This window comes from Leguminivora glycinivorella, chromosome 27 (genome assembly GCF_023078275.1).
Source record: "Leguminivora glycinivorella isolate SPB_JAAS2020 chromosome 27, LegGlyc_1.1, whole genome shotgun sequence".
NCBI classification, from domain to species: domain Eukaryota; kingdom Metazoa; phylum Arthropoda; class Insecta; order Lepidoptera; family Tortricidae; genus Leguminivora; species Leguminivora glycinivorella.
In genome coordinates, this window is record NC_062997.1 from 3211576 (window position 1) to 3272523 (window position 60948).

General features: G+C 38.1%; 4 protein-coding genes across 5 annotated transcripts; 1 reads left to right on the top strand and 3 right to left on the bottom strand.

The window, feature by feature from the left end:
* Window positions 1–1033: 1033 nt before the first annotated feature.
* Window positions 1034–15755, bottom strand: LOC125240200 (protein SGT1 homolog). The gene is made up of 6 exons (XM_048148024.1): window positions 15642–15755; window positions 14809–14919; window positions 13134–13335; window positions 12436–12521; window positions 11436–11540; window positions 1034–1513 (listed from the first exon to the last, which is right to left on the bottom strand). The coding sequence occupies exons 1-6, from the start codon at window positions 15672–15674 to the stop codon at window positions 1406–1408; spliced, it is 645 nt and encodes a 214-aa protein (XP_048003981.1). The 5' UTR covers window positions 15675–15755; the 3' UTR covers window positions 1034–1405.
* Window positions 15756–18971: 3216 nt separating this feature from the next.
* Window positions 18972–43112, bottom strand: LOC125240201 (P protein-like). The gene is given in 15 exon segments (XM_048148025.1): window positions 18972–19497; window positions 20317–20464; window positions 21189–21299; window positions 22657–22799; window positions 35292–35385; window positions 36180–36247; window positions 36250–36381; window positions 36961–37096; window positions 38647–38785; window positions 39073–39188; window positions 40021–40224; window positions 40741–40958; window positions 41195–41219; window positions 41660–41817; window positions 43052–43112. Coding segments are annotated over 15 exon segments (1932 nt in total). The 3' UTR covers window positions 18972–19318.
* Window positions 28795–30852, top strand: LOC125240296 (probable serine/threonine-protein kinase yakA). 2 transcript variants are annotated; one of them, XM_048148166.1, is made up of 3 exons: window positions 28795–29017; window positions 29563–29624; window positions 29773–30852. In XM_048148166.1, the coding sequence occupies exons 2-3, from the start codon at window positions 29606–29608 to the stop codon at window positions 30384–30386; spliced, it is 633 nt and encodes a 210-aa protein (XP_048004123.1). In that variant the 5' UTR covers window positions 28795–29017; window positions 29563–29605; the 3' UTR covers window positions 30387–30852. The 2 variants fall into 2 exon arrangements, 1 of the variants encoding a protein (XP_048004123.1); XR_007178600.1 differs by lacking the exons at window positions 28795–29017; window positions 29563–29624 and adding an exon at window positions 29214–29529.
* LOC125240297 lies at window positions 41683–59466 on the bottom strand. Its single transcript, XM_048148167.1, has 6 exons — window positions 59312–59466; window positions 51799–52024; window positions 45425–45584; window positions 43486–43538; window positions 43052–43187; window positions 41683–41817 (listed from the first exon to the last, which is right to left on the bottom strand). Exons 2-5 carry the CDS (start codon window positions 51998–52000, stop codon window positions 43162–43164), a joined length of 441 nt encoding a protein of 146 aa, XP_048004124.1. The 5' UTR covers window positions 52001–52024; window positions 59312–59466; the 3' UTR covers window positions 41683–41817; window positions 43052–43161.
* Between the last annotated feature and the right edge of the window lie 1482 nt (window positions 59467–60948).

The following is a 60948-nucleotide window of genomic DNA, read 5'->3' on the forward strand; positions in this document are numbered from 1 at the left end:
CATTCATAACAGAGTTCCTATGACCACCTTTCTGCTCCATCATCAGATCAGCTCTATGATACCACAATATAGCATTGTCACGTGATTTACATATGTGAGCAAAATTTCAACTCAATTGGAAACCGGGAAGTGGGTCAAATTTAGCTTCTACGTTTTGACCCAAACTAAGATCCTGACCTAACAAGGCAAGTTGAATAAAAGTTTTTAATAAATGGGAAAGTGTGTGTTGCTGTGTGTTTGTCCGTCTTTCACGGCAAAACGGAGCGACGGTGATTTTTTAAGTGGAGATAGTTGTAGGGATGGAGAGTGTACCCCCCCACTTTCCGAAAATGGGGGACGGAAGTTTGTATGGAACAATCCACAATAGGCTAGTTTCCTATACTTAAAATAAAATATTGTATGCAGTGCACGAAATAAAGCACCACATAATAAAAAGAAAAATATGGACAGTAGTAGCAGGAAACATAATTTCTATTTAATAAGTCAAAGAGAAAGATATAAATAGTAAATGAATTCACCGTGACGTCACTCCTCAGTATTTCATAGTAATTCCATATTAGCAAATCGTTATGACAGTTCTTAAAAAGAAGCTGATTTGACTAGCCTATGATCGAATTTCGCGAGCGAAGCTGCGGGCTAAAACTACTTCTCTGTATACTCCATAGAGGAATACGTAAGGGTAAAGTTGTAACTCCATACATCAGTAAATGCAACTTATTTGTAGTGACATCTAGCGTCATCCACGCGTCAACTAGCGTAAATTATCAGTACTGCTACTTATCAATAGATGTCGCGACTAACAAAAAGTCTAATGCTCAACAATTTTTAGTTAATATTACAATAGTAAATCATTGTAAACTATTTTAATATCATATTTTTGGTAGACGCAACACTGTTGTCGAGTGTCGAGTACTGGTACTGATAATTTACGCTACTTGACGCGTGATTGACGCTAGATGTCACTAAAAATAACTTGCATTTACTGACTGAGTTACAACTCTTTCCTTATTTGTGAATGTGTTTAGTAAAACGTCCCAATTTGCCGGTTACCATTAGGGCGAGATTTACTTGTATCTTTATATGAATAAACTGACAAAGCGGCTTTATAGCAATCGACAAAGTGGGACGTTTTCCCGTGCACACTCACATTTGTTTATCTATTCTATCCTCGTAGCGCCCACCATACAAAATTTTTGCTAGAGAATCTTGATTCTTATTGTACTTGAGATTGAATTCAATTTCATTTGTTCGAAAAATTTTAGAAACAAAAGAAATTATATTTTATTTGTTTACATGAAAGTTAAAATTCCATTGAAACCATTATGTACTTTAGAAAGTACATTGGGCGCCACGAGGCTATGGTACACTCGATCCTCTTTGTATGACTATGTTGGTTGTATTAAGTTTACTGATCCCATTTCTTGAACTCGAGTCCATCGGGCGGCTTGACTTCCACCTTGTCTTTGGCGACTTGGTTCCAATTTGTACTGAGCACTGTGCCTCCGGACTCCACCTGAAACCAAATAAGTTTTTGCAAAAATTTGATTTTTGGCACAAGCTTTTATCGCCGACTGTACCTTTCTTTCAACAGTCATCTACTGCTCTCCGAGACATTTCTAAAAACCCCTTACTCGATGGGGATACGACGTTTCATAACAGAGTTCCTATGACCACCTCTCTGCTCCATCATCAGATCAGCTCCATGATACCATAATATTGCATTGTCACGTGATTTACATATGTGTGCAAAATTTCAGCTCAATCGGAAACCGGGAAGTGGGTCAAATTTAGCTTCTACGTTTTGACGCACACTAACATACTAACAAGGCAAGTTGAATAAAAGCTTGTAATCATTATTGCTTGCAGCTGACAGCGCGTAACACTCAGTCATTGTTACTTTGCGTGGAATGCCGCTCACTCAGCGCGTAACATTCGCTCAACGCGACTCACTCATTCCATTCATTGACTTGTTCACTCAGTCCGTCACAGAACAGAATGCCCAGAATGGTTTTTAACCCCCGACGCAAAAACGAAGGGGTGTTATAAGTTTGACGTGTCTGTCTGTCCGTCTGTCTGTCTGTCTGTCTGTTTGTCTGTCTTCTGTGTGTGTGTCTGTCTGTGGCATCGTAGCTCCCGAACGGATGAACCGATTTTGATTTAGTTTTTTTTGTCTGATGGCTGAGTTAGTCGAGAGTGTTCTTAGCCATGTTTCATGAAAATCGGTCCACTATGTCGAGGTCGGGGGTTTTTCAAAATTTTAATTTTTGAATGGTGGAAAGGTTGGTTGTATTGTGTGTGTTTTATATTTAGATAGAGTGCAAAATGAGTTTATGTTTGTTTTTAACCCCCGACGCAAAAACGACGGGGTGTTATAAGTTTGACGTGTCTGTCTGTCTGTCTGTCTGTGGCATCGTAGCTCCCGAACAGATGAACCGATTTAGATTTAGTTTTTTGTCTGAAAGCTGAGTAAGTCGGGAGTGTTCTTAGCCATGTTTCATGAAAATCGGTTCACTATGTCGCGGTCGGGGGTTTTTCCAAAATTTATCAATAATTTGAGCAAATAGCAATGTAAAATATTTGAAACAGTAATAAAATTGTAGCACCACTTTATTAGGGTTCCGTACCAAAAAGGTACAACAGGAACCCTTATGGTGCGACTCTGTCCGTCTGTCACATTCCTAAATATCTCGAGAACTACTAATGCTATCAACTTGAAATTTGGAATAGTTGTGAACATTGTAAACCTCTACAAATAGAAAGTATAATTTTTTTAAATATATTAATTTTAATTGTAGAAAATGGCCAAAATGAAAGGGGGGCAAACTGTAAATTTCAAGTTACAAGGTCAAGTGGGGTATCGTTGGAAAGAGCTCAAATTGAACGTAAATAAACTATTTTTTATAATTTTTTTGTTGTGGAAAAAAAAAAGAATTTTGAAGGAAAATGTAAAAAAAAATACCGTTCCCCCCCCCTTATCTCCGAAGTTTACCAACGAAAAATTATGAAAATATTAGTAAACATTGGTTTTATGCTATATATTACAGGAAAAATATAATTGTGTTTGTATTTTGAATACTTTTTTTTTTATTCACAAAAACTTTTCAGATTTTTACTTTCAATTTACCCACCCTTGCGGATGTATATCGTACTTAAAATTAATACGAGATGTTACGTAAACCATCTTCTGTCCAATAAAGTAAAAACTGTTTAAATCGGTTAACATTATAAAGAATTATCCCTGAAAAACCAGGTCGCGCAAATTAGTTAGCAAATTGACCGGGAGATGGCGCTATACACTATAATACTCATTAGTGCCTATACTTTTGTCTTCTAGTCAAGTCATTAGAGTTATATGAAAATATGAGATTATTTTTACTAGGTAGTTTGAAAGAAAGTTTGTACGGAACCCTCGGTGGGCGAGTCCGACTCGCACTTGGCCGGTTTTTATAATTACGGATTAACCTTTGTTATGCTTTAAGAACTAACCTAACAACAAAATTTAAATTTTGACCCCCGACCGCGACATGGTCGACCCATTTTCATGAAACATGGCTAAGAACACTCCCGACTAGCTCAGCTTTCAGACAAAAGAAACTAATAGTAAAAGTAACCGTTTACGAAATATTTGAAAATATGTGTTTTTTTATCGCGCATGAATTGCACAAGTACTAGAAAAAATGCGTCTAACTCAATAAACAATAACTTTACCGCAATTGATGTTATTATAAAATTTTTGCGTCTATTTATGTTCTTTCTAAAAATATAAGTTTCATTGGTATATGATAATATATAACCATGTAATTACGAATTTGGTTTAGCAGGAGTCACTCTGCTCGGTCGCAGAAATGGGCGCTGACCGTAGTAAAGTATTCAATATTTTTGAGGTCCTATTTTACGGATCCATATGCGAGAGGTATCGTTTCAAAGCTAATTAAACCTACTATATTTTTTTACAAATAACTATAATCATAAAGGTAGCTGTTTAGAAAATATTTGAAAATGTGTTTTATAGACATGAGTCGCACAAGTACCTACTGGTAAAAAATGCTTCTTAATCAATAAACAACAACTTTTCCGGAATTGATGTTAGTATAAGATGTACGCGGAATTTCGTGCGCTTTCTAATAACATAAGTTTTATTGGTGTATGATATTATATAACCAAGTAATTACAAATATGGTTAAGTAGGGGCCACAGCGCCCGGCCACGTATGGATGCTGACCGTCGCCAAATTTTCTATATTTTTCAGATCATCTTTTGAAAGCATATTATGCGTACTATCATTAGTTCTCAATAATTTTAGTTGTAACTGTAGTAGCTAACAAAATATTTGAAAATATGCATTGGAACCGATGTGAGTAAAACATGCTTCTAGCTCAATGAATTATATTTTTTCCGCAATTGATATAATAACAAAATAAACGGCGAAATGTATGACCTTTTCAAATAATAAGTTTTGTCAGTATTGCATAAACAATTAATGTTAATTTATCCATCATACTCACTGCGCACCGTCATATACCTACAATCTACATGGATGACCATTTTCGTTGCCGTTTTCATAATTTTTAATATTGTATCTTGGTGCATGACCAATAAACAATAACTTTACCGCAAATAATGTTATGATAAGATTTACAGGACATTTCATATGCTTTCTAAAAATATATAAGTTTTATTGATGTATGATATTATACAACCAAGTAATTACGAATTTGGTTTAGCAGGTGTCACTGCACCCCCGTGACGTAAATAGGTGCTAACCGTCGCCTAATTTTATGTATTTCTCGGATCCTATTTTAGCGATCAATTTGTGAGAGGTATCATTTGAAAGCATATTATGCGTACTATCGTTACTTTTTAATAATTTTAGTCGTAATTGTAGAAGTTTACAAAATATTTGACAATATGTGTATTTTTACTGTATATGAATAGCATTCGCACTGATACGAGTGAAACATGCTTCTAGCTCAATAAATTATATTTTTCCGCAATTGATATAATAACGAAATGAACCGCAAAATGTATGGCCTTTACAAAAAATGAGTTTTGTTAGTTTTGCTTAAACAATTAAATGTTAATTTGTCCACCATACCCACTGCGCACGGTCAATCGTCATATAAACGGATATCCACCGCCGTTGCCTTAATTTTTTCATCATTTTATAGATTTTTGTTTTACTGATCAATTAAGTATATAAGTAAATTCGATACGTGATAGATTATATTTATTATGAATATACGATTAGTGAAATAAAATCTGAAAAATCATGAAAAAAGGCAACGACGGTGGACATCCATTTATATGATGGTGCGCAGTAGGTGAGCTGAACAAATTCAAATTAATTGTTTATGCAATACAAACCAAACTTATTTTTTGTGTAAGTCATACATTTTCCGTTTATTTTGTTATTATTTCAATTGCGGAAAACTATAATTTATTGAGCTAGAAGCGTGTCTTATCAATGCCAATGCTATTCATGCACAGTAAAATACACATATTACTAATCAAATATTTTGTAAACTTCTACAGTTTCGACTTGAAATATTAGAAATAAAGATAGTACGCATAATATGCTTTCAAATGATACCTCTCACAAATTTATCAGTAAAATAGGAACTGAGTAACGTAGAAACTTTGGCGACGTCAGTCAGCACCCAATATCGTGACAGGGCGCAGTGGGGCCATTTTTTTCAAAGTTGTCCACCCCGTTTTTGGCTTGTCCCATACTTTTGATATAATATTTAGCGTATTTAAAGAGTCTAAACTAATGAAGACAATTTTTTATTCGAACCCAAATTTAGTTGACAGTAATTTACAATATTCATTTAAATTTTTATTACAATTATGTATTTGTTAAAAATTATAATGTGATAAAAAATGGGCAATTTTTTGCTGTCCCACGTCAAATATCGTTTTTTTTATGGATTTTATTCTATAAATAATTGTACTAAATATTGATGACGGCATAATTTGAAAAGATTGAGTTATACGCTATTATGTTATAAAATATTTCATGTTAATAAATAAACGTACTATTTAAAATTAAGTATAATTTGCCGAGACGGAATCTGGTAATTGTGGAATTTTCCATTCCGAAACCGCAGAATGACTGTTAAAATTAAAAGAAAGTTCCTAACATTTGGTAGCATTTTATTCAGCTTGGCAAAATTAATTTAAAACTACTCAATACCGCCATCTTGCATTTGCCAGTTGCCGCCAAACACGCAATAAAGTAGCTCGTACTCAGGGGTAACTTTTTCTCATTCCACCTTCCGAAACCAAATTTGCGGGTAAATACGTAATATGCAACCTTTTAACATCGATTCCTAAAACAAAGCACTAATACTGAAACCAAATAAGCCAATTAAAAGCAAGATTTGTGATTATTTAAGAAATAATTAAGTAAAATATCGCCGGAGGTAGCGTTCCGTTACTTCCGATCCGATACTAGATCGTTGGTTTCGTATAGGCGGAAAGAAAAACGTATCGGAATGGAAGTATAAAGCGGTATTCATGTGGTTTTAATGTGATGTTTTAGTTTAATTTTATTGCGGGAAATAAAAGAAAAACGTATGGAATTAAAACTAATTCATCTAAAATATGGTAATCAATCACGGATTACACACTCCGGTTGTTTTAGTCATTATGCGCGATATGCTTTGGAGGTCTTAGGTACTCACGTTCAAGTGTAGACGAGACCTTAGCTTTCATCCGTTACCCATACAGTCAGATCCGTTACTGTCCCATGTTTCAAATAGTTTTATTTGCAAAAATTAAATACAATTTGTTATTAAACTACGTTTCCGTTATTTTATATTGAAATAGTAACGTTTAAACTATTGATTACAAGTGATGGCATCCTATAAACTTTTGAAACAGTATAGTAATCTTAAAAATTCTCCTCTACTTTGTACTGAAAGTAACGGAACGGATATATATATGGGTTTAAAAAAATAGTAGTCCGCATTTATGTGAAAATAAAAGTGTAATTTCTTCATTTGTTATTTTAGAATGAATAATAAACATATTGTAAAATTCCCAAACCTTTTATATTTACATTATCTGCGATTAAATTTGGTTGCGGAACGGAACACTCGCTTTTCCTCAACTCAACAAAAACATATTTTTTTCATTAATTACTTAAAATTCAAGTGAACCTTCTATATTTTATATAAATTTATTTATTAAAGAATCTATAAAAATAGCTTTTAATAAATTTCTATCGGTTTCATTTTCATATCAACTTTTTTCGGGGTGGACAACTTTGAATAAAATGGCCCAGTGACCCCTGCTAAACCAAATTCGTAATTACTTGGTCATATATTATCATACACCAATAAAACTTATATTTTTAGAAAGCGCATGAAATTTCGCGTAAATTTTATAATAACATTAATTGCGGTAAAGTTATGGTTTATTAAGTTAGAAGCATTTTTTATCAGTATATGTGCAACTCGTGCTCGAAAAAAAAACTCATGTTTTCAAATATTTTGTAAACAGCTACCTTTATAACTATAGTTATTCAAAAATAATTATAGTAGGTTTAATTTGCTTTAAAATTATACCTCTTACATATGGATCCGTAAAATAAGAACTTAAAAATATTGAATACTTTACTACGGTCGGCGCTCATTTTTATGCGACCGGTGGAGTGACCACTACGAAACAAAATTCGTAATTTAATGGTTATATTATCACTTACCAATAAAACTTATATTTTTAGAAAGCTCATGAATAGTCGCGTAAATTTTATAATAACATTAATTGCGGTAACGTTATTGTTTATTGACTTAGAAGCATTTTTTACCAGTACTTGTGCGATTCATGCTCGATAAAAAACACATATTTTCAAATATTATGTAAACAGCTACCTTTAATACTATAGTTATGTGTAAACTATTATAGTAGGTTTAATTATCTTTCAAACGATACCTCTCACATATGGATCCGTAAAATAAGACCTCAAAAATATTGAATACTTTACTACGGTCAGCGCCCGTTTATGCGACCTGGAGGATAACCCCTGCCAAACAAAATTCTTAATTACATGGTTATATATTATCATATACCAATGAAACTTATATTTTTAGAAAGAGCATGAATAGACGCGAAAATTTTATAATAACATCAATTGCGGTAAAGTTATTGTTTATTGAGTTAGACGCATTTTTTACTAGTGCTTGTGCAATTCAAGCGCGATAAAAAAACACATATTTTCAAATATTTCCTAAACGGTTACTTTTATGAGCATAGTTATTTGAAAACAATTAAAGTAGGTTTAATAATCTTTCAAATGACACCTCGCACGAACAGATTGGTGCCATTGTGAATAAATATCTATGATGGTCGGTCGCCATCTTTCCCCCCTTTTTCTCGACCCGTCCCCCTCCTTAAACTAAAACAGGTCAATTCGTAATCTGGAGAGAACGAGGAACATATCCATACCTGTTTTAGGTATTTAGAAGAGATGTCGACGAAAATCGTGAAGGAGACGACTTGTGGCCAAATTGGCTCTAGACTATAAATACAAATCGGTTCATCCGTTCGGGAGCTACGATGCCACAGACAGACACACACACACACACAGACAGACAGACAGACAAACAGACAGACAGACAGACACGTCAAACTTATAACACCCCGTCGTTTTTTCGTCGGGGGTTAAAAAGATGGACGTAACTAAAACAATAACCTGAAATGGTCACTTGAAAAAATGTTTTTGAGGTTACTTTAGCAGAAGGAAAATAAACTTCTTGTTAGTTGCGCCACCTATTATCAAGTAGCAGTACTCAATTTATCCGTCCTCCATCCTAAAACGTCAGATTTCAAGCCGTTGCGCTAGACGGAGTTACTGCCTTCCGGCTCCGTCGAACTGCATAATATGCAATATTATATGCATACAATTATGTATAATAAATGTGGCCAGTAAATAAAAAGCCTCATATGACATGTCGTCACTACTTTAAAAAAAACCGGCCAAGAGCGTGTCGGGCCACGCTCAGTGTAGGGTTCCGTAGTTATCCGTATTTTTCTTAAAAACTACTGAACCTATCAAGTTCAAAACAATTTTCCTAGAAAGGCTTAATAAAGTTCTACTTTTGTGATTTTTTTCATATTTTTTAAACATATGGTTCAAAAGTTAGAGGGGGGGGGGGGACGCACTTTTTTTCCTTTAGGAGCGATTATTTCCAAAAATATTAATATTATCAAAAAAAAACCGGCCAAGTGCGAGTCGGACTCGCGCACCGAGGGTTCCGTACAAACCTGCAAGGTTTACAATTATTAAAAAAAAATATATTATGTGATGTAACTAAAAATTAATGGTTTTCGTAATTTTTCCTTTATCTATGCTATAAGACGTTGCTTCGTACCAAATTTCAAGATTCTGAGTTCACGGGAAGCACCCTGTAGGTTTTGATTCCCTTGCAAGTGTCGAAAATTTGCGGCATAAACGGCTGTATCTTTTGATTGCGTTGGCTTAGAAGTTTGATTTTTTCACAGCTTCAAGGGACAGTAGACCTGAGTAATTGATATAAATTTCAGCTTCATACCTCCACGCGTTCCTGAGAAAAAGGGTCTTGACAGACGGACGGACGGACGGACAGACGGACAACAAAGTGATCCTATAAGGGTTCCGTTTTTTCCTTTTGAGGTACGGAACCCTAAAAACGATCTTAGTAAACCCTTCTTCATTTTTAAATACCTATCCAACAATATATCACACGTTGGGGTTGGAATGAAAAAAAATATCATCCCCACTTTACATGTAGGGGGGGTACCCTAATAAAACATATTTTTCCATTTTTTATTTTTGCACTTTGTTGGCGTGATTGATATACATATTGGTACCAAATTTCAGCTTTCTAGTGCTTACGGTTACTGAGATTATCCGCGGACGGACGGACGGACGGACGGACGGACGGACGGACGGACAGACAGACATGGCGAAACTATAAGGGTTCCTAGTTGACTACGGAACCCTAAAAACTTGTATCTTCGTCTGTCAATGAAAAGAAAATTGTAGTAAGTATGTATGGAATGCATATCGTCACTAATTTAAAAAAAACCGGCCAAGTGCGAGTCGGACTCGCCCACCGAGGGTTCCGTACAAACTTTCTTTCAAACTACCTAGTAAAAATAATCTCATATTTTCATATAACTCTGACTTGACAAGAAGACAAAAGTATAGGCACTAATGAGTATTATTGTGTACAGCGCCATCTCCCGGTCAATATGCTAACTAATTTGCGCGACCTGGTTTTTCAGGGATAATTCTTTATAATGTTAACCGATTTAAACAGTTTTTACTTTATTGGACAGAAGATGGTTTACGTAACATCTCGTATTAATTTGAAGTACGATATACATCCGCAAGGGTGGGTAAATTGAAAGTAAAAATCTGAAAAGTTTTTTGTGAATTAAAAAAAGTATTCAAAATACAAACACGATTATATTTTTCCTGTAATATTTAGCATAAAACCAATGTTTACTAAAATTTTCATAATTTTTCGTTGGTAAACTTCGGAGATAAGGGGGGGGGGGGGGACGGTATTTTTTTTTACATTTTCCTTCAAAATTATTTTTTTTTCCACAACAAAAAAATTATAAAAAATACCTTATTTACGTTCAATTTGAGCTCTTTCCAACGATACCCCACTTGACCTAGTAACTTGAAATTTACAGTTTGCCCCCCTTTCATTTTGGCCATTTTCTACAATTAAAATTAATATATTTAAAAAAATTATAGTTTCTATTTGTAGAGGTTTACAATGTTCATAACTATTCCAAATTTCAAGTTGATAGCATTAGTAGTTCTCGAGATATTTAGGAATGTGACAGACGGACAGACAGACGGACAGAGTCGCAACATAAGGGTTCCTGTTGTACCTTTTTGGTACGGAACCCTAAAAATCTCGTATCTCACGCTGCTCCTCAAAGTTAAAACGCAGTAAGTCTATATGCATTCCATACATACTACAATTTTCTTTTCATTGACAGACGAAGATACAAGTTTTTTTAAAAGTAGTGACGATGTAATGGTGTGAGCCAAGGTCAACAAACATTTCTTATTCTACTGGCTTAAGTACGTAATCTACTATTTGTTAGTGGCGCCATCTATTGTCAAGTAGCAGTACTGATAATTTTAATTCATTGTTGTTGTTGTCCTAAGGCACCTCATGCCCCGTAGCCGAACTATATTTCTGCGACGCGAAACGCCGCGAAATGTAGTTTGACTCTGTCGCGCCAACACGCAAGAGCGATATCAGATAGAGAAAGATATATTATCGTGAGCGTTTCGTGATCGTTTGCGCATTCGGCTAAGCACACAGACGTGCAAAATACCTTCACAAGTTCGCGCCACGCCTTCCTATCTTCAGCGACCCTCGTGGCGTGGATTTTAATATCACACTACAATTACTTATTGTACTTACAAAGCTCTTGTTCATGGCTCTCCGCACCTCGTCTGATCCCTCGCCGTATATTTTAATATATATATTTATGAGAAGGAAAAATATGCTTTTTGTTAGTGGCGCCATCTATTGTCAAGTAGCAGTACTACATTATTGCACTAAAATTACTTATTGTACTTACAAAGCTCTTGTTCATAGCTCTCTCACCTCGTCAGCTGATAGTACTCGGTTCTGCCGTATATTTTTACTGGAAGAGCGCGTTGTTTATGAGCTCATTGAACAGATCACCTTTTTACGTACCACTTAACTGTAACTGGCCACTTCAATGACATGTGCAGTTTTCCTCTTTTACCATTTACAACAAAAATTGTTGACATGACAGAAATATTTATTATGATTTTTTTTAGACGAAATTATAATTAATTTTTTTGTTAGGAAAATGAAATCAAAAAAGTTACATGAAAAGATTTCTTAATTTATATTTAAAGTTAGTTATTTTAATGTAAAGTAGGTATCAATATTTATTAGTTATATAATTTTGATAATTTATTTTTATATTTTCGAAAATTGCGGTCAAACGTCTACCTATCCATACTAAAAAAAAAAATGCTCCATACAAACTTCCACCCCAATTTTAGGGAAGTTGGGGGATAGGAGACAAAAAGTAGCTAGTGTCTCTCTCCATCCCTTCAACTATCTCTACTTCAAAATCACGTCAATTCGTCGCTTCGTTTTGCCGTGAAAGACGGACAAACAAACAGACACGCACACTTTCCCATTTATAATATTAGTATGGATAAGTAAATAAGTAATAAAAGGTTAGGCTGGAAAAAAGAATAGAAATCAAAGGGATGTTGCCATTATTTTGCCAAGTTGTAAGAGGCTTATAAAATGTGTGTTTCCGTCTCAGAAATAACAGTACTACTATAAGACAAGGCATTTTTTCATAATGTTTGATTGTGATTCTGGGACAAATTGGGTTGTATCTAATAATGCATTTGTCAAATAATTAGAAACATACCATTTTCTTAATCTCTTTCTCAATTTTATCCCAGTCTTTTTTGAATATCTTCGGCGGCGCAGGAGGCCCGGAAGCATCTATGACAGCTGAAATAAGAAGGATTATTAGTTGAGCATTTCTTTTTTTTTTGCCACTTTTATGAAGTGTGATACTTTTGAAAAAAAAAAATGCTATTTCTACTCAGAATTACAAGCTTTTTCAATCCTAGTAGTTAAAAAAATTCCCATAAGATTTTTTCTTATTTTGTTACCATTTTCCGTACATGTTGTATGGGGTAACAAAAGAGGAAAGTAACAAAAATGTATGGAAATTCTGGGACACTTTTTGTCTCCCAGTGAGATTCAAAGTACTCGTGATTCTGAGTACAATTGACCTAAAATTCCCTAAAACAAGCAAAAATTTTTTATTGGCAAAAAAAAAGAAATGCTCAGTTATGAGTGGTCCGGTGCAATTATTAGTACATATTTATTATACCCTGGCTAAGAACACTCCCGTGTCTGTCTGTCTGTTTGTCCGTCTGTGGCATCGTAGCTCCCGAACGGATGAACCAATGTAGATTTAGTTTTTTTTTTGTTTGAATCGGGAGTGTTTTATGAAAATCGGTCTACTATGACAGGGGTTTTTTAGGGTGGTTTTTTTTTTCAAAATTTTATATTTGTGGTTAGGTTATATAATGCATTTGTATAATTCCTACTAACCTTGTGGTATAGCCTTTATTTTCTCTTCATTCCCTTCCCCCTCCAACTTGGCCCACCGCAGGCCCTCTTTCTTCCGTAACTTGACTTCTATCTTGGACGGAGACACTATGTGGGAGCTCATGGAAGGAATCACCTCATGTGCTAGTTCTAATTCTAGACTGTACTCGGCATCTGTGTTTGGTAGTGGGGCAGACACTGAAAGCTAAAACAATCATAGTTAATGATCTAGTGATTAATATACAAATACATATGCAGTCTGTCATGACATGTAGCATAGACAGTCATATTTTAACCGCTTAGCCTAGTGGTGTGCAAGTTGCGGAAACCAAATACTATGTAAACTCTACGAGTTAATACGTGCAGCTCGGTGCCAAAGTTGGCAACAGGCACACTAGCGCTCCTAGCGGCATGAGTTGATCAAAATAGTTTAGTTTCATACAGCATAAAATTAAAAAAAATTACAAATTCTTATTTTTTTGTTTTATTCCGTCTAAAAATGTTAAAGTAGATCAAGTAATAGCATTTTCTATTTTAATTTACTCAAATAAAAGTCTGAACAACTACTTTGATCAACTCGAACCGCTAGATGGCGCTAGTAAAATTGTTGCCGCTCAATTGTATGGGAAATTTGCGGAAACTTTCCAAAAAAATCTTAAATTTCTTGAAAAATTCATGAAAATTTCTAAAATAAAGGGAATTTAAATTTTAGAAATGGAAAGTTTCCATGCATACAATGCTGAAGTTTTCCTATGTGAAAATTTTAGAATTTTGGAAACTTTCTATTGGCACATCAGTAGCTTAGCCTCTCAGATTCAAACATGCTTGTGTTGCCAAGAAGTTGTTGAACAAGAACAGGTATGACATTACATGAACCCATGTCTTATTTTTCAAGCATTGGTGAAATGAGCTGGATTTTTGTGTGTCTCAAATATCAAACTATGACAGTCAATGGGTTAAGAAATGCAGACTATGTTCTCAATTCAGTATTTATTCTATCAGTGAGCAATAATTTATACATACATACATACATACATACAATCACGCCTGTATCCCATAAAGGGGTAGGCAGAGCACATGAAACTACTAAAGCTGTTTTTGGTGAAATTCTTAACCCGTCACCACACAGGCAATTCATTCGCAATAATTTATGTGGTGAAATATAAGTGTTTTCATTGATTTTAACGTTACATTTATTACTATAATTACAGATTTAAGCAGTTTTACTGTGGGTAATACCGATGATATTTTTATTGAAGGTAGTTTGAGGTGTTTAAGAAAAATAAAAGCGGGTAGAAGGTGGTCAGTTGGTTCGGAGCAGAGAGGTGTGTTGTAAGAGGACGAGAATGAGTCAAATGAATCTTAATTGTGAATTACCAGTACACCTGTGTTTAACCCGTGGAGCGCCCACCCCCCTAAATTACATATTTTAGTTACGGACACCTTGTGTCTATAGGATGCTCCACGGGTTAATTGAGGAGTTGGCTAACATAAGTCATACTGATGAACAAAACAAAGGCATAACTAACCTACCCTATACTTGATATTTTCTATGGGAGGTAACAAAAAACAATTATTCAATTTGTTAAATTACAGTATAAATGGTCTGTGACAGATATGGGACAAGGCAACAAGGCATTTGAGGGGTTGTAGACATAATTATTGCAAGAGTACTTACACTGCGGTCTCCATAATGAACTTTCACCTTGTCAGCCGGCGCGTTCTTGAGCAGAATGGTGACCACCACCTGTGCGTCTGTCTGGTACCAGTCATGCTTGATTTTTGGCTTCTGAAAATTTCAATTGTACATTTACACACTATTATTATCGCGGAAATATCGCCGAAATTCGGGAGAGCACATGTGATCGCGTACTTGACAAATGCGGACTGGTTTTGTTGAAGTACCCTCATATTTCAATACACTGCACTAATTGAAGATCATGTATTGAGGGGGTAGGTACCAGGCAGTTTAGATCAACTTACCATGATCTTACTTCAACCACAACTTCAAGTATGCAGTAAGTTATAAGCAGCTGTAAGTTGTACTACTTGTAGACTGCCAATAAGAACAAGTATTATTATTGTACTATGTATGTGCTTTCTACCCACAATACTGAAAGTCCTGTTGAAATATTGCCTTTAGGATTGACCTGTTCATAATCATATATTTTGTCATAACATCAACAGGAGAAATAACATCTGCTCCCGTGTTATCTTTAAAAAAAAAACCTCAACCTCTTCGGGTAAAACCTTAGTTAAAGTATAAACAAAGATATAACCTTCTGCATTACGATGCACTTTATTAACTAAACTGTAAAGCGAAAACAACATTACATCTATCAAGTCTTATTTTGAATCAGTGGGTAAGTAAATAAGTCAATGATTATGCATAAATTTATCATAAACATTTCACCAAAATGATAAACAGAACGGTAAAAGAGAGAGGCCGAGAAACATGAATTCTAAAATATAGTCTTAGAAGAATGAATAGTTAAGAAATGCTACACTTACCGCTGCGATAGTATTTTCTGCTGTGTCGGTCATATTTCAGACTTTTTAATCTCTCCCGTAGGCAACGGTTGTTTGGAAAATTCTAGCACCGCATTCGACAAAAATAGTTTTTTCTGGAACTGACAGTTGACATTGACAGCCAAAATACAATGTTGCCAGTTATGCAAGATGTAGGGCCAAACGCAACCAAACGTTCCCCAGTGCTCAATACAAACCAGCCGTAGCCGTAGTATATTTAAAATAGAGAAACGTTGGTTTTTAGCTGTGCATGTGTGGGTAATATGAGAAACGTTGGTTTTTAGCTATGTGGCTCTTCATGGATGGACGTGGAATGGAAAAAGCTAGAAATTCTAGGTCTTTTACGTTGTCAAATATGTGTGTGTGTGTGTGTACATTAAACATTTGCAAGGTTATTTTATTTCCTAAAATCTACACTATTATTGGCATAGATAAACTTATTATTTTCGTAAATATTTCACTACTGTCCTCTCTGACGGCTGACGACCAACTGAATGAAGCGCCAACGTGTAAACGCAGTATTTTAGGGATGTAGATTTATCCATTTTAAATTTTAATCATGGTACATATCGATAATTTCCACTCAGCAAAAAGGAAGAAAATTAATAAATAACAAATTCAAATAAATAAGATAGCAAACACATAAAAGTTTTAGTTTCAAATGTACTAATTAATTCGTTCCATTACCTACCGTCGTTTAGGTGGTGGGGAGCCGATATAGCAGGAACGAACGGAAGCGCTTTTACGATATCTTAGGACATCTTTCAATGCCTATGAGAAAAACTGCAGAGCTGCAGGTGAGAGCATCAAACCCGTCATCTGAAGTCTATGAATACTGGTTTATATAATAATGACGCATTATCAATGACATTAAGATTAACACTATTTTAGAACTTTGCAGAGGGGTGGCCTCTCCTCCCGTGGGTGTCGATGTCGTTCAAGTTGGTAGTGAGATACCTATTGCAAGAATAGGCTAGTTTCCTACGAGTCAAATCAGCTTCTTTTTAAGAACTGTCAAAACGATTTGCTAATATGGAATTACTATGAAATACTGAGGAGTGACGTCACGGTCAATTCATTTACTTTTATATCTTTCTCTTTGACTTATTAAGGCTGCTTTCAAAAAAAAACATCAAAAGAATGTAAAATTGATAGTTTTAGTCGGTGAAATACTACACTTTCCGTTATCCAATAGATTTATTTAATTCAAGTTCCAGTTAGAGCATCTTATTATCTCGATTTTTATAAGACTGGATTTTTGAAAACTAACTCACTAAATTAATTATGAATTTTTCTCTAATGCACGTTTAGAAAAACGCACGTATAGAGCTGAATCAGTCGATCTTATTTGTAAAATTTGGACAATTTTGAATATTAAAACGGGTAAATTTATAATTCGTATATCCTGTACCACAATCATTTCAGACTAGATTTTTATTTTAAGTTTTTGAAAAAGAGTAAACTAGCCTAAGGCGAATTCAATTTTTTCAGAAATTACCTAAAATTAAGTGACAATTTCTTTGAAAATCTACATCACATAGAAGTAAGTTTTGTACTAAATTAATCTGCAACGTTTACTTAAGTTGCTGTTATGCCTTAGTGATTATAAATTGCTATTATTGATTTTTGCCAATTTTTTGAAAACGAGCCTTCACCGGTACAATTATTACCACTTTTGGACATTTTCTCATATTTTGTTAGACCAAGTAGAAAAAGTCCTATAATGTGATATATATTTATAAACTACTCGCAAAGCCCTTTAATTTGATACCACACACGGTATGATCGAGCGCTCGGTTGCGATTTCACTATTTTTAACACGAAAGCCCTCTTAAATAGAAATTATGTTTAAACACAACCACTGTCCATATATTTGTTCTAATTTTGTGGTGCTTTATTTCGTGCACTGCATTAAATATTTTATTTTTAATTATAGGAAACTAGCCTATTTGTTTTTCTTTCAATTCCTGAATTGCCAAGAGTGGCACTCCAACTTGAGCTGTTTCATGTGCTCTGCCTACCGGGAATACAGGCTGATGTTTCTGTTAAAAAAACAAAGGTTTTTATGATTTCAACATACTTATCTGTTTATTGACGTATATTGCTTAAGCATTTATTAATGAGCAAATTTAAAACAACAGTTTCCAGGCATTTGTTTTCTCTATCTTTTAATATTTTTATTTCTGATGTGATACTTAGTTGCTATCAATGGTTGTATATGTTTATTGGTTGGTAAACATATATGTATAATTAAATATCATATAAATTACACTAGTCTTAATAATATTTAAAACAACCTATTATGTCATCAAGTGTACTAAAGTATATGTATTAATCAAAAACATTATTTTATGGTCAAAACTTAAAACATTAACTATTTAAACACTGTGAAAATTATAACATTTATTAAAAATTAGGTACCTACGCATACAAAAATAAAAACTAACTTGTATTGCGAGTTGTTTTTACCTTTTCTTGTCTACCTATAACTTACTTGCATTTCTCTAACTGTACCTACCACATAATAAATAATAATAGGTATCTCTACCTACTACTGAATAGACGAAACTTACAAAAGAACCGACGTTTACAGAAATGTCAATGTCGTACCTTTCTAAAGCTAGGAACATACTACGCGGACGTCCGCCGTCGCGCGATCGCGGCCGCGGATCTAGACAATGAAATACACTTCACCGTGCAAACTATCGATCGTCGGTCGTGGACGTGGCCTTGAGCGCACGTGCGTCCGATCGAAATCTGGCTCGCTGTATGTTTTGGTCAGCCGAAGCCACGTCCCGAAGACCGTGCACACTGATCGGTCGCGGTTGCGGTCGCGGTCGCGGTCGCGCGACCGCGGACGTCCGTGTAGTATGTTCCTAGCTTAATGCACGACTTTATCCCTTTCGGCTACTTAGGGGTGGCAAATATTAAGAAATTATCTTTTTCTACTCCCGTGTTGTTATTCGTCATTTACAGAGTCGTTCATAGATCGTTAAAACCCTACATAAAAGATGCCCGCCCCCGCCCGGCGCCCCGCGCACCCACGCATACGATATAGCTCTTAAAGTATTGTGAGGATGCCTTTAAGGGATATAGCGGGGGCGCGGGGCGCCGGGGGCTGGCGGCGGCGGCGCGGGGGAGTGCGAGCGACAGGGTGAGTGCAGGAACAGAGGGAGGCCGACGCGTCAAAATACAGGAAACAGTGTGAATTTCACGAAAGTTGTTCAAGAAAACTATTAAAAACTAAGTGCATGGTCGTAGAAAAAGTATTGTATTGTATGCAACGGTGTTCAACTGAGTCAAAAGGTCGGCTTCGCCTCAAATTGTTACCCACGCCACTCGTCTTTTTTGACCTCCTTTAAACGCCTGTTGCATAAAATACTATATCGGTGGCTGTATTTTAAACATGCATTGAGAAATCAAGTTGTGAAAACTATAATTTAAGTAGGGTACCTATAATTGATCTATGATTCGAACCGAACCCTTTTCGCCAGAATTGAACAGTTTCTCACATGAACCATGTTCTTTTAACCTTTTACCAGATACTGTTGTCAACCGTGGTTGTCAACACACATCGGGGATTATGACTTATACACAAATTGATCAGCTGACATTATTGGAATATATTTCAGATTTTTTGCTAAAATCTTCTAGAGCTCTCAATGCCAGGTAAACACGCAATGGCAGAGTAACAGATAGACCGACGCAGCGGCCATATGCCCAATCATGATGGGAAAGCCGACCTTGAAGAACTGCAGGAAGGTGAACTTGTAGCCGTGTTGCTCCGCCACTCCCGCGCACACCACGTTTGCGCTTGCGCCGATCAATGTTCCGTTACCTGGAAAATTATATAAAAATTAAAATTTTTAAAAAACCCTCGACTCCCGACTTACTCAGCTTTCAGACAAAAAAAAACTAAATCCAAATCGGTTCATCCGTTCGGGAGCTACGACAGACAGACAGACAGACAGACACGTCAAAACACCCCGTCGTTTTTGCGTCGGGGGTCAAAATGCGTAAGCACCTCATATCGTGAGCGTAGTTTTCTCTATCGCACGTCTGCTGGTAGAGTTGAGCTGGCGGTTTAGCACAACTTGCGTTCTTGCGTGCGAGTCCATAATTGAAATCGCGCTAGATGGAGAAAGCGAGAATGCAAGAGGTACTACCCCGCCTGGTGGGGTTTTTCAATTCTGAGATCATCACAATTGTTTCATCATCACTGGCTGTGACAACCTAAGAAGGTGATTGTCCTTCACCTTCACCTCCTTAGACCTGTGATGATTGAAACAATAGTGATGATCTGAGAATTGAAAAACCCCACCAGGCGGGGTAGTACCTCAGTGTCATTCTCAGTGAGAAACTAGGCCATTTCCAATTAATTAGTCAGCATCGTCGTTATTGCTTGTGACAGTTGTGACAAAAGTCTACTTTACTAGGTACCTACTACATAGTCACGACAATCCTCAGTCCATTTCCGATAGTAACATATTCTTACAGCTTTAATTCAGATAGGTTCGTAGGTTTCGCCTTACCTTCTAAGCAAGAAGCATCAGGGTTGCTGCCGGTAGATTTGACGAATTATGGTCAAGAGTGTCAGGACTTTCAAAGTGAGCGCTGGCAACTGCGCTACAACAATGCTATATAAATTTGATGGTACCTCCTAAGCAGGCTCCATACAACAGCGCCCAGACGAGAGGGGCCAGTGGCAGGTTGAGGTTGGGGTTGCTACCGATGGAGATCACCACTCTGATCATCATCGTCGTCATGGGGAGGTTGTCTACGAAAGCAGATATCACACCGCCGACCTGTTGAGGCGAAAAGTTCATTTTATACAAGTTACGAGCCTCTTAACAAATAAGTGAAATAAGCAAAAACGAATCAAATTTAATGAACAAATCATTGTTATTTCTAAGAATAATTTGATTAGCGTCACAAGCCTTCTGTAACAGAAATAAACATGAAACATTCGACCCTAGCCGCCGTTACCCATGTGGGCGCATGGTTCAGGCATCTGCCTCGGTAGCAGTGGACGCTGGTTCAATTCCAGCTATGGCAAGGGCGGATCCAGCTTCGTACCCAGGGGGAGGGGTCACGTGGGCTATGTGTAGGGCCCAGCCCGGGCCCCAGGGTGGGTAACGCAGTCAATTTGTATGGCCGACCTAGCCTCCATCCATTTATTTAAGTTTAGAATAAGAATAAGAAAAAACCGACGAGCGTGTATGAGAAATGTTAATGAAAGTGTGTGAAGCGAAAGTGGTTTGTCAGGATCGTAGTAAATGGAAATCCGTGATCTCTGCCTACCCCTCTGGGAAACAGGCGTGATTGTATGTATGTTGTATGTATGTATAAGAAAGAATAAGAATAGTTTCAGTAGTACATTATTTGTCTTGTGGCCCCACACTAGGCTAAGCCTGTCACGTGGCAGCCAAAATTAAATTAACAATCATATATTTTGGTATTCTAGAAACATTAGTTTATGATTAGACTTATTACTTCACCTTGGTTATTGATCTAAAATGTAGAACGTACCCAGAGGATAAGCAAGATGGCGACTGCGAGCCGAGCACTCTCGTCCACCCTCAGCACCAGAACCTCCATCAGGCCTCCGATGTACTGGATTAGCCCCAATTTGGAGAGGGCCTGTAACCAATTTAAAAGATTAATTAACCCCCGACGGCCCCGACGCAAAAACATCAAACTTTTGTTCCGGTCAAGAACGCGACCGAATCCTAAATCAGGAAAAGGGCAAGTCTAGAAAAAATGAATTAGATTTTACGGATATTAAATTCAACAAATGGTCTATCTGAGAAGCAATATGCCTATCGGAAAGGCCGTTCAACGACTTCGTTGGCCCGAGCTGTAGTCAGGCAAATATTGGGGGCCCGTGAATGCAGAAATCAAGTCGCAGTCCTGTGCTGCGACTTGTCAAAGGCCTTCGATGTCGCAGACCACCAAATTTTGATCAACAAACTGCGTCATTACGGTTTTGAGGGTTCAGCGCTTTCATTAATGTATAACCTGTTCCGAAACAGGACTCAAGTTGTGGTTGCCGATGGCGGTCGTGTCCGGTCTGACACCGTGACTACAAGTATGGGCGTGGCTCAGGGATCGTCGGTGTCGAATATATTGTTCTCCCTACTATTAAATGATTTGCCAGAGGCCATCGACAGTGGAGAGACTTTCATGTATGCCGATGATGTGGCCGTAGTCGTATATGCCTCTACTTATGACGAACTCGAATACAGACTGAACAGGACCGCTGCGTCGGTGTCAAGTTGGTTTCAGAGTAATGGCCTTATTCTGAACACAACTAAAACGCATTTCATCAGTTTCGACCTCTCTGGGCGTCAAATGAGACAGCTGTCAGTACTAGCGAACGGGAGTTCTATTGACCAAGTAATGAGCTCAACTTTCCTAGGTTTTGAGTTAGACAGCGGCCTCACCTGGGGAGGTCATATAGATACACTGTGTGAAAAACTGGCAACTGCATGTTTTGCCCTAAAAAGATTGGCACGAATACTCCCAACCGAAATGGTCCGTGCCTGTTATTTTGCATCGGTGCACTCGCGCCTACAATATGGCATCGAGCTGTGGGCAGCGGCCGCCGACTGGGAGAGAGTGTTTCGTCTCCAAAAGCGAGCAGTACGCGCGATAGTGCGCCTTCCCCAAACCAGCTCAGCAAAACCTCTCTTCAAGTCACTTGGTATATTAACGCTGCCCTCACTCTTAATATTACAGATGGCAACAAATGTGCGTGATGAAGTGAGCTCAAACCCCATCAACTGTAACTATTGACATGTAATTTTAAATTACCAATAAATTATTATGAATTATGAATTATGAATTATGACCAGGTAACCTGTCTTATCTCACTTATACAAGCATGGTACGCGTTCGCCTACACTTAGACTGTGTGAGTAGGAACGCGCTTCTTTCATATATTTGATCGTCAGTGTCCGAGGTGTGCCTATAGAACCTGGATGAAACAATGAGTCACCTCCATGAGTACGAAGAGTGCAGCGAAGAATAGAAGCGTGGACCATTCCACCCGCCTCAGCACCGGCTCCAGGTCCTCACGGTCAGCCAGCAGTAGCAGCAGCAGGGCTGCCAGCAGCGCCGTCCAGCCGAGAGAGATGCGATCTGGAGAAAACAGATTATATATGACTTAGGGTTTCTCCAAACCCCAAAAATCGCTCGTTAAAGAAGCTTACGTGTCGTCGTCCATGAACGCAGCTGCACGCATGTTCATACTATCGAGCGATTTTTAGTCGGCGAAAGCCACTTTGATATGTTTGGAGAGACGGGAGACCCCAAGCATACAACATTACAGTCATCAGTATTAGACTCATGCAAGCCTCTATTCGAGAAATTACGATTGCTCACATTACCATGTCTATACATTAAACAGTTAGCGATATTTGTAAAATCAAACCCAGAACAATTTCCTAAAGTTAGCGACAGATTACAACGAACAATGAATGAAGGAAAATTAGTGTTACCGAAAACAAATCTGTACTACTGTAGAAGGAATGCCTACATAATGGCCATCAAAGTTTTTTTCCCCTCACTAGCTCGGAAACACGTGTTTTGTCCTTTAATACCAGCGGGTAAAAACGCATTTTATCCACTAGTGGGTAAAGTAATTTGACCTTGAATAAAGTCAAATTAACTGCTTTAAAATTGATAGAAGTAGGTGAATCTAGTAATAAAGATGATTTACCACCTGTGGAAATACTGGAAGCAGTGATAAACGCATTTTTTGCGTTGTAATTTCCTCGCTATAGTGAGGGGAAAAGTTTTGTGTTATACTCGGGTGCAAATGTATTTTACTTCTCGTGTGTTAAAAAACTCGCAAGTTCAGGATTCTATTCTCGAACCACTCGCTTCGCTCGTGGTTCAACTATAGAATCCTTTCACTTGCTCGTTTTTCAATTCCACACTCGGCGTTAAAATACAACTTTGCCCCCTTGTATAACAAATAACTATGAATCGATTTAAGGTGGCTCGCCTAGGTTACCCGAAGCTCAGGCTGCGTTAGATGGCGTTAATCTGCAAATTACCAGTCTTATTTTTTTTGTGGAGTCGTACAGGCATTTATATACTTTCAATTATGCTTCGCGAACATTTAATATTAAAATTGACGTATTACAACAAACATTCAACTTCTCATTGTAACGTTAATCCCCTTAATGTAAATAAATTTACTATTTTACACTATTTCTAAGTACCACTCACACATACAAACAGTGTTTTTGTATTCATTCTAGTCGATAATTTCACGCGGCGACAGCTTGTCTAAATAGCCTTGCGGTAAATACGTGCCATCGCATGATTTGCATGGAAGTACTGGGTTCGAATCCAGGACTTTTTCTCTTTTTTTAATACTACGTCGGTGGCAAACAAGCATACGGTCCGCCTGATGGAAAGCGGTCACCGTAACCTATGGACGCCTGCAACTCGAATAGTGTCGCATGCGCGTTGCCGCCCCATTAGAAACTTGTACACTCCCCTTTGCTGCGTATGCACAGCAAAAAGGAGTGTACAAGTTCAAAGGAGGGTTTGGGTTGCCGACGACTCAAAGGACAATAGACGGAACAAATTAGTTCCGTAAGTCCTCCCGTCGTCAGCACCCCGCACCCTCGTTGAGCTCTGGCAGCCTTACTCACCGGCAGGAACACAACACTATGTGACACTATTTTTTGTTCGTCGAACTCAGAATTTCTAACATAATTATCCTAATCTGATATTTTAAAAAATTCCAAAAAGTATAGATAAATTTTAGTTTCTAAACTACGATCCGAATGATTTTTTTCTAATTGTTTATTTTTGATGGAGCAAGGGTATTCAAATCGCTTTTGAAATCTTAAATTAGTAAATGAAAATGCAATAGTTAACTGAGTAACGTAATGCTTTAAAAACTCAAGTGGACTTTTTTTATCTAAGGAGTGATTTAGATAAAATATTATATTTAGCGAGGGTATTAAAAGTAGTGTTTTATATCTCAACTTAATAAATAGAAAATCAAAATGACAATAAAAAAATCAATATGTTCTCTAAGACAAAATTGATACCTTCGGCTCTCCATTCTTGCTCAGTCAATAAAAAAAACGAAATTTATATCCAAAAAAATACAAAACGTTTATAGAATCCTGGGAATCGAACGCACCTTCACGGCGTGACAGACGATTGTTCCCCAACGACGCCATTACATAACACGCTATTACCGATGAAATTGGGCTATACATATATAATTATTTAAATATAAATAATAATGTCAATTCCATACTAATATTACAAATGGGAAAGGGTGTGTGTCTGTTTGTTTGTCCGTCTTTCACGGCAAAACCGGAGCGACGAATTGACGTGATTATTTAAGGGGATTTAGTTGAAGGGATGGAGAGTGACATAGGCTACTTTTTGTCTCTTTCTTACGCGAGCGAAGCCGCGGTCAAAAGCTAGTTTATTATAAATGGGAAAAGCTGGTTACTCTATAATCTGAAGTGGAAGAATTCGTTGTTTCACCAAAGATAATGTGTGTTTGTTTGTTTGTCCGTCTTTCACGGCCAAACGGAGCGACGGATTGACATGTTTTTTAAGTGGAGATAGTTGAAGGGATGGAGAGTGACATATGCTACTTTTGTCTCTTTCTAACGCAAGCGAAGCCGCGGGCTAAATCTAGTACAGCACGGGAAGCATGGTCGCGCGATAGACGATAAAATATCAGGCCGTCCCTGTCGCACTATTAGTAAGTGCGATTATAGGGACGGCCAGATGTTTTATCATTTATCGCGCGACCATAATTGCCTGCCTGGACCAGATTATATTGATGATAATTATTATTTGTAACCATTTAGCATTTAGTTAATATTGTCTTCAGTTACCGCGATAGTTACTCATGAAATAAAAACTATGAAAACGGATTAAATTGTGTATAATGAATTTACAATTCATCCCGACGTTTCGAACACTACAGCGTTCGTGGTCTCTGAGCTCAGCGGGTGACTGAGGAAAAATTACAATGTGCAAAAGCTACCCACATACCTACATACATATTCATATATATAACTATTTAGTTGTTGAAGAAAAATATTCACACAACAATAACATAGGTCAACTCTAGCTCAGTAAATGTAAGGAAGTCAGCACATTACTAATACTATGCCCACACTATGACCTATGTACCTGACCTGACGTGTAATATTTTATTTTATCAACAAAGGCATAATAAAGATTATAATGTATTTTTGTATGAAAATAAAAAATAGGAAAGAAATATAGTAAGAGTCTTTTTTAATAGAATATTTATTCTATTAAAAAATAAAAATAAAACTTAATAAATCCAAAAAAAGTTCAAATTATTAAAAAAGAGCCCGGAATCGAACTCGAGATCTCCTGTTTCATAGTCAATGCATTTGACCGAGACGCCATTTCGATTTACACTAGCAGTGTCGAAATACACGATATGTATCTTTATTGACAAAATGCGTCATTATTTCTGAGTCTGCTTGAGTTAAGTAAACCAATATCTTTAAATAATTACTTGTCAAGAGCCAAGTGTCACTGATGACAATGTCAACTAAAAATGCGCGAAATATGACGGCTCTGTGTCTGTACACAAAATTTGGCACACACATTTTCGTAAAATTAATAAAAAATTCACATGGATTTGTCCATGATTTCTGTATGAAACAATGTATTTCGTTCAATACTGCGACGATGGATAATGTATAGTAGATGTATGCGCATATTTTTATTTAGTTGTAGTGTGCGGTGACTAAATAAATGGTAGATGTTTTTTGTATGGAAAGCGAGCCACCTTAAAGCTCAACTCCACCAATGGCTTACTCTTAGAGTATTTTACTCAGTAAACGAGTTCTTCGCTTACAATGAGGACTCTTATTATTAAGACATTAGTTAGTAAGTTGCATGTTAGGTATAAGTAGTTAAAGAATTTTGAATTCTTGACTGTTTAAAATTCGCACGCCTGGAAAGGTGTAATATGTAGAACTATCTAGTATATAAGACCATTTTGTAACCATATTACTGCGAATAAACCATTTGTATTGTATTGTATTGTATTGTATTGTATTGTATCAGGAGGGACGATGAATCTACAATATGCCTTTGAGGCATTGTAGGTACGGTCAACCAATTTGAATCCTAGGCCACTCTAGAACCCTGTCTCATTTAAACCATGTTCTATTTGCCATAAGAAGTCACATTGACGTTTACTGTGCAAAGGTTCTACAGTGGCCAGTAGTGTATTTTTGGGGGTTCTGGATCACTCCTTATTTGCGGTTGGTTTTTACAATTGGGTTAGTTAAATGTATGGGGAATGTATGGGCAATATCGTTAGACTTCACTTTACCAACCGCACAAAAACGCAAAATGTTGGTTTTCATTTTTTCGTTCGTTTGTGTTTAGTAGTTAATATGAGTTGAAGTATGGACATCATGGGCCAGTCTTTGGTTGACTTGACATAGATTTTATGTTGTGGTAATAAGGTACATTTCGTGGAGGTGGGTTTGGTGACTTTTTTTTTCACCTACAATTGTTGACACATTTCTGTTCGCATGGTGATATCTAGCGGAAACGTATTGACCGCTACCACATGATGATAATTTTATCGACTGTTTTTTTTAAGTACCACGTTAATTTGCGTTTGTGTTTTCATTTGTTTATTTTAAAATGTATGATGTTATTATGAATCGGGAATATGATAATGGTATTACTAACTGCAAATTAAACTTTGTTTCAAAATAAGCATTATTCTATTAGATATGACCTATTTTATTATCTTTTTTCTACTCCCGAACTGTTATTCGTCATTTACAGGATCGTGCACAGATCTTTAAACCCCTACATAAAGGTCTATTCCCCAAAGCCAGCGTCCGCCGGCTTTCCGCGCATGCGCGCAGTATCGAAAAAACTGAAAACGCATTGTTTGGCTCTGTAACCATAACGATACTGCGGGCGTGCGCGGGAAGGCTTTGGGCAGCCAAGCTGACAGTGCAAACCTTTGAGTCAAAATAGAGTAAAACAGTGTGAATTTCACGAAAGTTATTCAAGAAAACTATTAAAAACTAGTGCATGGTCGTAGAAAAAGTATTGTATGCAACGGTGTTTAACTGAGTCAAAAAATACTCGTGGCGTCTCAATAACAATTTTCGGCTTCGCCTCAAATTGTTACCCACGCCACTCGTCTTTTTTGACCTCCTTTAAACGCCTGTTGCATAAAATACTATTACGTACCTAACGTTTCAGTTCAATGTATTCAATAATAGATTCGTCAGCGGTTGAATGTAACATCAATATGTATCTAACTGGTGTTGGTTGAAAATATCAATACGCATCTAAATGGTTTTACTTCATCTACTATATTAAGTTATCTAGCGGAACATGTGGGTGTTAATCAAGGATTGAGGATGTGCATAGTTGATCTATGATTTATTATTGCATTCATTGTTGGCGACGCTTACGAATAGAACGGGTTGGAACATTGTTAAGGTGATAATGTTTATTTCCAATTTATTACCGGTCAGTGTGATTTTGAATTTGTATGCAGTTAACGATACAGATGTTAAAAACATCACTATATTACCTCACGATGCTGATTTTTACTTTCCCTCTTGTGCCGTACGCGCGTGGAACATAAAACGAGCTACTGTGGTAGATGAGACTGCAGCAACCAATGCCACCATCAACACGTCATATCAATGGTACGTAAAGTTTTTTATGGGAGAAAGGGGAACGACAAAAGTATCCAGGACCAAGATTGTACGTCAAAATGAATTAGTGGATTTACCGCTATGTATAAATGGCAATATGATTATATTTAAGATTGAAATTATTAAAGAACCAATAGTTTCATCTACTGCTAGTAATATCACTATGCATAAGAAGCGAGTAAGACGGGAAACGAGCATAAAACAGTCTTGGTCAGAGAATGAATACTACCAAATTATACAAGACGGTGATGGTATAGAAATGACAGTTCGAGTTCAAAAAAAAAAGAAACCTACTTCTACCAAGATTCTGAGTACTACCTGAACAGTCAGACCACCACCACCACCACCACCACCACCACCACCACCACCACCACCACCACCACCACCACCACCACCTGTAGCAACAACAGCAACAACAACAACAACAACCACCACACAGATACCTCTACTGTTGAGTGAAGACTGCCAACAGTATGCGTATATGTTAGGTCAAATGCAACGTTGGGCTGATGGAGAAATGCGTATTATAAAAACAGATCCTAACGCTGATATGTTCTGCAAGGATCGCTTACCGGCTAATGCTACCAGGTTTTGAGAGCGACAACGTTATCGATAGCAAATAAATTTAAGGTAAGCTTTTATTTTTTTTTTAAGTTTTTATAAAATAATAGATTGTAGCGAGTGTGTGAAATGATAGGGGCTATTTCCTGTTTTCTGCCGCAAACGTCATATCTGAGGTTTTGATTTGGGTATAAAACGGCCTGCTCACCCATTGCCACCATACAGTCACTCATAACACGGTGAGCAAAGCTACAGCTGTCAAATTACCGCTATGTCCCATAATTGTATTGAGCGTTTGACAGAACGTGGGTTAAGTGTCATAAACTGGATTAAACCTAAGGAGTTAAAAATAGATCATCCATACGAAATAATTAACTGCTACCAAAAGCCTTCGCAGTTTGACAGTACGAAAATGCGGACCATTTTAATTTTAAAAGAGGGTCACCTGACTCTTCCATGTCGTTTTAACGCTATGGAAGAGGAGGTGATGGATGAGATTAAAAATGGGGGCATAGCGGTAGTTTCCAAGGGGCCGAAAAACAGAACCTGGCTTTTAGAGTTTTGTCCAGCATAAATAACATGTGAGTGTTTCTTTAATAAGTTTTTTTTTTCAGGTTGTTCGAGTCATATTAATATCATATACATACATAAATAACAATGTATCATCAAATCAAACGTAAGATTTAAATCCTTCTTTGTATTACCTACTAAAGTAAAACGTAATATTCTTTAACAATTCTAGAAAGTCTTAAGAAATTCTTAGCATAAGGCAATTGCAACCATGTCTTATTGGTAATAAATAATAATTATTAATGTTTCAGCAGCAGCAGCAACAGCAGCAGCCACCGCAAGCAGCAGCAGCAGCAGCAACAACAACATTGACGATGCCATCCTCTTCGTACCAGTTCAAGAGCGGCAACAGCAACAGCATCAGCAACAACATCAGCAACAGCAACAGCAGCAACAACAAGAGCTAACATCTTCGCAGTCTCCCACACTACTGGTATCGTTAACGACATGTATGAAATTAACAGTGCAAAGCGAAGATGCTAACCTAGCTGTACATCAGCCTAAGGAAAACGTCCCGCCGTCAATTAAATGTGAGCGTAGTCACGATGAATATGAAAGTATCGAGCCAGAGTTGGTAGCACATTATGAAAATAATAAAAAGCAATGGATACGAGCATTCCAAAACAACTATCTTATTAAACAATGGCGTTTACCAATGCCACTAAATCATTTTAGAGGGGAAGTGTCCCGTTTAATGAAACACCAATATATTCAAGGTAATATTCCATCTGACGATGAAGTATCGGTGTATTTTCTAACTGTAATGTGGGATGAAATTAATGATGAGGTGGAGGGAGTGATAGGAAATGAATCCATAAATTTCCAGGATTGGTTTTTTTTTCTGTGTAGTTGTAATGTAGAAGTATAAGAGGAATTGTAGGAAATATAAGAGGTAAAGCGCATCCATCGTGTAATGTAAATTACAAAGTAGCAAAATTCATACCAGTCATCTTTCACAATTTGAGTGGTTACGATTGTCATCTCTTCATAAAAGAATTAGCCAAAACAGAGGGAAGTTTAAAATGTATTCCCATTAACAAGGAAAAGTACATTTCGTTTAATAAGAAAATCGGTGATTTTAGTCTAAGGTTTATAGACTCGTATAAATTTATGCCAAGCAGCTTGGAGAAGCTAGTGGGAAATCTTTCAAGAGAGCAATTTCAAATATTACCCAATTTCATTCCATCACATAATCACATTGAACGCGAGAAATACATGCAGATTTTAACACGTAAAGGAGTTTATCCCTACGAATATGCGAGTGGGTGGGAGAAGCTTGAAGAAACTTCATTACCTTCTCAAACTGCCTTTTACAGCCAACTCACCGACTCACATATTTCCGATGAGAATTATTTACACGCGAAAAATGTATGGGACACGTTTAATATTAAAACTTTAGGAGAATACTGTGACTTGTATCTAAAGACAGATGTCTTATTATTAGCTGTATGGAGACATATGAATTAGATCCGTGTCAGTATGTGACAGCACCTGGTTTGAGTTGGGATGCAATGTTGAAACACACCAAAGTAATCCTTGAATTATTAATAGACTACGAAATGATTCAATTTATAAAGAGGGGTATTAGAGGTGGTGTGAGTCAAGCCTCACATCGGTACGCTAAAGCCAACAATAAATTTATGCAAGACTATGATGTAACACAAGATAGCAGTTTTATTATCTATTTAGACATAAACAATCTTTATGGTGATGCTTCAGATGGATGAGTGAAGAAGAGATTAGTCAGTTTGATGTGATGTCACAGACTATAGATTCTGAAGTTGGATATATTTTAGAAGTCGATTTGGATTATCCACATACTTTACATGACAGCCACAATGATTACCCTTTCTGCGCTGAAACTAGAATACCACCGGGTGGTAAAATTGAAAAACTACTGCTGACACTCGATAACAAAACCAATTATGTCACACACTATGTTAATCTTAAACAATATATTGAAAAAGGTCTAATATGTAAAAAAATTCATAGAATACTTACATTCAATCAAAAACCATGGTTAAAATCCTACATTGATCTTAATTCACGTATGAGAATTGAAGCGAAAAACTCCTTTGAGAGAGATTTTTTCCTTTAAGAGAGATTTTTTCAAACTAATGAACAATTCTATATTTGGAAAGACCATTGAGAACGTTGAAAAAAGGGTCGATGTTAAGCTGTGTAATCGTTGGAACAGTTTGAAAACACGAACAAAATGTAAATATGGTCTTGAATTTTATATTTCGAAACCTAATTTCCACAGCGCCTCCATTTTCTCTGAAGAGCTAGTGGCGGTGCAGTTAAACAAATCTGTAGTGAAATATAGTAAACCAATTTATGTAGGTTTTACCGTGTTGGATTTAAGCAAATATTTAATGTATAATTTTCAGTATGATTATATAATACCCAAGTATGGTGAAAATGTAAGGCTACTCTATACAGACACTGATTCTTTTGTTTATCATATTAAAACAGAGAACTTTTACGAAGACATTAAACCAGACTTGCAAAATAGGTTTGATACTTCAGATTTCCCCATAAATAATGTATATGACTTATTATAAGTTAATAAAAAAGTTGTTGGTATGATGAAGGATGAAAACAATGGGAGAATTATTAGAGAATTTATAGCGTTAAGATCAAAAATATATGCATATATACTAGATTCAGACCACCTTCAAAATACACGCAAGTGCATAAAAACCGGCCAAGAGCGTGTCGGGCCACGCTCAGTGTAGGGTTCCGTAGTTTTCCGTATTTTTCTCAAAAACAACTGAACTTATCAAGTTCAAAACAATTTTCCTAGAAAGTCTTTATAAAGTTCTACTTTTGTGATTTTTTTCATATTTTTTAAACATACGGTTCAAAAGTTAGAGGGGGGGGGACGCACTTTTTTTTCCTTTAGGAGCGATTATTTCCGAAAATACTAATATTATCAAAAAACCATCTTTTTAAACCCTTATTCATTTTTAAATACCTATCCAACAATATATCACACGTTGGGGTTGGAATGAAAAAAAATATCAGCCCCCACTTTACATGTAGGGGGGGTACCCTAATAAAACATTTTTTTCCAGTTTTTATTTTTGCACTTTGTTGGCGTGATTGAAATACATATTGGTACCAAATTTCAGCTTTCTAGTGCTAACGGTTACTGAGATTATCCGCGGACGGACGGACGGACGGACAGACAGACATGGCGAAACTATAAGGGTTCCTAGTTGACTACGGAACCCTAAAAAGAACAAAGGTGTCAACGCCGCTTCTGTCAGACGGTTAAACTTTAATAAGTATTACGATTGTTTAGATTTAAGTAAAACACTTTATGATGATTTGTATACCTTGATTAGTGATAAGCACGATATATATACTCAAATAAAAAAACCGGCCAAGAGCGTGTCGGGCCACGCTCAGTGTAGGGTTCCGTAGTTTTCCGTTTTTTTCTCAAAAACTACTGAACCTATCAAGTTCAAAATAATTTTCCTAGAAAGTATTTATAAAGTTCTACTTTTGTGATTTTTTTCATATTTTTTAAACATATGGTTCAAAAGTTACAGGGGGGGGGACGCACTTTTTTTTCCTTTAGGAGTTATTATTTCCGAAAATATTAATATTATCAAAAAACGATCTTAGAAAACCCTTATTCATTTTTAAATACCTATCCAACAACATATCACACGTTGGGGTTGGAATGAAAAAAAATCATCCCCCACTTTACATGTAGGGGGGGGGGTACCCTAATAAAACATTTTTTTCCATTTTTTATTTTTGCACTTTTTAGGCGTGATTGATATACATATTGGTACCAAATTTCAGCTTTCTAGTGCTAACGGTTACTGAGATTATCCGCGGACGGACGGACGGACGGACGGACGGACAGACAGACATGGCGAAACTATAAGGGTTCCTAGTTGACTACGGAACCCTAAAAAGAAAATCCTATGTGGCAAGGATGAAAAGAGATTAATTCTCAATGATGGTATTAAAACCCTAGCCTGGGGTCATTATAGCATAAATGAATGATATTGTTTATTATTTTAATAAAACAAACTTTTAAAATTCCAAGTGTTTCATTTACTCTAGTAAACTCTTATATGTACACACTTTTTGACAAAACATGCAAGGTGCATAGCCAAATGCACAAACGTTCACAATAATATTGATTTCATAGCTAGCTGTCTCTATTGCTCTTCTGTATTAGTACGACAGAGCTAGACTACCGCGTTTCGATCGGCATGTAGCGTAAACAATTGTCATTTTGGCTAGACCAACTGCTCTTCAATTACAGGACACATAAGCAAATGCACAAACATTCACAATAATATTAATTTCATAGCTAGCTGTCTCTATTGCTCTAATGTATTAGTGCGACAGAGACAGAGTGCTGCGTTTCGATAAGCATGTAGCGTTATCAATCGTCATTTTGACTACGCCAGCTGTTCATTATCATTATGCGGTTAGCGGTCAATACGTTTCCGCTACATATCACATTATTACCAAAACTTCACAAAATGTACCTTATTACCACAACATAAACTCTATGTCAAGTCAACCAAAGACTGGCCCATGATGTCCATACTTCAACTCATATTAACTACTAAACACAAACGAACGAAAAAATGAAAACCAACATTTGCGTTTTTGTGCGGTTGGTAAAGTGAAGTCTAACGATATTGCCCATACATTCCCCATACATTTAACTAACCCAATTGTAAAAACCAACCGCAAATAAGGAGTGGTCCAGAACCCCCAAAAATACACTACTGTGGCCTAGGATTCAAATTGGTTGACTGTACCAAAGATGAACCAATGTTATGCCGATAAATCATGTCATGTGCCGATAAGTCGTGCGAGAAAATCTGCCAGCTTTTGGGTTACCAAGTTAAGTCAACTACTTACACACTTTGCAATTTTCACAAACATTTTATATTTTTCACCACACCAACTGGTAAAGGCTTACTTTGCTATTAGAAAACAGATAGCAAAATTCCATTTTATCCATAAGAGTGCAAAGTAATTTCATACAAATTTTAACTTGGTGTCTTAAACTGGCTTGCAGAATTTACGTGTAAATGATGATTTTGAAAAATATACATATTGAATAAATTGATGGATTTAATTGAATATGATGTGTGTTTCACTCGGTGGCAAAGTTTATTTAACCTTCGTGCCTTGAATCCTTCGCAACGCTCAAGATTCCACTTTTTGAACCACTCGCTACGCTCGCGATTCAATATTGGAATCTTTCGCTTGCTCGGGTATCAATATTGGCACGTGCGGTTAAAAACAACAACTTTGCCCCCTTGTAAAACAAATCTTATACTTTTAAACGAGCAATTCTTGTATATTTATTTATTTATTTATATATACCGACGATCTCGGAAACCGCTCTAACAATTTTGCTGAAATTTGTTATGTGGGGGTTTTCGGGGGTGAAAAATCGATCTAGCGTAGCCTTAGATCCTGGAAAACGCGAATTTTCGAGTTTTCATGAGTTTTTCTTTCGCGTTAGTAAACATAAAATATGGTCGTTAATTTCGCCGCGCGCGCATCGATTCCGCTTAGCTCAGTCGTACGAGGTCGGTCTAATGTACGCAAATAGATCGTAGGTGCCAGGGTTTCGAATCCCGGCCAGAAATTAAGTTTTTGTTTTTTGTCTTTTTTTTTGTTTTTGTATTTATAAGAGTTTTTTTTTATCTAAAGACGTGATATATTAAAATAGAACCGAGCGAAGCTCGGTCGCCCAGATATTAACTATTTAAGTTAGGCTTACTTAGTTCAGGAATCGAGTGGAGGAAGAAGACGGCAACAGCGAAGAATATGGCGACGGAAGCCTTCACCAGGAGGACTTTGTCGCGGATCTTGTACTGAAACATGAGAAAATATGGCTCAAATAATAACCCTTTTGTACCTTTTTGGTATGAGACCTTAAAAATTAAGTTTAGGCATAGAGGAATAAGTAAGGGAAGAGTTGTAACTCCATACATCAGTAAATGCGAGTTATTTGTAGTGACATCTATCGTCATTCACTCGTCAATCACGCGCCAATTAGCGTAAATTATTAGTACTGCTACTCGACACTAGGTGCCGACAGTATTGCGTCTGCCAAAAATGTAATATTAAAACAGTTTACACCTTATATTATAAGCTGAAGTAATTGAAAGCAAAGTACTGATTAATACTTTTGTAATATTAGCTAAAAATTGTTGAGCAATAGACTTTTTGTACGTCGTGACGTCTATTGACAAGTAGCAGTACTGATAATTTACGCTAGTTGGCGCGTGATTGACGAGTGAATGACGATAGATGTCACTACAAATAACTCGCATTTACTGATGTATGGAGTTACAACTCTTCCCTTACTTATTTCCTCTATGGTTTAGGGACAGTCGGAGCTGTGGAGGTGCTTAAAAATATCTGAACATGTACTCTAACGATAACGTTTTGAAAATACAAGCGTGTTCAGTGTGCGTAGCCGAATATCACGATATTAATCAATATCTATCTCTATCGCTCTTGCGTATTGACGCGCCAGAGCCAGACTATATTTCTGCGGCGTTTCGGTGGCGTTTGGCGGCGCAGAAATGCCATTCGGCTACGGAGCCAGATATTTGTGATAGACTTGGCCGCCCTGATGGCTGTAAATTAATAGAAAACAAACCTTTCTCTTCAACTCCTTTAGCGTACTCTGGAACTCATGCCTCGGACACGCGCGCTTGCTACTCTCTTCACCATACAATCCAACTGCAAGCGAAGTTTCTCGATCTTCCTGTCGAGGCGCGCGCGGACCACATGCGCGTTGCCGCTCAGTTGAGGGAGGGAATCGGCTGCGCGGCGCCATATTGAAATTTGGTGGCGGAGGTCTGGAGAAAAATAAGTCTTTTCGCAAAAAAATGGCACAGGCTTTTATCGCTGACTGTACTTTTCTTTTTTCAACAGTTGTCTACTGCTCTCAGAGACTTTTCCAAGAGCCCTAACTCGATGAGGATACGACATTTCATTGCAGGGTTCCTAATGGACACATTTCTGCTCCATCATAAGATAAGATCCATACAACGCTAGTTTTCGGGCAGACCCTTGGTATATTGTCTCAAATATTGCTGTTAGAGTCTGTTCAGAAAGTGAAGAGTCGTGGAATGTATTGGACGCCATACGTCTCATGACTCTTCTCATTTCGAACAGACTCTAGTCACTAGAGTAGAGTGTGACTAGTCACAGTATAATAAAGAGTACTATCGCAGGCTCCAGTCGAATACCTTGTATTTCCCTTTATACGTTATACGTTTATTGCCACGCGTGCCAGTGAGTACTTATTTAAAAGCAAGTTCGGCCTGGCCAGCCACATGACACGCACAGCACACGCAAGGAAACGTCCGTATGGTTTATTTAGGGTCGCCGTCATCGAAAACGATGAGGACCATATATTCCTCTTTACAATGTACCTTGTATTTCCCTTGGAACGTTCAGCCTAAGTTTGTTGGTGTCCCGAAACATATAGCGGACTTGCAGCGACGTCTGTGCGGCCACCAGCAAGATGCCCAAAGCCATGTGCGCCGTGAAATTGGTGAAATTTATACCCTGAAATATATAAATTCAATATAAATCCAAGTAGTGGATCGCTAGATAGAATCTAGACTACCAATGAGTGTTGCACGGGAAGCATGGTCGCGCGATAGACGATAAAATATCAGTATTAGTAAGTGCGATAGGGACGGCCAGATGTTTTATCATTTATCGCGCGACCATGATCCCGTGTTGGTAAGAATGTTGATGTATCCTTGATGATAAATTATCGATGACTATGTAGTATGTAGTCAAAGTCAATTTTCATCACACCAACTGGTAAATACTCTCTTGATTCTTTGAAAACGGATTTCAGCAATTCCCGTCAACTTTGTACAATGCCACGTCAGCAAATTTTAATTGATCCTATTTTGTTACCAACATTTAGTAATATAATTCGACTTTCGTAAGATATATACAGGATAATTGTTATAATTAAGAAAATATAGATACTAGAGAACCTTTATGACGAAATAAAACTTAATAAAATCTCAATTAATCAACAAAATCTTGGTAACAAAAACACGTAGAAACTAAAAAGCAAAAAATAATAAACCTTTGAATTCAGATTTCTTATCGTATTGCAATAATCTAAACATCCAAATTATAAACAAATCAATTATTTTTGTAGTCGGTGCCAGACCTGTTCGTCGCCTTGCTATATTGCCTGTTTGGCCCCACCCAACCATACTCAGGCTGGCCCCGACTCCAAAAATAATTGATTTGTTTATAATTTGGATGTTTAGATTATTGCAATACGATAAGAAATCTGAATTCAAAGGTTTATTATTTTTTGCTTTTTAGTTTCTACGTGTTTTGTAACGCGCTTTTTTTTTGAAGGCGGTTTTATTTTTTGTTAAAAAGTTAATTTATTTGTTGATTTTTAGTGGTTCCTATTGATATTATATGTATCAATCCGAATATATGTACAGTAGTGAAAGAATTATCCTTTAACTCCTAACCATTGAGGAGTTGACCTTCCATAATCAGCTCAGCCACATAAAATTATTACCATCAGGCGTAAATACTGGTGTACCTTTGAAAAATACATTAAAAACATTACATGTGCCTATAACATTTGAAGAGTTCCCTCGATTTCTCCAAGATCCCATCATCAGACCCCGACTTGGTGCCAATGGGACCATCTCGGGGTTATACCCGTTCGATCAAAAAAAAAATTTTGAAAATCGGTCCACGATTCTCGGAGATATCGAGTAACATACATACAAAAAAATAATAAAAAAAAAAAAAATTCAGTCGAATTGAGAACCTCCTCCTTTTTTGAAGTCGGTTAAAAATAGGAATTAATAAAAACAAATTTAACTTTTCCCTTAATTTTTGTACAAAGTTGACGGGAATTGCTGATTTATAGTTAGGAAATACTAACTATAAATTCCGCAAAATAAGTTTGACCTTGAAGCTCTCACAACGCTCAAGAATCCACTTTTTGAACCTCTCTCACTTGCTTTTATTATTGGAAGCGAGAGATCGCTTGCTCGGGTATTACTTAATATTAGCATGTGCGTTGAGCAAAAACTTTGCGGGTGAAACAATAAGAAACTTACAGCTTCTATGACGTGCTTGTTGGAAGCCACTATGACGCACGGCGGGTCGCCTACAGGCGTGGCCGTTCCACCGATGTTGCTGTATATCGCCATGAACATCAGAATGGGTACCGGATCCAGGTCCATTACTTCACATAGTCTATAAAGAAACAAAAAAGTTATTACAAAGAATGGCGGCAGCCTATACCGTGCAGTCTACATGGCTTAGGACTGTATTCAGTGGAAACACGCTACTAGTGGTCGCGATGCTCAGCATTGAGAAACGAGGAAGAAGAAACAGATATTATGTAGAATTGCTCACTGCCTAAAAGGAACGTTTCCCGTTTTCCGAGAATTCCCAGGACTGATCTTGAACGAGTCCTGAGAAAATGAAAACCATTCCTGGAACTGATGTTTGCATGCCCTAGTATCAAGCGACCATTTTACCTGATAGTGACCGGGGACATGAGCAGCACTGTAGTGACGTTGTCCAAAAACGTGGACACCACAGCGGTGATCCCACACAGCAGGTATATCAGCGGCCAGAGATTCCCTTTTGTCACCTGCAACCAAAGTATTCACTCAAAGTCTCATTTATAATAAGTGACGATGCAGTCCTTGGTGAAGGTCAGACTCAGCATTGGAGATTCGAGCATTGGCTTGGTCTGGACCTCCTCCCTGGAGTCTTGGTTGGCCATGCAAATTGACCGCTTGACACCCGCCCTGAGTACATACGAAGTTGGATCCACCCTTGGAGACTCCTTGAAGCATGAGTCCAACAGGAAGTTTTGTGAAAAGGCAGCAGTGGTGCTCATTTTAACCCCCGACGCAAAAACGACCTAAGTTTGACGTGTCTGTCTGTCTGTCTGTCTCTTTTCTGTTCGTCTGTTTGTCTGTCTCTTGTCTGTTTATCTGTGTGTGTGTCTATCTGTGGCATCGTAGCTTTCAAACGGATGAACTGAATTAGATTTCGATTTTCTTTTGTTTGAAAGCTGAATCAGTCTGGAGTGTTTTTAACCCCCGACGCAAAAACGAAGGGGTGTTATAAGTTTGACGTGTCTGTCTGTCCGTCTGTCTGTCTGTCTGTCTGTCTGTCTGTCTGTCTGTCTGTCTGTCTGTCTGTTTGTCTGTCTGTGTGTGTCTGTCTGTGGCATCGTAGCTCCCGAACGGATGAACCGATTTTGATTTAGTTTTTTTTGTCTGAAAGCTGAGTTAGTCGGGAGTGTTCTTAGCCATGTTTCATGAAAATCGGTCCACTATGTCACGGTCGGGGGTTTTTTCAAAATTTTAATTTTGTGGTTAGGTTATTAGCCTTGTCTGATAGGTCAACTATATCGGGGTTTTTTTTAAATTGTAGTTATTCTTGTAATGTGTCTTTGCCCAACATTTACTTACTTCGAAGGTAAAAACCGCGAGGAAGTCAAACACGCCGGTCTCAGCCATGATCGCTACCAGCAGCATCATACTGAACAGCAGCAGTAGCGTCTCGATATCCAGCCAGGACACTATCTCGGGGACGGCGGGCCGCTGTCCGACCATGGACAACACTGCTAGCGACATGGTCGACACGAGGACGGCCGCCATCGTGCGGTTTATTATCTGGAAGAGAACTGCGATATCAGAGTATGTAAATGCACAATCGCTTAAAACATAGTACATTACGATACAAGTGCGTAAAAAATTAAAACACGACCGACTTGTATCGTAATGTACTATATTCTACTCCCGAACTTTTATTCGTCATTTACAGGGTCGTGCATAGGTCTTTAAAACCCTACATAAAAGTTTATTCCCCAAAACCAGCGCCCGCCGGCTTCCCGCGCAGTAACGACAAAAATGAAAACGCATTGTTTGGCAGTGTAACCATGGCAACGCATTGTTATAACGTTACTGCGTGCGTGCGCGGTAAGCCGGCGGGGGATGGCTTTGGGCAGCTGGCTCGAGCGCCGGCAGTGCAAACCTTTGCGTCAAAATACAGAAAATAGTGTGAATTTCAGCTGGTTATAGCATGGGAACACGTTAGTTACACGAACTTGGCCGCCGCCATATAAAGTCTTGAAGAAATGGATTGACTAAAGAATTGACAGTTGGTACAAAACTACTAAACCAAAATACCTCAAAAATAATTAGCACATAAAGCCCCAGCAGCAGCACCAGCGCATATATGACCCCAGTGGTGTCATCTACCGGGTTCTCGGTGTAACTGTACGTGAACGCGACGGCGGCGCGCGCGTCGGTGCGCAAACGCAGCGCGCAGCGTGAGCAGTTGAGGCGGAGCGTACGCGAGCGCTCGTGGGTGCTGTTGTGGAGGGGAATGGACCAGGTTTCGAGGCCTGTGGATGTAACAATATTTCCGTTATTAGATGTCAATTCAAAGTGATTAAAATAAGGTAAATTACCTAATCATAAAATGTGCCGTTGTCTGGGTAAAGGGACGGGGGTTGTCGGTGGCGCTTACGTCCCGCCGTGTCACATTTGTATACGAACATCGCTCATAACGCTGTAAGTGCCATCGACAATACGGTCCCTTTACCCAGAATACGTCACAAATCTGGTTATCAAGTTTTACCAGTGTCAGTTGAGAATTGCGACCTCTAGAGTTGGACGTCCGGATGTACAAAAGCAAATTTCCCGAGTCAAGCAGTAGCTCTTTGAGTGTTTTCACATTATCCTATCCGATGTCGGATATAAGAAGGATCTAAAAGGCTATAAAAAAGCTAAGGATATAGGATAAAATATGGCGTCTTTAATATATAGGATATCGGTCCTACATCTGATATCGGATAATGTGAAAATCCTGTAAGTAAGTATTGTTTGAATCAGCTAGAAGTTTGCTGGTAAATTAATTTAAATTAGTAACCTATCCTAGTCATTAAAGCCTCCGCCACACATAAAGCGTTTTGATGCGCGCGGATTGCGAGCGCAACGCCAGCGTTCGTCCGGCGCACCGCTATCATTGCGCTCCGCTGACGCTCCGCTAACGCTCCGCCTACGCTCTCAAAACGCGCATGCGTGGCCGAGCTTTAAACGTTACCTCGGTGACATTGTTATTGACTACTTCCAGCCAAACTTCAAGTTTCTCGTAGTCCCGTAACGCGGAGGAGTTCAACCGCCTCTCATCATTCTTGGCCATGAAGGGGCCTGTCAGCTTCAGGAGAATCGACTCTGCTTTGTCTATTGGCAGTGAGAACTCTGGAAAAAGCGGATAGTGGGTAATTTAATCATTCCATGAAGCAGATGTATGATTCTGGAGTTTGAATCAAGTGGTTAATAACCTAACCACAAAATTAAAATTTTGAAAAAACCCCGTCCGCGATATAGGGGACCTATTTTCATGAAACATTGCTAAGAACACTCCCGACTAACTCAGCTTTCAGACAAAAAAAAATTAATCTGAATCGGTTCATCCGTTCGGGAGCTACGATGCCACAGACAGACATACACACAGACAGACAGACAAACAGACAGACAGACTGACAGACAGACAGAATTTTTAACAGGTTATTCAGGCACATAGTGTATATGGATGAAAATCTGAATTATTGTAGACAGTTAGCAAGTGAAAACCCAAAGAACAAATCTTACTTATTGGAATTTGGGGATAACGAACTGAGGACGCGTACATATCTCAGAATTCTCAGATTGAGATTCTCAGAGAGAAATTGGACGTAAACATATTTTCATAAGAATTTCACCACCCCTATTCCTCCCGTGGGTGTCGTCGAAGTCGACAGTGGGATATTGGTTCAATTGTGGTGTGAGCGATAGGCTATTATAGTGATGTGCAAGTTGCGGAAACTTTCCAAAAAAATTTTAATTTCTTGAAAAATTCACGAAACTTTCACGAAAAATAAAGGGAATTTAAATTTAAGAAATGGAAAGTTTCCATCTATACAATTGTCCATACAAAGTATGGAAAGTTTCCGAAATTTTCCTATGTGAAAATTTCAGAATTTTGGAAACTTTCCGTCGGCACATCAGTAGGCTATTAACAACCTGTCACTGCAATATCATATCATAGTTCCACGATTTCGTATTTTTTCAACCCCTGGGTGAGTAGCAGAACACACAAACGCTCACGAAACGAAACGCCGTAGAAATCTCTTTGGCTCTGTCGCGACAATACGCAAGAGCGATAGAGATAGATATATATATATAGCTACGAAAAAAATATTTTCTCAAACATGCAATGAAATATTGTCTTTACGTTCCTTAAAATTGGCTGGGTATATACCCACTTGGCCGGAAATCCTCATTTTCCCGGCCTCTGATGTAATGTACTATATCGTGATCGTTTCGTAAGCGTTTTTGCATTCGGCTACGCACACTGAATTGTTAAGAGTGGCACCGGAACTCGAGCAATTTCATGTGCTCTTTGTATCCCTTTTGGGAGGCCTGAGTTTATGTTTATATAACGAATTATTACCTTTAATTTCCCCAGGTACCACCGCAGTTATGCTGACGTTTTCCTTCTTCTCATTATACATCATGAAGCAAGCAGTAAAGAATACCCAGCATCCGAGAAGAATGGTCATCTTAATGTAGTGACGAGCCCGCGACATCTATCGACAAAATTTAAATTTTGTAAAAACCTCCGACATGGTGGGCCGATTTCATCAAACATGGCTAAGAACACTCCCGACTAACTCAGCTTTCAAACAAAAAAAAACTAAATCTAAATGGTTCATCCGTTCGGAAGCTACGATGTGACAGACAGACAAACACGTCAAACTTATAACACCCTGTCGTTTTTGCACCGGGGGTTAAAAATGTCTGTAAAATTTTTCGGGGAGGTGACGTAGCAACACAAAGAAACAATTACCGTATAACTTACACATCAAAAGAATTTTGGTAACGTACCTGTGATTGTCGTGAAACTGGAAGTCTGTGTTCCGAACTGAAAGAAAAAAAATCTGTTGTACTACGTATAGATTGCAAAGTGCTAATAATAGTACATTACATCAGAGGCCGGGAAAATGAGGATTTCCTGCCAAGTGGGTATATACGGCCGAGCCGGATAGGGATACGAGGCCGGGAATCCGTTTTCACGCCGAGGCATGTATAGTGCTTTTCTCAAACATACAATGAAATAAAAAAAAATGCAATAAAGGACAATATTTTATAAAAAAAAGTTACTTTGCAGGCCTAGGCCTAAAAAGTAATATGAAATCCCTTTACAGTCCTCTCGAGTTGTTGCGCCCATAAAACCGCCTTCAAAAATAAGCGCGTTACAAAACACGGAGAAACTAAAAAGCCAAAAATAATAAACCTTTCAATTCAGATTTCTTATCGTATTGCAATAAGCTAAACATCCAAATTATAAACAAATCAATTATTTTTGTAGTCGGTACCAGACCTGTTCGTCGCCTTGCTATTGCCTGTTTGCCCCACCCAACCATACACAAGCTGGTACCGACTCCAAAAATAATTGATTTGTTTATAATTTGGATGTTTAGCTTATTGCAATACGATAAGAAATCTGAATTGAAAGGTTTATTATTTTTGGCTTTTTAGTTTCTCCGTGTTTTGTAACGCGCTTATTTTTGAAGGCGGTTTTATTTTTTGTTAAAAAGTTTATTTATTTGTTGATTTTTAGTGGTTCCTAGTGATATTATATGTATCAGTCCAAATACATGTACAGTAGTGAAAGAATTATCCTTTAACTCCTAACCATTGAGGACTTGACCTTCCATCATCAGCTCAGTTGATTTTTAGTGGTTCCTAGTGATATTATATGTATCAGTCCGAATACATGTACAGTAGTGAAAGAATTATCCTTTAACTCCTAACCATTAAGGAGTTGACCTTCCATCATCAGCTCAGCCACAAAAAAATATTACCATCAGACGTAAATACTGGTGTACCTTTGAAAAATAGACTAAAAACATTACATGTGCCTATAACATTTGAAGAGTTCCCTCGATTTCTCCAGGATCCCATCATCAGACCCTGACTTGGTGCCAATGGGACCATCTCGGGGTTATACCGGTTCGATCAAAAAAAAATTTTGAAAGTCGGTCCACGATTCTCAGAGATATCGAGTAACATACATACAAAAAAAAAAAAAACATTTAGTCGAATTGAGAACCTCCTCCTTTTTTGAAGTCGGTTAAAAAAGCGATACTTCCCAGCCCATTTTAAGGAACGTAAAGACAATATTTCATTGCATGTTTGAGAAATAATGTTTTTCCGCCTTATTTACTAAGAGTCGTTGTCCCAAACCACATAATAAAGAGTACTATCGTACAGTATGGCCACTCCCGCTCCCCGCTAAAAGTGCTGCCCACCCCCTCTCGGTTACCTCACAGTCACCGCCTGTCAAAAACGCGAACAGTCGACCTGTCATATTTGACTCATACAAGCATAGCTTAAATTGTGTGCTAGGAACGCGCCTCTTTCATATAATTCATCGCCAGTGTCCGAGGTGTGCCCAAACCGTCCGTTTCCGGCGTTACTAAATTTTCGCATTTTTGTGTATGGGAATTTCCATATACTTCTTCTGCAAGACGTTGAATGTGCCTGTTAGCTTTAGTTTATACAACTGGCCTGAGCACACAGTTTTAAAGAGTACTATCGTACAGTACGGCCACTCCTGCTCCCCGCTGATAGTTCCGCCCACCCGCTCTCGGCTACCTCACAGATACCGCCTGTCAAAAACACGACCAGTCGACCTGTCATATCCCACTCATACAAGCATGGTACGCGTTCTCCTACACGAGCTTAGACTATGTGCGTAGGAACGCGCCTCTTTCATATATTTGATCGCCATTGTCCCAGGTTTGCCCTAAGTAAGACTTACATCGGTTTCCCTTCATGGTTGCCCAGTTTTTCCACAGCTTCGGCCTTCGTGCACCCGTCTATATACTGAATCTCATCGGTCTGTACTGGCAGCAGCGGCGCTGATTGTACGTTCGCCAGCCGCGTGGGTCTCGGGTTTTTTGATATCTCTGGGATTTTTCCTGGAAATAAAGGTGACAGTTTATAGTATTTTATGCAACAGGCGTTTAAAGGAGGTCAAAAAAGACGAGTGGCGTGGGTAACAATTTGAGGCGAAGCCGAAAATTGTTATTAAGACGCCACGAGTATTTTTTGACTCAGTTAAACACCGTTGCATACAATACTTTTTCTACGACCATGCACTTACTTTTAAATAGTTTTCTAGAATAACTTTCGTGAAAGCCGCACTGTTTCCTACAAGTATTTTGACTTGTCTTCTGCAATGTTTCTGCACTCACCCTGTCGCTCGCACTCCCCCGCGCCGCCGCCCGCCCCCGGCCGGCGCCCCGCGGCCCGCTATATCCCTTAACGGCTACCTAACAATGCTGTAAGAGCTATATCGTATGCGTGGGTACGCGGGGCGCCGGCCGGGGGCGGGCATCTTTTATGTAGGGTTTTAACGATCTATGCACGACACGGTAAATGACGAATAACAACACGGGAGTAGAAAAATGTATCTAAATGAACTTCTATCCATACTATATACTATTTATACTATAATATACTATATTAACACTTTCGCTATGTCGGGCACACCGCTCGTAAAGCGTGCCGATTACATGGGTTTCCCCGTATGTAGCGAAAATGTCGTAGTTTTCGTGTTAATATTATAATAGGGAAAGTGTGTCTGTTTGTTTGTCCGTCTTTCACGGCAAAACGGAGCGACGAATTGTCGTGATTTTTTAAGTGGAGGTTGTGGAGTTGAAGAGATGGAGAGTGGCATAGGCTACTTTTTGTCTCTTTCTAACGCGAGCGAAGCCGCGGGCAAAAGCTAGTAAAATATAAATTAATAACCAACGCAATATTCAAATAAAAACCCAAGTATTATATTATTTGATTCAAAATTTTAAGGACGTACCTAATGAGGCTCAAAGTATTTCCAAGATATCTACTACCATTTGTAATACATATGTTTGTAATAATACCTTATAAAGTTATAATACTTCGTAATGTCACTTTAAATGTATCTATGTCATTACGAATCATTTAAATACTGTAAGAACTATAATTTAAACAATCGCATGTTGTAATCACATCTAGGTACATAGTTACACGACCATAAATATCTGAACTCGACTCTAAAATCAAACATTTGTTCAAACGTTTTTAGGGTTCCGTAGTCAACTAGGAACCCTTATAGTGTCGCCATGTCTGTCTGTCCGGTCGTCCGCGGATAATCTCAGTAACCGTAAGCACTAGAAAGCTGAAATTTAGTACCAATATGTATATCATTCACGCCAACAAAGTGCGAAAATAAAAAATGGAAAAAAATGTTTTATTAGGGTACCCCCCCTACATGTAAAGTGGGGGCTGATATTTTTTTTCATTCCAACCCCAACGTGTGATATATTGTTGGATAGGTATTTAAAAATGAATAAGGGTTTACTAAGATCGTTTTTTGATAATATTTATATTTTCGGAAATAATCGCTCCTAAAGGAAAAAAAAAGTGCGTCCCCCCCTCTAACTTTTGAACCATATGTTTGAAAAATATGAAAAAAATCACAAAAGTAGAACTTTATAAAGAATTTCTAGGAAAATTGTTTTGAACTTGATAGGTTCAGTAGTTTTTGAGAAAAATACGGAAAACTACGAACCCTACACTGAGCGTGGCCCGACACGCTCTTGGCCGGTTATTGTTTGAAATGTAACTGAACGCGACTTTACGCTTTTTCAAAAATATTTGTTGACTATTTTCGGAAATAATTGTAGAAAAATTATCCCAGGCGCAGAATAAAATGTTTCACGCTACCAAAAATGATTTGTACAAACAAGTTCAAGTTATCGACAAACTGTGACATAACTGTGGCCTGTGTGGTGACGGGTTAAGAATTTCACCTCCCCCTTTCTTCCCGTGGGTGTCGTAGAAGGCGACTATGGGATATGGGTTAAATTGTGGTGTGGGCGAGAGGCTGGCAACCTGTCACTGCAATGCCACAGTTTCGTTTTCTTTTAACCCCTTATTTGCCAAGAGTGGCCCTGAAGCTTTAGTAGTTTCATGTGCTCTGCCTACCCCTTTATGGGATACAGGCGTGATTGTATGTATGTATGTATGTATGTGACATAAATGGTGTCATAAAGCAAAGGCACCGGCACCGTTAAGAGTCACATTATTTCCTAAAAATATTTTTATTTGATTTGCGAACGTAATGCCACCAGCAGGGTCAGCACATGATTGCCGCGAGAGTATGTCCCCGCGAGATAGACTACCCGTCCTTATGTCATTAATACAGTTAGAAGAAGACGTGGCATCTCTCGCGGCGACATGCCAATCATGTCACTACAGGCAGGCATTCTCTGCCAGTCACTATGGATTTGGTACTCCATGCTCTTTCCCAATAACCACAAAATTAAAATTTTGAAAAAACCGATAACGACATAGTAGACCGATTTTCATGAAACATGGCTAAGAACACACCCGACTAACTCAGCTTTCAGACAAAAAAAAACTAAATCTAGGTCGGTTTATCCGTTCGGGAGCTACGATGCAATAGACAGACACACACACAGAGACAGACAGACAGACAACAAACAGACAGACAGACAGATAACACCCCGTCGTTTTTGCATCGGGGGTTAAAAATGTTTGAATTTAAGTTACTCGAATGATTATGAGTATTATGACACGCAATTTCAGAATAACATTTTTAAATGAGACTGTTACTTCGATCTTATCTTGGGTCATCATTATCAGCTCTTTATCGCCCTCTGCTGAGCATAGGCCTTGTCGAGAAGCTCCAGAATAGCTGAAGGATCTTAGGATCGTAGGGGGTAATTGCACAAAAGATCCCAATGGGTCAAAGTGTATCCGTAAGGGCCCCACAGATATAAGATATTTATGATCCCACTTCTGATGTTAGAGGCTCCGAAGGGAGCCTCATTAAAGAAATATACCTAAAATATTTAAAGGAATGCAGTGCAGTTGACTGCGATACCACATCTCGGACACTGGCGATCATTTATATGAAAGAGGCGCGTTCCTAGCACACATTCTAAAGTCGTGTAGGTGAACGCGTACCATGCTTGTATGAGTGAGATATGACAGGTTGACTGTTCGATTTTTTGACAGGCGGTAACTGTGAGGTAACCGAGAGGGGGTGGGCGGCGCTTTCAGCGGAGAGCTGAAGTGGCCATACTGTACGATAGTACTCTTTATTATACTGTGGCGATACTTTCCAATTCAAATCTGACTGACGGTTCCTCTCAGGATGCCAACTCAACACGGCTGTCATTAATGTCATCTTAACCAGCCAGGAACTAATCCATTTAACAGCTGTTCGGGTCATATAAATAAAAGACGCTGTATCGCAGTCAAACACACTCAAATATAGACCATTTCCATACTTGACATTCTATCATCCGCAGCCGTCATGCTGCGACAGATATTATAGGCCTTGTATGACGGTGGCGATGTTCGTATGACCCTTAACTACAAGCATACACCATACATTTATAAATGTATAGTAATAATTAGGTATGACCATTTTTGGGACATCCTTCACCTCTGTTTGGTAGACTGCTGAAAAAATTGTGTGCTTATTTGCATGACTAAGCTTGCGCAAACAATAGCGTTTAACGTTGACAGATTGACCGAGATGGCTTGTAATAGAAGTCCAATGTTGAACAGTAGGTAGGCATAATAACCTAATCACAAAATTAAAATTTTGAAAAAACCCCCGACATGGTGGACCGATTTTCATGAAACATGGCTAAGAACACTCCCGACTAACTCAGCTTTCAACAAAAATAACTAAATCTAAATCGGTTCATCCGTTTGGGAGCTACGATGCCACAGTCAGATACACACACAAACAGACAGATACGTCAAACTTAAATATAACACCCCGTCGTTTTTGCGTTGGGGGTTAAAAACCAGCTGCTTATTTTTAAACCCCGACGCAAACACGACGGGGGACGGACGGACGGACGGACGGACGGACAGACAGACATTATAAGGGTTCCTAGTTGACTACGGAACCCTAATGCCACAGTCAGTACGTTGACGTGTCTGTCTGTCTGTCTGTCTGTCTGTCTGTCTGTCTGTCTGTCTGTCTGTCTGTCTGTGTTAAGTATCGGGACGGGGTGAGTGAAACGATTGCTGCTCGGATACGCACTGACGTTTATTCGCGATGACACCTTATTTTAACCTATACTAGTACATGCATACGTAACAGTCTGTCTGTCTGTCTGTCTGTCTGTCTGTCTGTCTGTCTGTCTGTCTGTCTGTCTGTCTGTCTGTCTGTGTGTGTGTCTGTCTGTGGCATCGTAGCTCCTGAACGGATGAACCGATTTCGATTTAGTTTTTTTATTTGAAAGCTGTGTCAGTCGGGAGTGTTCTTAGCCATGTTTCATGAAAATCGGTCCACTAGGTCGCGGTCGGGGGTTTTTTCAAAATTTTAATTTTGTGGTTATTAACCCTCGACGCCAAAACGACGGGGTGTTGAGTTTGACGTGTCTGTCTGTCTGTTTGTGTGTGTGTCTGACTGTGGCATCGTAGCTCCCGAACGGATGAACCGATTTAGATTTAGTTTTTTTTATTTGAATGCTGAATTAGTCGGGAGTGTTCTTAGCCATGTTTCATGAAAATCGGTCCACTATGTCGGGGTCGGGGTTTTTTTCAAAATTTTAATTTTTTGTCAATGTAGCTACAATCGAGCTACATATACAGGGTGCCCTAAAACTATGGGACGTGAAGGGAAAGTACCTTACATATTGTAGATAGAAATAGGATATACACATCATTTGTCATATATGCAGTTTGTAATAATAAGCCAACTTTTTACGTTAAGTAAATATCGCTAACGATAAATCAATAGTTATTTGTTTTACAAGGGGGCAAAGTTGTTGTTTAACCGCACGTGCCAATATTGATACCCGAGCAAGCGAAAGATTCCAATATTGAGTTCAAAAAGTGGAATCATGAGCGTTGCGAGGGTTTCAAGCCACGAAGGTTAAACAAACTTTGCCACCGAGTGAAACACAACATTTTTCACCACACCAACACTATGAAAATATGAACTGTAAAACATCAAAATAAATAAAATATTTCAATTTAGTTAACGTTTAGGATTCAAAATCATCATTTATACGTGAATTACAACACCCAGCTTTAGACATCAAGTTAAAATTTGTATGAAATTAATTTGCACTCTTGTGGATAAAATGCAATTTTGCTATCTGTTTTCAAATAGCAAAGAAAGCCTTTATCAGTTGGTGTGGTGAAAATAAAATTATTTGAAAAGTCACAATGATAGCAATAGTTTGGTTTATTCGAAAATTCAATAATGATATTGAGGGCGCCACTGGACGATATACTGAGTCTTAAGTAGGTATTTATTATGTAATTTTTTCTACTTCCGTGTTGTTATTCGTCATTTACCGTGTCGTGCATAGATCGATAAAACCCTACATAAAAGATGCCCGCCCCCGGCCGGCGCCCCGCGCACCCACGCATACGATATAGCTCTTACAGCATTGTTAGGTAGCCGTTAAGGGATATAGCGGGCCGCGGGGCGCCGGCCGGGGGCGGGCGGCGGCGCGGGGGAGTGCGAGCGACAGGGTCAGTGCAGAAACATTGCAGAGGACAAGTCAAAATACTTGTAGGAAACAGTGCGAATTTCACGAAAGTTATTCTAGAAAACTATTCAAAAGTATGTGCATGGTCGTAGAAAAAGTATTGTATGCAACGGTGTTTAACTGAGTCAAAAAATACTCGTGGCGTCTTAATAACAATTTTCGGCTTCGCCTCAAATTGTTACCCACGCCACTCGTCTTTTTTGACCTCCTTTAAACGCCTGTTGCATAAAATACTATATGTATTTTGATGTCCACAAACAACACGTATGTTGCTGTTATCAAAATGTGTCACAATGCGGTCACAATATTTTACAGCTGAATGAAACAAATACTTAATAATAACCACAAAATTAAAATTTTGAAAAAAAAACCCCGACCGCGACATAGTAGACCGATTTTCATGAAACATGGCTAAGAACAATCCCGACTAACTCAGCTTTCAGACAAAAAAAACTAAATCTAAATCGGTTCATCCGTTCGGGAGCTACGATGCCACAGACAGACACACAGACAGACGGACAGACAGACAAACAGACACGTCAAACTTATAACACCCCTTCGTTTTTGCGTCGGGGGTTAAGAATTAAAATTAAAAACTTACCGTGTTCTTTTTCATACAGCTTCTTAAACGGGGCTAGCGAAGGGTCATTTTTCACCTCATCAGGCAACTCAAGCCAAATAGGCAGAATATCGGCAGTCAGCTCTCCGCAGGACACCAAGGAATACTGGCTCCTATTGCCCTCGATTTTAGGCTGCTTGTTGGATAAGCCTACCCATTCTTTTGTGCTTTGCCACCAATCCATTTTGAAGAAAGCTAGGGACGACTTCTGAAATTTTGAAAATTAAATATTTAAGTGGATATTTTTTTAGCCTCTCTTCAAAGTTAAAAGTTAGTTTATTAAAAATCAAATTACTCGACAGAACTAAAAGTTCTTAAATTATCATTTCTAAGCGTCGAAATCTTGATAGGTACAGATCTACAGGTTGATACAGATGGACCTCAACCCAATTGTAAATTATAAAGGATCTGCACCACAGACCAACCCCTATAGACATCCATTACAAGACGACTCGCGGTCGCCAGCCTTCCTAGTATTTGCACTGATATAAGCGCGGGCGCTCGCCGTGCCCGATCAGTATCGACCAAGTAACAGACCCGAAAGCAGCGCGTGTTTTTCGCACTAAAAAATTGGAAAAGGGTATTTTGATGCCTTAAAGATGTCCACCTGTAGTGTGAAATGGTGTGGAAAGGTAACAAGAAGCTCAAATTTAAAAAACAGACGGCATTACATTCCACAAATAAGTCATATTTATAATTTATTCAGAGCCGGCATAGGTCAACTTACATTGGCCACTTACGCGTCAGTAGAGGGACAGTCATACTTCTGTCCCTTTTCATCTGGCGCGACTGCCCGCCGTCCTTGAAACGGCCAATCACAGCGCGCTTAACACATTCCCCGCCCGCTCCTCGCACCCCAAACACTGGTGACTCGTATCGCGAACAAAATATACAAGATTTCTACTCTATAGGAGGTTCTCTGTGATCTGCACGCAAACTGCAACATACAAGCTGGAAAACTAAATCTAAATCGATTCATACGTTCGGGACCTACGATGCCACAGACAGACACACACACACACAGACATCTTAAACACCCCATCGTTTTTGCATCGGGGGTTAAAAAGAGAGCTATGTAATCTCGCTTTGTATCGTAGTGTAGGTACAGCACAGCGGATGTCATTCTAAATTTAGAACAGAGCCCAACTGGGGAAGTACCGTCACCTTTCAGAATGAACATGTTTGATAGGGTCTGCAACGCGCTTGTAACACCTCTAGAATTGCAGGTTTACCATGCAGGGCTATATGCCTGTCTGTCTCCGATGGTCTAAAAAGGTCGTCTGTTTCGACCCTAGGTTGTAAATGATTGCAATATATATTATGTATAATTAATTACTTAATTAGTTCACATTGAATAGATCATCTTCGACCTTGAATCCACAAGAACAGACATCAATATGTGACGTTTCAATTCAAAGGTACCACATTATCGCTAACCTTAAGGACGTATTTTGCTCGCATCTTTAAATAAATTACCTGACAGAGCGCCTTAATGCTTAACTTTTCTAGGCGCCTGTCAAAAACTATATTGTATCTATCTAATATCATAATAATTAATTAATGTTAATAATTAATAATTACGATTAATAATTAATTTAGTTGAAAAGATATGAAGCTGATCTGCTCCTAAGCAAAGAGGTAAAGCGACCATGTGGTACCTATTGATAGAAAACGACACACATGTTGGAATAATCGGTCATCTTGATCATAGAGGAATAAGTAAGGGAAGAGTTGTAACTCCATACATCAGTAAATGCGAGTTATTTGTAGTGACATCTATCGTCATTCACTCGTCAATCACGCGCCAACTAGCGTAAATTATCAGTACTGCTACTTGTCAATAGATGTCACGACGAACAAAAAGTCTATTGCTTAACAATTTTTAGCTAATATTACAATAGTATTAATCAGTACTTTGCTTTCAATGACTTCACCTTATAATATAAGGTATAAACTGTTTTAATATTACATTTTTGGCAGACGCAACACTGTCGGCACCTAGTGTCGAGTAGCAGTACTAATAATTTACGCTAGTTGGCGCGTGATTGACGAGTGAATGACGATAGATGTCACTACAAATAACTCGCATTTACTGATGTATGGAGTTACAACTCTTCCCTTACTTATTCCTCTATGTCTTGATCCACATGGCAATGATTCCGGACGATTGACTGATCATCATTTAGATATCGAGTTATCAACATGCGAAAGATATCAAGAGATCGATATATTATAAAGACTGCATACCAACAAGGTATGTATTAAAGACACGACAACACGAATAAAATAAATCATTTATTAACAAATAGATAAATAAATAAATAAATATTATAGGACATTCTTACACAGATTGACTGAGGCCCACGGTAAGCTCACGAAGGCTTGTGTTGTGGGTACTCAGACAACGATATATATAATATATAAATACTTATATACATAGAAAACATCCATGACTCAAGAACAAGTATCTGTGCTCATCACACAAATAAATGCCCTTACCGGGATTCGAACCCGGGACCACGGCGCAGCAGGCAGTTACAAACACACAATACATAGGTATCACGCAACAAGACAGGGACTATGTCAGGTAGAGGAAGGATTGGGTAGGGTTGCGCATAGAATAATAACTCTAAAACATCAAACTAAATGAAACATCAATTTATAAAATATTTATGATTCAAAATCATCATTTATACCTACCTAAGTAAATTCCACCAGCCAGCTTAAGACATTAAGTTAAAATTTGTATGAAATTACTTTGCAGTCTTGTGGATAAAATTCAATTTTGGTATCCGTTTTCGAAAAATCAAGGGAGCCTTTACCAGTATCGGTGTGGTGTAATAGTACATTACATCAGAGGCCGGGAAAATGAGGATTTCCGGCCAAGTGGGTATATACGGCCGAGCGAGCGTGCGAGCGAGGCCGGATAGGGATACGAGGCCGGGAATCCGTTTTCACGCCGAGGCATGTATAGTGCTTTTCTCAAACATACAATGAAATAAAAAAAAATACTCTAAAGGACAATATTTTATAAAAAAAAGTTACTTTGCAGGCCTAGGCCTAAAAAATAATATGAAATTCCTTTACAGTCCTCTCGAGTTGTTGCGCCCAAAAAGCGATACTTCCCAGCCCATTTTAAGGAACGTAAAGACAATATTTCATTGCATGTTTGAGAAATAGTACATTACGATACAAGTGCGTAAAAAAGGAAGTTCGAAACGAGTGGCGATAAATTAAAACACGACCGAAGGGAGTGTTTTAAATCGACACGAGTTACGAATTTCCTTTTCGCACGTGTATTGTACGACGTTTTTTCAGTACAGATGAGCCTCCGAAGTTTCGACCTGGCATATAATGAACCACTTCTCGTACTAGTGCGTAAAAAAAACTCCATCTGTACTGAAATAGTTATTTGTTTTACAAGGGGGCAAAAGTTGTTGTGTAACCGCACGTGCCAATATTGATACCCGAGCAAGCGAAAGAGTCCAATATTCCAAAAAGTGGAATCTTTCGGCGTTGCGAGGGTTTCTAGGCACGAAGGTTAAACAAACTTTGCCGCCGAGTGAAACACAACATTTTTCACCACACCAAACGTACAAAATACTGACTATAAAACATCAAAACAAATGAAATCCATGAGTTTATTCAATATTTATGATTTAACATCATCATTTATCGATAAAATCTACCAGCTAGCTCAAGAACTCGTTAAAATTTGTATGAAATTACTTTGCACTCTTGTGAATAAAATGCAATTTTGCTATCTGTTTTCGAATATCAAAGGAGAGCCTTATGCGGTTGGAGTGGTGAAAATTTAATTCCACTGAATGACTAGCATTCTATCGCGGATTAGCAAAGTAATCTTTTTGATCTTGATTATTATCATTTATATGTCTGTACCATTTATATGTAGGTACGTAATAATACGTAATGTTACGGGAAGTTGTTTCAAGGAGAAATTTGCATGTTTCAGTCTGATTTCATGCAAAATTCATATGCTCTCTACTCCATATCAGTAAATAGAAGTTTAAGGATAACCGGGATATGTGCATCTGGCGGGGTAAATGCGTCTTTTGAAGATATTTTGTAAACGGAATATATTAGAACTATGATAGCCGTATAAATTTAAAGTTTCATGACCACACTTCGAATGTACATACATACATACATATAATCACGGCAGTATCCCATAAAGGGGTAGGCAGAGCACATGAACTACTCAAGTTTCAGTGCCACTCTTGGCAATAAGGGGTTGAAAGAAATCCAAATTGTGAGATTGCAGTGACAGTAAAGTTGCCAGCCTCTCGCTTACGCCACAATTTAACCCATATCCCACAGTCTAGTCCTACGACACCCACGGGAAGAAAAGAAAGTGGTGAAATTCTTTGAATGTAGTGGGTTGCAATAGTACTAAAATGTTCCCTTTAGTAGATATCTTCAAAAGACGCATTTATTCCACCAGACGCAAACATCCCCGTCGACATGACAAGACACAACACTACACAAGACACAAACAAACCTAACCACAAAATTCAAATTTAAAAAAAAAAACCACGACGTAGTGGACCGATTTTCATAAAACATGGCTAAGAACACACTCCCGACTAATTCAGCTTTCAAACAAAAAAAAATCAAAACCGTTTCTTCCATTCGGGAGCTACGATGCCACAGACAGACACACACACAGACAGACACACAGACAGACACACAGACAGACAGACCGATAGACAAACACGTCAAACTTATAACACCCCGTCGTTTTTGCGTCGGTGATTAATAAACTATACATTTCTAAGAACAGAGGAAATATCCACAAAAAATCTACGTCGCAAGTTCTCTGCCATTTGAAACCTGAATCTGAAATGTAATAGTTTGCACGTGTATGCACATTATAGTTTATACCATAGAAAAATAAGTAAGGGAAGAGGTTGTAAGTCCGTACATCAGTAAATGCGGGTTATTTATAGTGAAAGCTAGCGACAATCACGTTAAATGGCGTAAGTTATCAGTACTGCTACTTATCAATAGATGTCGCGACAAACGAAGAGTAATGCTCACCAATTTTTAACCCCCGACGCAAAAAACGGAGGGTGTTATAAGTTTGACGTGTCTGTCTGTCTGTCCGTCCATCTGTCTGTCTGTCTGTCTGTCTGTCTGTCTGTCTGTCTGTCTGTCTGTCTGTTTGTCAGTCTGTGTGTGTCTGTCTGTGGCATCGTAGCTCCCGAACGGATGAACCGATTTGGATTTAGTTTTTTTTTGTCTGAAAGCTGAGTTAGTCGGGAGTGTTTTTAGCCATGTTTCATGAAAATCGGTCCACTATGTCGGGATCGGGGGTTTTTTCAAAGTTGTAATTTTTTAAGCTAATATTACAATATATTAATCAGTATTCTGTTTTCAATTCCTTCTGCTTATAATATAAGTTGTAAACTGTTCTAATATTATATTTTTGGCAGACGAGACACTGTTGACACCTAGTATCGAGTAGTGGTACTGATAATTTACGCTATTTGACGCGTGATTGTCGCTAGATGTCACTACAAATAGCTCGCATTGATGTACAGATGTATTGCGAAAAGGGTTTCCTTCGGAAACGTTCGTATTTGTCATGCTAGTTCAGTCAATGTCAGTACATCTTGTACTGACACTGACTGAAATAGCATGACACGTTCGTACATTTCCGTAACAATTCGAAGGCAAATCTTTTCGCACTACATTTGTATGGAGTTACAACTCTTCCGTTATTTATTCTTCTATGTCAAAGTGGATCGAATATTAAAGAGAGTTACTGTCAAAGTAAAATGTGTAATCACAGTGCATAGACTGCCATCTCTCGACACAGGCTTAAAACTTTTGAAACTCAGTTTTGACAAATTGGCCCATTCTTAGCTTGATATGTTTAAAAGTGACAAATATTAATATTAGCGCCATCTAGCTGATCTAGCCGAGCGTACCCCAAAGGTGTGTCGCCATCTAGCTCACCGTACCTTTTTAGGGTTCCGTAGTCAACTAGGAACCCTTATAGTTTCGCCATGTCTGTCTGTCCGTCCGTCCGTCCGTCCGTCCGTCCGTCCGTCCGTCCGTCCGTCCGTCCGTCCGTCCGTCCGTCCGTCCGTCCGTCCGTCCGTCCGTCCGTCCGTCCGTCCGTCCGTCCGTCCGTCCGCGGATAATCTCAGTAACCGTAAGCACTAGAAAGCTGAAATTTGGTACCAATATGTATATCAATAACGCCAACAAAGTGCAAAAATAAAAAATAGAAAAAAATGTTTTATTAGGGTACCCCCCCTACATGTAAAGTGGGGGCTGATATTTTTTTTCATTCCAACCCCAACGTGTGATATATTGTTGGATAGGTATTTAAAAATGAATAAGGGTTTACTAAGATCGTTTTTTGATAATATTAATATTTTCGAAAATAATCGCTCCTAAAGGAAAAAAAAAGTGCGTCCCCCCCCCTCTAACTTTTGAACCATACGTTTAAAAAATATGAAAAAAATCACAAAAGTAGAACTTTATAAAAACTTTCTAGGAAAATTGTTTTGAACTTGATAGGTTCAGTAGTTTTTGAGAAAAATACGGAAAACTACGGAACCCTACACTGAGCGTGGCCCGACACGCTCTTGGCCGGTTTTTCTGTATGGGTTTGGGGTACGTTTTTTTCTTAGACTTTATCTGTCTATACAAAGTTATATAGGTCTTTGTTCTATGTTAATACCTATAACACGTGGTAATCTAAGATGTAAACAACAACAACAACGACGATTGAATACGGGACTGACAAACCCTACACAAATAAGCGTACCCCTGCAATGTATAGGCATTTAAAACTAGATGGCGCTGTTTCACAACCTGGAAGTGGCCAACATCATATTCTGTCCAAATATTTTTGCGTGTTTTTATTTTACGCAAAAACGAAGGGGGTTATTTCCATCATATCAAGATTCCTCTTTCGGAATCACCAGAGCATTTCTGTCATTCGGAATTACCCTAATGCACCTTAACTACCATGTACCTACCTTTTGTACCATGTTTTAGCATTTGCTAAAACATATCTGATTCTGAAGTTCAATATTTTATTTGTCAGATTAAGTATAGTACGTATGTATATAGTTTTCCACACAAAAGGGACGTTGTACTTCAAAGTGCAAGAAGGTCGTCCGTTCCAAAAGAAACCCTGTTCAAAAGGTATAAGGACTAAGGACTCCTCCCAGAAGGAAAGCCACAAAATACTCAAGCACAAAGAAATTATTCAACTCGTGACCATTTTAAAAATAGATTTTGCTTTAATAACACGATATCTTTGATCTTCGTTAATCAAGCTTTATGATACTTAGTGACCATTAAAACATCAAACAAAAATCTTATCATTGACACGTTCCCTAAATTTTGAAATTGTAAAAGTAAAAGAATTAAGTACACAATTATCAACAAACAATAATTACATCTGTAAAATTATAGCAGCAATAAACATACATTATTACTGTAATACATTACTCACATTTTATCTCTATAATTAACACACCACATACCAATGTCTAAACTTGAGTTTTATTTCTTTTATAATCCCGTATAATCACTTCTATTGCACGTATAATCAGCTGGCATTCGAAATTCGAATGATTTGAATTTTAAATATAGAACGCGCTAGCGGCGTGTGCGAGTGCGAGGCGCTAAGTATGTTTGGATACTAACTATGTTGTCAGCGGCAACTGACATTGAAATGTGGATTTTTATCATTAAACAACGTTCGGATTTGCGTTGCAAAAATTTGTGATGCCAATTTGTTACATACCGTGTAGATAAGACATAATATATCTGTTCGTATGTAAATTTTTTAGAGTTAGGTACTTTTACTATATAAAACAAAATAAATATATCTGGGTTCGGGAACTAGAAGCTGCTACGTTTTACTTTAAACTGTTTTCTGTACAATTAAAAGCTGTGAAACAACGTCAAACATTTCTAGACATAGTACTTAACGCGTCTTTCTACTTATAATGTTCCGATTAAGATCTATATTAAATTGTTTTTTCGGGAATGTCTTCAAAATACCTATTTAAACTACGCTGAATTTATTCAAACAGGACTTTTCGAGAAAACCTTGTAGGTAGATTGATGAGGTCTGAGAAAAGGTTAAAAAACTGTTTTTAAACTCAGTCCTTTATTATATGACAAAGAAAATGGAAAAAAAAAATCTAATTATATACACGCCGTATATTTACACAAAGTATCCGAACGTTTGCAATCATGAGCCAAATCCGTTTCATTTGAGGTCACGCAGTGCGAAATAACTCCGTCCTTGTTTCACTTACGGACATTATAGCGTTATATATTATCGTCTGTCTCACTCATACAAACAAGTTTGCAGTTAGCGAATTTGTAGCGGAACGAAAACTGTTAAAAAACCGGCCAAGAGCGTGTCGGGCCACGCTCAGTGTAGGGTTCCGTAGTTTTCCATATTTTTCTCAAAAACTACTGAACCTATCAAGTTCAAAACAATTTTCCTAGAAAGTCTTTATAAAGTTATACATTTGTGATTTTTTTCATATTTTTTAAACATATGGTTCAAAAGTTAGAGGGGGGGGACGCACTTTTTTTTTCCTTTAGGAGCGATTATTTCCAAAAATATTAATAGTATCAAAAAACGATAACGGTTACTGAGATTATCCGCGGACGGACGGACGGACGGACGGACGGACGGACGGACGGACGGACGGACGGACGGACGGACGGACGGACGGACAGACAAACGTGGCGAAACTATAAGGGTTCCTAGTTGACTACGGAACCCTAAAAATGTAGATAAAAATTATATGTTTAACAATGTTGGATTGACTCGGGCCTTAAATCGCTAAACATGTAAGGTGAGATTTTTGAAAAAAAAAAAAAAAAAAAAAAACAATGAGAATTCAAACATTGTTTCAAAAGTAACAATCAAAAAATATTTTACCCCGGTGCAAACACAACCGTTTTTAACCCCCGACGCAAAAACGACTGGATGTTAAAAGTTTGACGTGTCTGTCTGTCTGTTTGTCTGTCTGTCTGTCTGTGTGTGTGTCTGTCTGTGGCATCGTAGATCGTAGCTCCCGAACGGATGAACCGATTTAGATTTAGTTTTTTTGTCTGAAAGCTGAG

What these genes read in the sequence shown, in the direction of transcription:
- LOC125240297 (XM_048148167.1), bottom strand. Translation starts at nt 52,000, where the DNA reads ATGGATTGGTGGCAAAGCACAAAAGAATGGGTAGGCTTATCCAACAAG. An exon ending in AACCATGAAGGGAAACCGAT is followed by an intron (nt 43,539 to 45,424) that starts GTAAGTCTTACT and finishes GTAGTACAACAG; the next exon opens with ATTTTTTTTCTTTCAGTTCG. An exon ending in CAGTTTCACGACAATCACAG is followed by an intron (nt 43,188 to 43,485) that starts GTACGTTACCAA and finishes TTTTGTCGATAG; the next exon opens with ATGTCGCGGGCTCGTCACTA.
- LOC125240200 (XM_048148024.1), bottom strand. Translation starts at nt 15,674, where the DNA reads ATGACCGACACAGCAGAAAATACTATCGCAGCG. An exon ending in TTCATTATGGAGACCGCAGT is followed by an intron (nt 13,336 to 14,808) that starts GTAAGTACTCTT and finishes TGATTGTTTTAG; the next exon opens with CTTTCAGTGTCTGCCCCACT. An exon ending in GAGCCATGAACAAGAGCTTT is followed by an intron (nt 1,514 to 11,435) that starts GTAAGTACAATA and finishes ATTTGGTTTCAG; the next exon opens with GTGGAGTCCGGAGGCACAGT.